The sequence below is a fragment of the Lactuca saligna genome, chromosome 5 (assembly GCF_052625555.1).
Source record: "Lactuca saligna cultivar CGN05327 chromosome 5, ASM5262555v1, whole genome shotgun sequence".
In the NCBI taxonomy this organism is placed as follows: Eukaryota; Viridiplantae; Streptophyta; class Magnoliopsida; order Asterales; family Asteraceae; genus Lactuca; species Lactuca saligna.
In genome coordinates, this window is record NC_136421.1 from 146,809,427 (window position 1) to 146,881,515 (window position 72,089).

General features: G+C 40.1%; 1 protein-coding gene across 4 annotated transcripts; it reads left to right on the top strand.

The window, feature by feature from the left end:
- Positions 1-27,909: 27,909 nt before the first annotated feature.
- On the top strand, positions 27,910-31,852 carry LOC144997757 (glucosidase 2 subunit beta-like). Of its 4 annotated transcripts, XR_013659929.1 has the most exons (10): positions 27,910-28,444; positions 28,532-28,611; positions 29,015-29,073; positions 29,200-29,691; positions 29,782-29,843; positions 29,927-29,978; positions 30,074-30,119; positions 30,203-30,410; positions 31,519-31,589; positions 31,672-31,852. XR_013659929.1 is itself a non-coding variant. In XM_078957626.1 (8 exons), exons 4-8 carry the CDS (start codon positions 29,662-29,664, stop codon positions 30,307-30,309), a joined length of 297 nt encoding a protein of 98 aa, XP_078813752.1. In that variant the 5' UTR covers positions 27,910-28,444; positions 28,532-28,611; positions 29,015-29,073; positions 29,200-29,661; the 3' UTR covers positions 30,310-31,852. The 4 variants fall into 4 exon arrangements, 1 of the variants encoding a protein (XP_078813752.1); XR_013659927.1 differs by having other exon boundaries at positions 30,203-31,589; XR_013659928.1 differs by having other exon boundaries at positions 31,519-31,852.
- Positions 31,853-72,089: the final 40,237 nt, after the last annotated feature.

Genomic DNA, 72,089 nt, shown 5'->3' on the forward strand with positions numbered 1-72,089 from the left:
AAATAAAACAACTGAAGAGTAGATTTCGTAAACCAAAGTTAGGTTATACTTATTTGCGAGTCGTATAACCATGCTTGATATGACCGAGAGACCTTTACAACATTCTTCAGGCATTAAGCTAAATGACATTTTTTCACCTCAGGCGTGCCTGTCTAACTATAGCTAGCAGTTCAGGTGTGGGATTGTCAGTCCCGAATAGATCTAGTCACAAATCTTACGCTCTCCTTCCAGGAGATTTTTGTTATACTAAAAGGATTTATCCCGGTACACCTACGGGTACAATATTGAAGTAGAGCCTCACACTTCTGTATAATCTATTTTACGCTCTAGAAACAGTATAAAACAATAAAATAATTGTATTCTATACTCCCGAGAAAATATATAACATAAACTAAATCTGTCATATTTTGTATATATTTATTCATGAAATTTGATTTCGTAAAAACTACCTAGAGGGTTATCCAAAACTATACCCATTATAGTTTATTAGAATTGATATGGAAAATGCTTTGTAAAAACCTTTCTGAAAGCTATGAAGTTAGATTTCCAAAATAAAAGCTTCCCTTATGCTCAATATATTACAAAAAAGGATAAAATATCCGAATATGTTATTAAACGTGGAAATCGTTGGACTGTATTATTAAGTTTAAAACTTAATAAAATACTTTGAGTTTGGCTTGTATCCCCCCCGCCCCTAAAAAACATTAAAAAAACATGGAAAATGTAGGGATATGAACTCACCTCAGGCGATTTGAATGAACCAGTGATACGGAATGTCGAATGTTCAAGTCAAGCTTTGAAGACAATTTGATCCTAATTAGCACGTAATGACACATAAATGAGTCAAATGAGGGTGTTTCACTACTAGAAGTGATGGAGAGCCACTCTAGGGACTTGGAACTACTTTCACCAAGTGTTACAACCTTAAAGGATTGCATGAGGGAGGTGTATGGCCACCTTAAAGGTGTGTGCGATCATGGGTGTACGGCCATACACTCATGATGGAAGGTGCTTTCGAGGTGCTTTCAAGGTCCATACTAAGTTGCAGTACAATTTTAGGGTCTTAGAAATGAGTTTGTGGTCCTAGGGTGTGTGTGTGGTTGCACACTGGAGTGTGCTGCCGCACAAGGGTGTGTGCAGCCATACACTGGTGTGCGTGGTCGTACACCCCACATGCAGATGTCCAAAATCTCAATTCCAAGGTGCACTAAGGCTATGGTCATGTCTAACGTGAAGATGGAAGTCCAACTCTCACTTTGGAGGTTCTTTTAGGAGTGTATGGCCAACCTTATGAAGGTGTGTGGCTGCACTCCTTCAAGGGATGAAGACCATGATGAAACTTGATGAATCAAGGCATAGATTAAGTGGTTCTTTAAGCACAACAAGCTATGGGATGGATTACTCACGTTTTTGAAGTATTGGGAGGGTTTGCGGTTGAAGACTCATGATTGAAAAGGAGTAGTGTGCTGCCAAGGAGTGAAATGAATGAAGGGAAGGGGTCTATCCTTTATATAGGGTGGGTGTGTGGTCATGAGGGGTGTGTACGGCCGTACACCCATGTGTGCGGTTGAATACTCCTCCAATAGGGGTGTATGGTCCGGTTTCATCACTATATGACTTGTTGACTCATTCCTAACCTCAACCTTGACTTAACCCAGCCTTAGAACACTTAAGTGGACCCTTAAATTGCGCTAGAAGTTAACAGAAATGAGTTTAACTTAGATTAACTGACTAGATGTACCAGGTTGAAGTTTAAGGTTGTCATAGTATGATAAGTTTCGTATGCGAGAGTTTGGGCGACATGGCCAATCTTGGACCGTGAACAAGAGTATGATGGGCATACTCATGTATGCTGGGCATACTCCGAATTTTCAAACTTCAAAAATTCATAATTTACGCGTACGAGCTCCGTTTTTGACGTTATTCATACCCACACGTATGTGCGATTGTAACATCCCGGAATCGCAAGAGTAGAGTTGAAGGGCTGAAAGTGTAGGTTTTAGAGGATGACTCGGCGAGTCAGGTCGCGGTCATGGTCGCGTGTCAAGTGGCCTACTCGGCGAGTCCCTAGATGGACTCGGCAAGTAGGTGCTGTATGGAGAAAACCCTAATTTTCGGGGTTGAGCCCTATATAAAGAGCGTTATACTCCTCCACAACCTCCCTTATTTCCCCCTTGAGTTCCAGAAACCCTATATTCGTGGAGAGATCATTTGTGGAGCAAATTAGAGCTTGGAGGGGTGTTGCTTGAAGAGATCTTGAAGGAGAACTGGCTTGGATCAAAGGGCTTTGCTTGGATTCGAGTTTGGCTGCTGTTGAGGCATCTTTTGGAGGTAATATCTTCATCCTTAGGCTGTGCATTCCTAGTTTCATCATTTTGGGGTTTGTGGGGAGTATATCTTGCAATGTTTTGGAGTTTGGAGGATAGATCTGAGGTTGCTACCTCAGATCTGGAATATTGAGGGCCTAGAGTGCATTAAAGTTCCTGTGTTTGTGTGCTTAGTGAAGTCACCATGTCCCAAACCTTGGTTTTAAGGTGAAAATGGCTTAGATCTCGTTAGGTTCACGTAAAGTTTGCCACTTTACGTGATGGATGGATTGTAGGAGGTTGGATCTATGTTTTGGATCAATTGCATGGCCTGAGAAGCTTCTGTATGGATTCAGATAGGTGGTACTCGACGAGTCACATGGGTGGACTCGACGAGTTGCTTGAAGATGGCTTGGGACTCGACGAGTTGGAAGAACAACTCGGCGAGTAGGTTGAAGATGGCCTTGGACTCGACGAGTTCATTTGGACTCGGCGAGTCTTGTCGAGGAAGTCCCAATATTTCTGGTCGAGTCCATGAATCGGCGAGTCAAGGGATGACTCGGTGAGTTGGGTGCGAGTGGACTCAGAGTTGTTGGACTCGACGAGTCTTGGGGTGACTCGGCGAGTTGGGTCGCTAATTGAGGGAAGTTCTTAGCATGAGGACTCGGCGAGTCATCGGGATGACTTGGCGAGTAGGGTCAGTCAGGGGTTGACTTTGACTCATCCAAGGTTGACCAGTTGTCTTCCAGGGGTATTTTGGTAATTAAGGGTAATTATTGAGTTGTATGTTTTGATGTTTAGTAGAGGAGTTCGCGCCAAAGTTCGGAGCAGCGGGATCTTATCTTTTCAGCCGGCAGTTTCGAGGTGAGTTATCCTCACTATATCAACGGGGTCTAAGGCACCAAGGCCGGCCCTTTATTGTATTGAGATTCGGTTATGGTTATTATGTTATTGTTTGATGTGTCTGCATCCTGGTAGCTAGGGTGGTTCATGCTAGGAGGCCTTGTTAAGGTCAGTTTTCCCGATATACAGAGTGATGCTATGCTAGTGACCGGTTAGGTCGGTATTCCGGTTAGGGTAATGGTATGCTAGGTGATCTGCTTGTTCGGTTTGTTGACTATGACTGTTATATGAATGTATGTTTTGTGCACATGGTTGTTTGGACTGGAGATGGGTTGAGGCGGGTCCTGCTTTGTGCTGTAGGCTAAGATACCCAGGGCGGACCGGTTGTTCTGAAGGCCCAGCGAGCGGTCCGGATAGGCTGTAGGCCCCACGAGGGCGGACCAGACGTGCCGAGGCTCGGAGAGTGGACCAGGCCGACTGAAGGCCCGATGCGGGCGGACCAGTCACACTGTAGACTCAGAGAGTGGACCAGGTGGGTTGAAGGCCCGATGCGGGCGGACCAACCCCACTGTAGACTCGAAGGACATGACTAGACCCGGAGGATGGATCCGTTGGACTGAAGGCCCGATACGGCGGACCAATCACACGGTAGACCCGATATGCATGGTTGTTCTATGTTTTGTTATGTTATGTATGTTTTATATGTTTTGGATCGGAAGGGCGTATACGTGGTTGGTATTTTGGGGGTATCTCACTAAGCTTTCGGGCTTACAGTTGTGGTTTAATGTTTTTCAGGTTCTTTAGGAGACTGTGGCAAGGCGAAGGCGCGATCGTACCGCTCCTCATGATTTTGTAGCAATGTGATTCTGGGAATACTCTAATGACTTGTATTGAAAACCTTTTTGTAAACATTTTAATGAAAATCAGGTTGTTTTGAAATATTTAAATTGGTTGTATTTTTCGGATGTTACAAGTTGGTATCAAAGCCTTGGTTTGAGTGAATTGGAGGAACACTTGTGCGACTCCAGTCTCAAATCGAGGAGAGTTTTCAAAAAGAGAATTTAAAATGGTTTTCAAAATAAGTAAAGGAGGACGCGGAGGTACGATCAGCCGGAGCCAGTAAGTAACCCCAAAATACCATACATGACAATTGTATTATTGAGCTTTAATAGAGCAGCATGCTAGAGCTAGGCTAGGGATTTTCAGGATTTATTGATGAGTTGCCTGATTTATGATGCCTGCTAGCCTAGGGTTCCTTGTGAGAGATTTCTAGTGTTCCTCTAGTTGTGAGGATAGAGCGATGTTATGTGTGTCGCTAGGGTGTTGTGGGAGTACTTCATACAAATATGGGTTGGTGTGGAAGGTAGTATGGGCCCGTACTACTGAAAGCACGGACTCATACGCATGTCAGGGAAACCATGACCTCTAGGGTTGGGATGAGAGCCGGTTCCCGGGATAGTGGAATATGTCTGAGTTTTGGTGTTTTATTTTCAGTATGGAGATTTCAGGGCATGCTGGGAGTGGATCCGGTTCAGGATCAGGAGCCGGAGAGGGAGTTCCGGGTGGGTCTGTACAACTCGAGGTTGTCAGCCAGATGAGTACGCATGAGTTGGATGCGAGGATTCGTGAGATCTTGCATGATGAGGTTGCTGCATTGTTTCGGGCTGAGCTGCTAGAGTTGTTTGGGTCGATCAAGACCGCCATGGTGGAGTATTTTGATGAGCGCTATGCGGCTCTCACGGAGACGGCTGCCGCGGCGGCTACCGCAGCAGTAGCAGCGGCAGGGGGAGGAGCTAGTAGAGGTTTTCAGTATCGGGACTTCGATAATACGAAGCCTCCCACTTTTGATGGAGTTCAGGATCCGATCGTTGCTATGAGATGGTTATCAAATGTGGAGGGATGTTTCTTCACGTGTTCATGCCCTGCTGATCAGAGGGTGAGGTGTGCTTTGAACCTGTTGTGTAACAGCTCAAATTTTCAAATAAATTTTTCATTAAAAACAAAACATCATTATTCGACAAAAGGGTTTATTCCAAGTTTATTTCAAAAATATAAATAATAAATCTCCAGGATCTTCAACAGTGGCAGTGTGTACGTGTCACGCCGGCGCCTTTCCACGGTCATCACTAGTACCTGAAAAACATAAACACAACTAGTAAGCATAAATGCTTAGTGAGTTCCCCAGTATACGACTTACCCACATACGCCTTCCGGCCCGGACCTTTCGGTCCACATAACATTGCCTTCCGGCCTGTAACATAATCGCCTTCCGGCCCATAACATATCGCCTTCCGGCCCGTATTAAATTGCCTTCCGGCCCATAATAGTATAAAACATAACAGATGTAACATAACACACATAACACATAAGTCACACATCATACCGTCCTTTCTATCACATAAAGTCTCGCCTTCCGGCCCGTATTAGCATACATCACATATAAGCATACATCACATATAAAACATCTGCCTCTCTAGACATAGCATGAATATAACACATACGACCTTCCGGTCTCACAGTCAAACCCTTCCGGGTGAAGTATAGTGAGAAGACTCACCTCGTAGTATGCAAGCTATAAACCCTTCGAGCTACTCGCACTCGATCCGCTAATCCGCAGGTTCCCTATAATACCACATACCTTTATTAATGATCTTATCAAACAAGACAACTGACCCTACTAAGTTACATATAGGTCAACGGTCAATCTTGACCAGACTCGTCGAGTGCAAAGGGTAACTCGACGAGTATAGACACCCTGACTCCACTCGCCGAGTCTGAAAAACGACTCAACGAGTTCCAGTGAACCTTCAAGCTACTCGCCGAGTTTGAAAAACAACTCGGCGAGTTCTAGTGAATCTTCAAGCTACTCGTCGAGTCTGAAGAACAACTCGGCGAGTTCTAGTAAATCTTTAAGCTACTCGCCGAGTCTGAAGAACAACTCGGCGAGTCCTGGTGAATCTTCAAGCTACTCGCCGAGTCTGATCATTGGACTCGGCGAGTCCTCGCCATGCAGTCAATCCGCTGCCTCCTGTATTTCGCATGATTTCGAGATATATAGATATGGGACTTCCTGGACTTTCACATATACTAATACAGGGGTTTTTAAGCACTTATAACAACACTATAATCTAACAATCCCTTAAATGGGTTTCCTAAACCCTAAATTTGCATACAACGTAAAAGCTACAGATTTTGATCCGAAGATTACCTGGAAATGTGTTCCCTGTGTCCCCAAACCTCCAGTACTCGATTCCTTTGATCACCACCTTGCTCCTCCTTGTCTAACAATCTCTTCAAGCCTCCTCAAGTCCTCTCTCTTGCTTCAGATGCTCACACACTCCCAAGGTATCTTCAATCGGCCAAAAGACGCGACATGACGGCCATAAGATCGTTATATACGATTCATAAATGAAACGGCTAGGGTTCAGCTGAATCAGCGTCGACTCGCCGAGTCCCTATTTGGACTCGTCGAGTCCAGTCGCGTATCTGCGACTGCGACCAGACCATGGCCCTACTCGGCGAGTCATGCACCTACTCGCCGAGTCCCCTCTTAAATGTGCCCAAAAATAATTTAAAGAAATACCTGAAATTCCGGGCGGTTACAACTCTCCCCCACTAGAACTAGACTTCGCCCTCGAAGTCTCATTCTGCGAATAACTCCGGATGTTGCTCCCGCATTTCTCTTTCCGGCTCCCAGGTCATCTCCGATCCTTTCCGATGTTGCCACTGAACCAACACCAGAGGTATCTCCTTGTTCCGTAGAACCTTGATCTTCCGATCCCTGATAGCTACTGGTCTCTCGGCGTAATTCAGGCTCGCATCCACCTGAATATCTTCTAACGGAACCACTGCTGCCTCATCGGCTATACACTTCCTCAACTGCGACACGTGGAAGGTATTGTGAATCTGACTCAGCTCCACTAGCAACTCCAACCGATAAGCTACCCGACCTACCCTTGCGATTACCCGAAATGGACCTATGAACCGGGGCCCCAATTTGCCCCTCTTCCTGAACCGAATTACCCCTTTCCAAGGAGAAACCTTTAGGAGAACGAAGTCGCCGACCTGGAATTCGAGCTCGGATCGGCGTCTGTCCGCATAACTCTTCTGTCGGCTCTGGGCGGTCAATAACCTCTGCCTCACTCGCTGAATCTGCTCGGTCGTCTGAAGTACAATCTCTGTACTGCTCATCACTCTCTGTCCCACTTCTCCCCAGGAAATGGGAGTCCGACACCTCCTACCATACAACAACTCAAAAGGTGGCATACCAATGCTCGAATGATGGCTGTTGTTGTAGGAAAACTCAGCCAACGGCAGATGCGCATCCCAGCTACCCCCGAAGTCTAACACACACGCTCTAAGCATGTCTTCCAATGTCTGAATCGTCCGCTCGCTCTGACCGTCGGTCTGGGGATGGTATGCGGTACTAAAATGCAGCTTAGTACCCAACTCCTCATGGAATTTCTTCCAGAACCTGGAAGTGAAACGTACATCGCGGTCCGAAACAATCGAGGTCGGCACTCCATGCCGAGATACTATCTCTCTCACGTATAACTCTGCCAACTTCTCTGCTGATGAACTTTCGCTAATGGCAAGGAAGTGTGCACTCTTTGTTAGCCTATCCACAATCACCCAAATCGCATCGACTCCCCTGGCAGTTTTCGGCAATTTGGTGATGAAATCCATCGTGATCTGATCCCACTTCCACTCAAGAATCTCCAAGGGTTGCAACTTACCGTGCGGTCTCTGGTGCTCGGCCTTAACTTTACGGCAGGTCAAACACCTCTCAACGAACCAGGCAACGTCTCTCTTCATGCAAGGCCACCAGTACTCCTTTTTCAAATCCAGATACATTTTCGTAGCACCGGGATGGATCGAGAATTTAGATCTGTGTGCCTCCTCCATCAATGTAACACGCGTACCGCCCACGAATGGCACCCAGATCCGACCCTGAAATGTCAGAAGTCCCCGCCCATCCGTAACGAACTCTGAAATCAACCCGACGACCCGCTCCTGTTTCTGCATCCCAGACTTCACAACCTCGGCCTGTGCCCCACGAATAGCATCTAATACCGGAGTCATCACCGTCAATCTCAAACATACGTCCCGCAATGGAGTACTCTCCGCCCTACGACTCAATGCATCAGCTACCACATTAGCCTTGCCTGGGTGGTATAGGATCTCACAGTCATAATCCTTAACCACGTCTAACCATCTCCTCTGACGCATGTTTAGGTTGGGTTGATCCATCAAATACTTCAAACTCTTATGGTCCGTGTATATGGTACAACGAACCCCGTACAGGTAGTGACGCCAAATTTTGAGGGCGAACACTACTGCCCCCAACTCTAAGTCATGTGTGGGATATCTCGCTTCGTGAGGCTTCAGCTGCCTCGATGCATAGGCTATCACATGGCCCCTCTGCATCAACACTGCACCCAGTCCTGAAATCGATGCGTCGCAATATACGACAAAGTCCTCCATCCCCTCCGGGAGAGCTAATACTGGTGCTTCGCACAGTCTCTGACGAAGTGTCTCGAAGGAAGTCTGCTGCTCGGATCCCCATGAAAATGTAACACCCTTTCGGGTCAATTTGGTAAGCGGCACCGCGATCTTGGAGAAGTCCCTAATGAACCTTCGATAGTACCCCGCCAACCCAAGGAAACTCCTGATCTCCGAAGGTGACTTCGGTGCCTCCCAACTCATCACCGCTTCCACCTTGGCCGGATCGACCAATATCCCTTCCTGATTTACAACGTGCCCCAGAAATTGAACTTCCCGTAACCAGAAGTCACATTTGGAGAATTTTGCATATAGCTTCTCCGACCTCAGTACCTCAAGGACCTCCCTCAAATGTCCCTCATGCTGCTCCCTAGACCGCGAATACACCAGAATGTCGTCGATGAACACAATCACAGACCGATCCAGCATCGGCCTGCATACCCTGTTCATGAGATCCATGAACACTGTTGGGGCATTGGTGAGCCCAAAAGGCATCACCACGAACTCGTAATGCCCATACCGCGTCCTAAAGGCTGTCTTCTGGACGTCCTCATCCCGCACTCTTACCTGATGGTACCCTGATCTCAAATCAATCTTGGAAAACCAAGATGCCCCTTGCAACTGATCGAATAGATCATCGATCCTTGGTAACGGATAGCGGTTCTTAACTGTCACCTTGTTCAGTTCCCGGTAATCGATACACATCCGGTGTGAACCATCCTTCTTCTTGACGAACAGAATCGGTGCTCCCCACGGTGAGCTACTCGGCCGAATGAATCCCTTCCCCAACAACTCTTGAAGTTGCGAGGACAATTCTTGCATCTCTGGAGGTGCAAGACGATAAGGCACCTTCGCAATACGCGCAGCCCCTGGAACTAGATCGATACCAAACTCCACTTGCCTCGCGGGAGGTATTCCTGGCAAATCCTCGGGAAAAACATCTGGGAACTCACGCCCCACTGGAACCTCCTTCAATGTCTTCGGTCTCTCGGAACTCTCCCGCGTATCCATCACATACGCCACAAAACCGTTACATCCCCGCTGTAGGCATTGCCTTGCCCTAGCGGCCGAACAAAAAGCTGATCCCGAACGGGTACCCTCGCCGTATACCGTAAGAACTCCCCCACTAGGGTCTCGTATAGTCACCAGCTGACGCTCGCAGTCGATGACAGCACTGAATCGGCTCAACCAGTCCATGCCTACGATGACACAGACATCACCCATCGCAATAGGAATTAAGTCAATCGGAAATGCGACCCCGAAGATCTCTAGCACACATCCCCTAAGAACCTCCGTAGCACAAATCACCCTCTCAGCCGCAATAGAAACGCTCAAGGGCCGACTTAACGGCTCACGACTAATGCCGATGTGCTGACTAAAAGCTAACGATACAAACGATCTACTCGCACCCGAATCAAATAATACTAGAGCAGGCATAGAGTTCACAAGGAAAGTACCTACACATACATTAACATAAGCATAACATTTCGACCTTTAATTAAATACGTGAATGATAACATACCTGCCACAACATCGGGCGCAGCGCGGACCTCCTCCGCAGTCAGCTGAAAGGCTCTCCCGCGAGCCCTCGGGGCCTCGACCTTCGCTGGTCGGGTCTCAGTAGTCCGGGTAGTAGGTGTAGCTCCCTGACGAAGTTGCGGGCACTCGGCCTTCCGATGGCCTGTCTGGTTGCAGTGAAAGCAAACCATAAACCCCTTAGGGCAATCCCTGGCAATATGTCCCTCCTTGCCACACTTGTAGCAACCACCAGCTCGACACGCCCCCTCGTGACTCTTGCCGCACTTCGCGCAAGTGCGACCCTTCGAACCTCCCATCCTCGAATCAGCGAACTTAGTCCGCTTGGCTACCGGCTGAGACTGGGCCGGTCGTCGATCCACCTGCCGAGACTCAGCCTCCTCCCTCGCTTGAGTCTCCAACTCAATCTCGCGCTTCCTGGCGTTCGCCTGAAGCTCAGTGAAAGTACGATAGGTGGAGTTTGACACAAACTCCCGGATCTCCCTCTTCAAAACACCCAAATAGCGGCTCATCCGCGACTGCTCCGTAGATACCAGCTCGGGGCAGAACATTTCCCTCTCATGAAACTTCCGTGTGATCACTGCCACGGAATCAGTACCCTGCTTAAGGGTCAAGAACTCCTGAATCAATCGCTCCCTCTCTACCGGGGGAACGTACTCATCCCTGAACATCTCCGTAAACCTCTCCCATGTCACCACCGTAATCTCTGCCTGAGTGAAGTTCGCTGTCACAAACTTCCACCAATCCTTCGCTCCCAGACGGAGCTGGTTCAAGGCGAACCGTACCCTCAAGTGCTCCGGGCATGAGCAAGTATAGAAGCACCCCTCGATGTCGGCGATCCACCTCATAGCTGCAATCGGATCCTGCGTCCCATCAAATTCAGGGGGTTTCGTGTTGCTGAATTCCCTGAATAGTAATGAATCACTCCCTTGCGGCCTGGCAGCAGCCACAGCTGCGGTAGCGGCAGCAACTGCGGCTTCAGTAAGTGCGGCGTACCGCTCCTCAAACTCCTCCATCAGCGTGGTCTTAATAGACCCAAACATCTCCGGGATCTCAACCCGGACCGCCGCAGCTACCTCTTCCTGAATAATCTGACGAATCTCCTCGTCACTCGCACCGCTCGAACTCGCCCCATTGCGTGTGATAACCATGATGTCTCTGAAATACAACATAAAATCATCAGAGACTCCACCAAGTACAATTGTACTCGATACGCGCCCTACCCAGTCTCCGATCTCCAGGGATTCTTACTTGAGTCTTCCACTGGTACGGTGCCTTCGGTAGTACGGGCCCAATACTACCGACCACACCGTATCAGTATTCGTCCCAAATCTTCCTCCCCAAATCCCGAATAATGAGTACTCTACCTCTAGTATGCACTAACTACTTGCACGCTACCAATTATCTCATATAAGCAATCTCCCTAGACTAAGGCATCACAAAACAGGCAATTCTAGTCCTATCATGTATACCTAGTCTTCTAGCATGCATAACAATTCATAATTCAGTGCATAACATAACATTGTAAGGTATTCTGGGGATCTTTACCGTTCGGACGCTGGCTGCACGTACACACTGTTCCATCCTTGTTTTTACCGTCTTACCCTTTATAAAATGTTATGTCCTTATTATTTAAAAAGGTTTTTCCTCAAATCCCCTGTCTGAGTTCAGTTGCACCCGAAAGTACACCCGAATCCCTCAAACCAAGGCTCTGATACCAATTGTAACAGCTCAAATTTTCAAATAAATTTTTCATTAAAAACAAAACATCATTATTCGATAAAAGGGTTTATTCCAAGTTTATTTCAAAAATATAAATAATAAATCTCCAGGATCTTCAACAGTGGCAGTGTGTACGTGTCACGCCGGCGCCTTTCCACGGTCATCACTAGTACCTGAAAAACATAAACACAACTAGTAAGCATAAATGCTTAGTGAGTTCCCCAGTATACGACTTACCCACATACGCCTTCCGGCCCGGACCTTTCGGTCCACATAACATTGCCTTCCGGCCTGTAACATAATCGCCTTCCGGCCCATAACATATCGCCTTCCGGCCCGTATTAAATTGCCTTCCGGCCCATAGTATTTTGCCTTCCGGCCCATAATAGTATAAAACATAACAGATGTAACATAACACACATAACACATAAGTCACACATCATACCGTCCTTTCTATCACATAATGTCTCGCCTTCCGGCCCGTATTAGCATACATCACATATAAGCATACATCACATATAAAACATCTGCCTCTCTAGACATAGCATGAATATAACACATACGACCTTCCGGTCTCACAGTCAAACCCTTCCGGGTGAAGTATAGTGAGAAGACTCACCTCGTAGTATGCAAGCTATAAACCCTTCGAGCTACTCGCACTCGATCCGCTAATCCGCAGGTTCCCTATAATACCACATACCTTTATTAATGATCTTATCAAACAAGACAACTGACCCTACTAAGTTACATACAGGTCAACGGTCAATCTTGACCAGACTCGTCGAGTGCAAAGGGTAACTCGACGAGTATAGACACCCTGACTCCACTCGCCGAGTCTGAAGAACGACACGACGAGTTCCAGTGAACCTTCAACCTACTCGCCGAGTCTGAAAAACAACTCGGCGAGTTCTAGTGAATCTTCAAGCTACTCGCCGAGTCTGAAGAACAACTCGGCGAGTTCTAGTAAATCTTTAAGCTACTCGCCGAGTCTGAAGAACAACTCGGCGAGTCCTGGTGAATCTTCAAGCTACTCGCCGAGTCTGATCATTGGACTCGGCGAGTCCTCGCCATGCAGTCAATCCGCTGCCTCCTGTATTTCGCATGATTTCGAGATATATAGATATGGGACTTCCTGGACTTTCACATATACTAATACAGGGGTTTTTAAGCACTTATAACAACACTATAATCTAACAATCCCTTAAATGGGTTTCCTAAACCCTAAATTCGCATACAACGTAAAAGCTACAGATTTTGATCCGAAGATTACCTGGAAATGTGTTCCCTGTGTCCCCAAACCTCCAGTACTCGATTCCTTTGATCACCACCTTGCTCCTCCTTGTCTAACAATCTCTTCAAGCCTCCTCAAGTCCTCTCTCTTGCTTCAGATGCTCACACACTCCCAAGGTATCTTCAATCGGCCAAAAGACGCGACATGACGGCCATAAGATCGTTATATACGATTCAGAAATGAAACGGCTAGGGTTCAGCTGAATCAGCGTCGACTCACCGAGTCCCTATTTGGACTCGTCGAGTCCAGTCACGTATCTGCGACTGCGACCAGACCATGGCCCTACTCGGCGAGTCATGCACCTACTCGCCGAGTCCCCTCTTAAATGTGCCCAAAAATAATTTAAAGAAATACCTGAAATTCCGGGCTGTTACATGTTGAGGCTCGGAGCAAAGGATTGGTGGAGATTGTCCATGGGGTCGTACTCGGATGCGCAGAGGGCTGCGATTTCATGGGATCGGTTCAGGGAGATGTTCAGCACTCGTTATGTTCCGCAGGTTGAGAGGGAGAGGTTGGCCCAGGAGTTCTTGGAGCTAAAACAGGATTCGGAATCGGTGACGGAAATCACCAGAATGTTTACTGAGAGGGCGATGTTTTGCCCTGAGTTCGCTTCGGAACAGGCTCAGATGTCCCGGTATCTGAGTATGCTTAAGAGAGACATCAGACAGTTTGTGTCTGCGCAGAGGTGCGAGACTTTGCTGGAGTTGCAGGAGGCCGCCAGGCGGCGTGAGTTAGAGATTGAGTTACAGATGCGTGAACTGAGGCAAGCTCCGGTTCAGTCGCAGCCGGCGACGAAACGGTCTAAGACCGTTGATTCCAGGATGGGAGATCAGGGTAGCCACGTCTGTGGAAAGTGTGGAAGGGGCCACACCGGGGTTTGTCGGTCCGGTGGAGCATGCCGCAAGTGCGGAAAGGAGGGACACTATGCGAGGGATTGTCGGCAGTCAGTGCCGGTTCGGGATTTGAGGATATGCTATCATTGTCATCAGGTTGGACATTTGAAGGTCAACTGTCCACGGCTTGCTACAGGGCCGGTGCAGGCTCCAGCACCGGCTACGTTGAGGATCACAGGTGGAGATCAGGGTGGAGCTGAGCCCCCAAGGGCTTAGGGTCGTGTTTTTCAGCTTGCTGCTGCGGGTATGCTTCTTTCTGATGTTTGATTATTTATGATTGTTGTGGAGTATTGTCATCTGTTGGTTTTGTTGAATTGCGTTTCGGGTTTTCGTGTGGTATCCGTTGTTCCTTGAGGGTTTGGCGAGTTGTGATCGAGATTTCGTTTTAGTATCTTTTGTTCCCTGAAGGATCGTTATGGTTATGGATTTGTACTTCGAGCTATCGTTGATTATCTTTGTGAGGATTGGTGGCGGATGCGGCGTTGGTTTGAAGGCCAGTTAGATTCTATAGTCTGAGGAATTGATAGTTGAAGATTGGGTTCCTTTCGAGCAGGTTGTGCAGCATGGGAACATGATTGTATGAAAGTTGTTGGTGCTGGTGAAAAGCATTTCTGAGTGCATGTGTCGATTCCTGCAAGGTTGCTTGGGGAGATCGGTGATGGCGACCGGTGACTATCTGTCAGTGTCTTAAGTGGGGGAGAATTGGAAATTCTCCGGATGATCGTTGGGCCTGAGAGGTTGTTTAGCTGCTTGGGAAATTCAGCGGTATTTCTATTAGTCGAGAGCAGGCTCGTATGAGGGAGTAACAGGCGTGCGGGGCGGAATACAGACCTAGAGCAGTTGATTGAGGAAGGCATGGGAGCAGGCCGGGATCGAGCATGTATGATGGAGATAGAGTTCGGAATCCCTAGAGGGCTAGAACGGTATGCACGGGAGGATTTCCCGAAGGGATGGTTCGGAGTGATGAATGCTAGTTGAGCGGTCCGGATAGACTGTAAGCCGGTAGGCGTACCAATCAGACCGAAGGCTCGGAGGACGGTCCAGTCAGATTGGCTGAAGGTTCTGAGAGTGGTCCAGATTGGCTGAAGGCCTGGGGAGGCGGTCCAGTCATGCTGAAGACTCTGCGAGTATTGTTGGATCGGATTGAGGTTATGGGTTGCGTATGTTGCAGTGTGATTACATTGGGAGGTCTGGCCCCGGGTAGCAATCTTGAGCAGTGAAGGTAGTGCATGGGCTTGAGAGTCCCTGTGATGAGAGTCAGAGTAGTGGTGATGCATGGATGTTGAGTACGTTTTAAAGATGTAATGTAGCGTGGGATGAGCACCATGGTGCCTGTCATGGTGACTGGGCAGACAAGCGGTTCCTTGGTAAGGAAAGAGGGAGGAATGAAATCCCAAAAGGGAGTGTGAATTCACGGAAGTGAGAGAGGCAGTGTAGAGTTATGATTGGATTGGTCCGTCGATGGTCCTTGAGTAGTGTGTTGCGTCGGTGGAATAAAAGCTCATTCGACTTGATATGTTGCTTTGGGCGCGGAGGGAATACCGCGATGTAGAGCCAGGGAGAGGGATTCGGAAGGGATACAGAGAAAGAGTCTTGGAATCTCAGTGTGGTTCTGATCATGGTCTTGGCTACGTTTTAGCGGTTCATCCTGGAAGGATGTTCGAGGATATCGTCAGTGTATCAGTTTTTCCAAACCTGAGGGTGCTAGAGCTAGATCAGCATCTGTGTGTGATTGCGAGAGGAGAACTTGGGGGAGTTGCTCCGAAATGGAAGAATGGGTCTTTCAGTAGTCATGGGAGGATAGAGTGGAATTCGGATCGGGGATCCGATGGTTCGAGGCATTATAGCCACATGAGTCAAGTGAAGGACGAGAATTGGAGCAGTAAAGCATCATGGGTAATTCTCGGTTGATGAGTGTGGTTATCAGAGGGATTCAGCTGGTGCCCGGTTTGAGTAGGTGATGGGGATACCGTAGGGGAAGAGAAGTGAGCTTCTGGTTCTATGGTTGTACCATGAGGGACTTGGTTCGGTCAAGGTGAAGTGGTGCGTCGTGGGAAGTAATTTGAAGATGAGATGCCGAAGGCTTCGAGGACGAAGCCCAATTTAAGTGGGGGAGAATTGTAACATCCCGGAATCACAAGAGTAGAGTTGAAGGGCTGAAAGTGTAAGTTTTAGAGGATGACTCGGCGAGTCCATGGATGACTCGGCGAGTCAGGTCGCGGTCATGGTCGCGTGTCAAGTGGCCTACTCGGCGAGTCCCTAGATGGACTCGGCGAGTAGGTGCTGTATGGAGAAAACCCTAATTTTCGGGGTTGAGCCCTATATAAAGAGTGTTATACTCCTCCACAGCCTCCCTTATTTCCCCCTTGAGTTCCAGAAACCCTATATTCGTGGAGAGATCATTTGTGGAGCAAATTAGAGCTTGGAGGGGTGTTGCTTGAAGAGATCTTGAAGGAGAAGTGGCTTGGATCAAAGGGCTTTGCTTGGATTCGAGTTTGGCTGCTGTTGAGGCATCTTTTGGAGGTAATATCTTCGTCCTTAGGCTGTGCATTCCTAGTTTCATCATTTTGGGGTTTGTGGGGAGTATATCTTGCAATGTTTTGGAGTTTGGAGGTTAGATCTGAGGTTGCTACCTCAGATCTGGAATATTGAGGGCCTAGAGTGCATTAAAGTTCCTGTGTTTGTGTGCTTAGTGAAGTCACCATGTCCCAAACCTTGGTTTTAAGGTGAAAATGGCTTAGATCTCGTTAGGTTCACGTAAAGTTTGCCACTTTACGTGATGGATGGATTGTAGGAGGTTGGATCTATGTTTTGGATCAATTGCATGGCCTGAGAAGCTTCTGTATGGATTCAGATAGGTGGTACTCGACGAGTCACATGGGTGGACTCGACGAGTTGCTTGAAGATGGCCTGGGACTCGACGAGTTGGAAGAACAACTCGGCGAGTAGGTTGAAGATGGCCTTGGACTCGACGAGTTCATTTGGACTCGGCGAGTCTTGTCGAGGAAGTCCCAATATTTCTGGTCGAGTCGATGAATCGGCGAGTCAAGGGATGACTCGGTGAGTTGGGTGCGAGTGGACTTAGAGTTGTTGGACTCGACGAGTCTTGGGGTGACTCGGCGAGTTGGGTCGCTAATTGAGGGAAGTTCTGAACATGAGGACTCGGCGAGTCATCAGGATGACTCGGCGAGTAGGGTCAGTCAGGGGTTGACTTTGACTCGTCCAAGGTTGACCAGTTGTCTTCCAGGGGTATTTTGGTAATTAAGGGTAATTATTGAGTTGTATGTTTTGATGTTTAGTAGAGGAGTTCGCGCCAGAGTTCGGAGCAGCGGGATCTTATCTTTTCAGCCGGCAGTTTCGAGGTGAGTTATCCTCACTATATCAACGGGGTCTAAGGCACCAAGGCCGGCCCTTTATTGTATTGAGATTCGGTTATGGTTATTATGTTATTGTTTGATGTGTCTGCATCCTGGTAGCTAGGGTGGTTCATGCTAGGAGGCCTTGTTAAGGTCAGTTTTCCCGATATACAGAGTGATGCTATGCTAGTGACCGGTTAGGTCGGTAATCCGGTTAGGGTAATGATATGCTATGTGATCTGCTTGTTCGGTTTGTTGACTATGACTGTTATATGAATGTATGTTTTGTGCACATGGTTGTTTGGACTGGAGATGGGTTGAGGCGGGTCCTGCTTTGTGCTGTAGGCTAAGATACCCAGGGCGGACCGGTTGTTCTGAAGGCCCAGCGAGCGGTCCGGATAGGTTGTAGGCCCCACGAGGGCGGACCAGACGTGCCGAGGCTCGGAGAGTGGACCAGGCCGACTGAAGGCCCGATGCGGGCGGACCAGTCACACTGTAGACTCAGAGAGTGGACCAGGTGGGTTGAAGGCCCGATGCGGGCGGACCAACCCCACTGTAGACTCGAAGGACATGACTAGACCCGGAGGATGGATCCGTTGGACTGAAGGCCCGATACGGCGGACCAATCACACGGTAGACCCGATATGCATGGTTGTTCTATGTTTTGTTATGTTATGTATGTTTTATATGTTTTGGACCGGAAGGTCATAGCCTGGAAGGGCGTATACGTGGTTGGTATTTTGGGGGTATCTCACTAAGCTTTCGGGCTTACAGTTGTGGTTTAATGTTTTTCAGGTTCTTCAGGAGACTGTGGCAAGGCGAAGGCGCGATCGTACCGCTCCTCATGATTTTGTAGCAATGTGATTCTGGGAATACTCTAATGACTTGTATTGAAAACCTTTTTGTAAACATTTTAATGAAAATCAGGTTGTTTTGAAAAATTTAAATTGGTTGTATTTTTCGGATGTTACAGCGATTATACTCTAAAACTTTCGTTTAGACTCCATTGTCTAATTTTGACTTTATTTTAAAGTTATATTTTTAACAGGGCGGGATAAGATAATTCCGTTAAAAATTCATAACTTCTAATATAATGTCCGTTTTCATATGTCTTTTTACCATTGTGCTACTACTAACGAGATATTTGATTCTTGTTTAGGTTGTATTGGCTAAAAATCACCTGATCTTTATTTCAAGCTTTTAGTTATCTACTTCTATTTCGAAACTTAGAAAAATCATAATTTCATCATACAAAGTCAGATTTGGACGTTCTTTTTATGGAAATTTTCGGTTTAACAAATACTACGGCTTTCATTTAGATCATAAAGGGCTAAAAAGTAGTTTATCGAAAACTCACTTTTTACGTTATACCGTGTTGTGTCGGTTCTCTCACGAAACTTCAATAATCATAACTTCATCGTTATAACTCGGATTTCGATGAGATTTTTGCCTAAATGTTTCTAACAAGATTCTTGACAAATTTCAATAATATAATTTTACTTATTTTCAATTTTATATTTTCGTTAATTTTATTATATTTGACTTTGGATTGGAATCTAATAAGACTTCCAATATTTTTCGAGTGATTCTAAACATAGTTTTACTTCAATTCTAGTAAAAACTATCTGTTAGAACTCAATGCTCAAAAGCACATAATATTTCATAATATTATTCATTTTTAAAAGTTACAAATCATGATAACCGAACGTGTATGTTACTAATACCTCCTCTTTTTGAGAATTTCGTCCACTAAATTACAATGATTTAAACAAATGGGGATTTTTCCTATTTTCTCATTCTTATTTTTCCCAAGTATAATTTGGGCCTCGTTGGTGTTTCCTCTTGACAAGCACCAACTCCACTTCTTTATTACACAATTCAGTCGTTTACGATCTCTTCAGGCTCTTCTACACATCTTAATTCCTTACCCAGTTTCACCTCAGATAACGAGACCGTTTCATCATATATGCTAAAACATTTGCACATATAAGTCACATGAAACACATCATGAATACATGCCAAATCTTCTGGTAATTCTAAGTGGTATGCTTGTTTACCAATCCTATGGATGATTTTGAAAGGACCAATAAATCTAGGACTTAGTTTTCCTTTCTTCCCAAATTGCATAATGCATTTCCATGGGGTTATCTTCAGCATTACAAAATCACCCACCTGGAATTCTATGGGTCGTTTCCTCTTTTTTGCATAGGACTTTTGTCAATCCTAGGCCACTTTCATTCTTTCTCGTACAATTTGAATCTTGTCAGTGATGTATTAAATCATTTCAGGGCCTCCAAGGATTTTCTGTCCTACTTCATGCCAACATAATGGAGTACGACATCTACGTCCATATAGTGCTTCATATGGTGGCATTTTGATTGAAGTGTGGTAACAATTATTATGTGAAAATTCGATGAGAGGTAAGTACTTATCCTAGTTACCACCAAACTCCAAGATGCATGCACGAAGCATATCTTCTACTGTTTGGATTGTTCTCTCCGTCTGACCGTCTGTGTGGGGATGATAAGCTGTAATGAGAGTAACACAAGATCCCAATTCACGTTGCATACTCGCCCAAAAATGAGTAGTGAAGTGAGTATCATGATCGGAAATACTCTTTAGTGGAACACCATCTCTTGCAACAATTTCATCCAAGTACACTTGTGCGTATTTCTCAATTAGAGCCGTTTCACGCATTGCAAGAAAATGGGCGCTTTTAGTTAGGCGGTCGAAAATTACCCAAATGCTATCATGCTATGTAGCAGTCTTTGGCAATTTGTTTATAAAATCCATGGATAGCTCTTCCTACTTCAACATGGGAACACTAAGGGTTTCTGGAATTTCGTAAGGCTTTTGGTGTCCTGCTTTGACTTGTAAGCATACTAAACATTCATGTACGTATCTTCCAATATCTTTCTTTAACCCAAGCCACCAATAATCAACTCTTACATCATTGTATATTTTACTTGTACCAGGATGTATTGATAGCTTATGAGCTTCATCTAAAATCTTCTGTCTTAATCCACCAATCTTTGGAATCCATTGTCGATTCTTGAATACTTTCATTCCACGTGGATCATCAAGTAAAGCGTCAGTATAATGCACCATCTCTTCCTTCTTCACATTTTCTGGTTTTAGGTCCTCTACTTGCCTTTTCTCTAGTTCATCTAGAATAGTGAACTTTACTGTAGTGTGAGTAATAGCATAACACACCCTATTATGATAAACCTTTCTGCTAAGTGCATCGGTAACTAAAGTGGCCTTTCCAGGATGATACAAGATTTCACAATGATAGTCTTTGATCAGCTCCACGGCTCATTGTTGTCTCATATTCAAAGTTTGCTGACTGAATATGTACTTGAGACTTTTGTGGTCGGTAAACAATTGGCATTTTGTATCAAAAAGATAATGTCTCCAATGTTTTAGGGCAAATACCACTGCAGTGAGTTTGAGGTCATGGGTGGGATAATTTTTTTCATAATCTTTCAGTTGTCTTGAGGCATAGGCTATCACTTTACCACGTTGCATTAACACATACCTGACTCCCAATCTTGAAGCGTCACTATACAGAGAAAAATCATTATCACCTTTTGGAAGTGATAAGATAGTATCATGAGTCAAAAGATCTTTTAGAGTTAAGAAAGCTTTTTCTTGGGCTTTACTCCATTCGAACTTTACTAAGCTTTTTTCTTGGGCTTCACTCCATTCGAACTTTACTTCCTTTCGTGTAAGACTTGTGAGAGGTACGACTATATGCGAAAAATCTTTAATGAATCTCTTGTAATATCCCGTGAGACACAAGAAACTACGAATTTCAGATGCATTACGGGGCGCATCCCAATTTTGAATGGCTTCAATTTTGATAGGATCCACTGATATATCGTCTCAAGAAATCACATGGCCGAGAAATTGAATTTGGAGAAGCCAAAATTCACATTTTGAGAATGTAGCATGTAACTTCTCCTTTCGAAGAAGTTCTAATACTTCACGACTATGAAGGCCATGATTAGCTCCACACTTGGAATAGATTAGAATATCATCAATGAATACGATGACAGATTTATCGAGCATCGGAGGACATACGTGATTCATCATATCCATGAATACAACAGGAGCATTTGTCAGACCGAACAACATGACAAGGAATTCATAATACCTATATCAAGCACGAAAAGCAGTATTCGGTACATCCTGCTCATTTACTTTAAGTTGATCATATCTACATCTCAAATCAATCTTCGAGAAATAGTTAACACCCTGAAGTTGATCAAACAAATCGTAAATGCGAGGTAATGCGTACTTGTTCTTGATAGTTACCTTATTTAGCTTACAGTAATCAATACACATTCTCACCGAACCGTCTTTCTTCTTGACAAACAACACTGGAGCACCCCAAGGAGAGATACGCGGTCAAATAAAGCCTTTGTGAAGTAATTACTGCAGTTGGATCATCATTTCCTTCATCTCAACTGGCGCAAGATGATAAGGAGTCTTTGCAATCGGAGTAGCACCAGACACAAGATCAATTCAAAATTCTACTTGCCTATCTGGAGGAATTCCAGGAAAATCTTCGGGGAAAAAATCAGGATATTCATTAACAACGGGAACATCATTTACCGTTTTCTTCTCCTCTTTTGAGATATTAGTTGTATAGTCCGAATATATAGAAACCACTTCGATATGAATTTATGAGATTTTAGGAAAGAGACTATTTTTAAAATTCTTTGTTCATCGTACACATAAATAGGACTCTCCCCTTCAATGGGAATACGTACTATCTTTTCATAGCAGAAGAGTTCTGCATGGTTCTTTGACAACCAATCCATGCCGAGAATAATATCAAAGTTGGGCAGGGAGATAGGAATCAGGTTAGCAATAAAATTATAGCCTTCAATTTCTATGAAACAATCTGTATAGATTTTATCAGCAAGTAATGATATACTTCCCACAGTATCTACGTGAAATGGTTGTGCGAGTGCATAGCAACCAATTTGAAAGGAATGCGCAAATTCATGAGACACAAAAGAATCTGAGGCACCAAAATCAAAAAAGATGTGAGCAGGTCTAGAGTTGATAAGAAATGTACCCGTCACAACATTCAGGTCCTCGCGTGCCTCTTCTGTGGTAATCTGGAATGCACGACCCTTAGCTTTTGGAACCTCCTCCTTTTTAGTTGGAGTATTCTTTGGTTATTGAACAGGAGCTTGAGTTTTTGCCGGTTGTTGAACAGAATCTTGAATTCCCGCCATTTGACTAGTAAGAGTAGGGAAGAAACGCTTCGTATGGCCAACAACACCACAAGCAAAGCACGTAACATCCTTCATTGGGAAAATGGGCTTCTTGTTGCCTATTTCTCTAGATCCAAAACAGACCACTAATCCATTTTCTATTCTGCATTCTCCCGGATGATTCTTTCCACAATTTCAACTGTAGTGAAAAAGATTATGACCTGCCGCGAACACGAGAGGTATTATGAGATTGCACTTGTTTACTGGGATTAGTTCGAATGGATTGAGCTGGTGGAATAGAGGAAACAGGAACAGTTTGATCGATACATGGATGCTTTGGAAAAGAAATAGTGGCACCACGTATCCCCAAGTCATGCTCGTGTTTTCGTGCATACTTAACCGCTTTATCAAATGATAGAACATCCCAATTGCTCACAAAATTGTGGATTTCATATCTTAATCCTTCCAAGAATAACTGAATTTTGTCCTCTTCAGTTGAAAGATACTTTGTAGCAAATCGTTCTTTCTGATTAAATTGAGTTTCATACTCATTCACAGTCGTTCCTCCCTGTTTAAGCTCAAGGAATTCTTTCTCCAATCTCTTCCTCATGTCTAGAGGACAATACTTCCCTAGCAAACGAGTTTTGACCATTTCCCAAGATAAATTATCCTGTTCATACCGATTAAGAGCTTCATAGGTTGCCTCCCACCAGACCAAGGCGTCTCCGATGAGCATTGTACAATCATAATTAGCCTTGTCTTCATTATCCACATGAGCGATAGAAAATACTTTCTCTGTGTTTTGAATTCAAGTTAGAAAAACTATGGGATTAAGGACATCAGAAAACTCTGTAGCACCACTACTCCTGAAAGTTTTGAATGAGGCACGTTTCGCCTCCCTTTTAGAAGATTCTCTAGTGACTTTCTATTTGCCTTTATCACTAATCTTTTTGTGTTCTTCGAAAGTCTGTCAAATAACCCAGTAAGTTTATCCATAAGTCGCTCCTCACAAGGGGATACCTGTTCAGCCATTGCTCTGCAATATACAGTAACATTGTATTTTAGAATATTAGGGTTTATCATTACCTAATACTTTTACTTAAATATTTCCTATGGTTTGTATCCATATATTTACAATGAATCCATTCATATATTGAACATCTAACGGTTAAAGTCTAAATAACAATTCGTGGTATATAGTTCACTTAAAGTACCGCTCTGATACCATGATTGAAAGACCGTAACTTTCATACTAAAGATATTATTATCACACCTAGTTACTCCAAAACATGCTACATGCATATTCATAAAACAATATTTTACATTGATAGTTTAATTACATAGACTAGATGCAAACCGACTATTAAGATTTTTATAAAATTACATATATATATATATATATATATATATATATATGTGTGTGTGTGTGTATGTATATCTTACATAACTTCCCAGGAAATTTAACACTAAAATACAAAAGCTATAATATTATATATTCTACATCTTCTACCAGTACACGACTATACCAGAGGCTTATCAACTGCAATAGTTTAAACATTAAGAGGGATAAGCGGGTGACTCTTAGTGAGTTCAATAACAGTTACAATATATCGTTATGCCATATACATTTCAATATGGCAGAAGCAAAGAGGGACAAAGAACAACGAAGGTATGTGTGTGTCATATGACAGACTTTCCTTATCAATCGATGATTTGATACGAACATATACAATCAATGAGACATAACAATTACAATACTTGATATACATCAACAAAGCTTCAACCCAAGTGGTGAAGAAAATACAATTTAAGAATACCATTTTGCTACAATACACAGGCTTTCAGCCCTATCTTAGCATTCTACCATTGCCAAAGTGTTGCTTATGTCATACACTTCATGGTCAAAGGCTACATACCAGTACCCAAGTGATGCTTACTCGGGCAGAATTTCGACTAATAAGATGATTTTCTCTGGAACTTCGAAGCGTCGGGACTTGCTTTCGGTGTTGGGGATGATATCGAGACTTCAGGGGGTTAAAAGTAGGTAGAGAAGAAGTAGAGAGAGAGAGAGAGAGAGAATAGATTTTGTAAACAAAAACCCAGAGGTTTTGCTCACTATTTATAGGGGCTGAAACTCGAATTACGCTGGGCGTAATCTTCAAGTACGCGGTACTGCCCTGATAACCTCTTCGTTGGGCATGCACTCTATTACTCGGAGCATAATGAGTTACGGCTTAGTATGCTAGGCGTAGCGTGACATTAGACGTGTCGAGTCAATATGATACGGTTCGTATGTGAGGGTTTTGGTGACGTGGCCAATCTTGGACTGTGAACACGAGTATGCTGGGCGTACTCCGAATTTCCAAACTTCAAAAATTCATGACTTTTACATACGAGCTCCGTTTTTTATGTTCTTTATATCCACGCGTAGGTGAGATTATACTCTGCAACTTTCGTTTAGACTCCATTGGTTAATTTTGACTTTATTATTAAAGTTATATTTTTAACAGGCCGGGACAGGATACGTCCATTAACAATTCACAACTTCTTCATCTAACGTTCGTTTTCGTCTGTCTTTTTACCACTGTGCTACTATTAATGAGATCTTCGATTCTCGTTTAGGTTATATCCGCAAAAAATCACTCGATCTTTATTTTGAGTTTTTAGCTATCTACTGCTATTCAATAACTTAGAAAAATTATAACTTGCTCATATGAAGTCAGATTTGGACGTTCTTTTTATGAAAATTCTTGGTTTAATGAATACTACGACTTTAATTTAGATCATAAACGCTAAAAAGTACTTTATCGAAAACTCACTTTTTACGTTATACGGTGTCGTGATGGTTCTGTCGCGAAACTTCAATAAGTCATAACTTCTTCGTTATAACTCAGATTTCGATGAGTTTTTTTGCCTAAATGTTTCTAACGAGATTCTTTAAAACATTCAATATTATAATTTTACTTATTTTCAATTTTATATTTCATTAATTTCAATATTTTACTTTTGATTGGAATCTCATAAGACTTCCAATATTTTTCAAGTGATTCTAAACATAGTTTTACTTTAATTCTAGTAAAAACTATCAGTTAGAACTCAATGCTCAAACATAATATTTCATAATATTGTTAATTTTGCAAAAGCTGTTGAAAACATAGAGAATACTGTTTTTGAAACGACCGAAAAAGTGTAAAAACTATTTGCTAATGTTACTCAATTTATGGAGGATTTTCGGAGTTCTTCTAATAAGAACATTGCAGCTACGAACAAGGTGATTACAAGTCTTGGCGCCACTCTCAAATGGAGAAAGAAGCTTTATCTAAGGTTCGTTTTGAACTTTAGGTGGATAATAAGGAGATGAATGCCTCCATCATTTCCAAAATTGAGAAGTTAAAGGAAGATGTTGCTACCGAGAACAAGATCACGGATAAACTTGTTGTGAAGACCGAAAAGGTGAAGGTTCTTTCAGTATAACTTGCAAATGACAACCAAGAGCTGGATTCTTTAAAGTTTGAAATGGCTGTTATCAACAGTTGTGTCGCAGATGTCAACCTTTTCTTGCAAAATCTCATAGAGACTCATGACTCATTGCTTACAGTCTCGGTTCGAAAACATCTAGTTGAAAAATTAAAACCAATATTCTCCATGCTTAATTGTATGGTGGGTGTTTCAGAATCTGATGCTCTTCAAAAACAAGGGGAGAAGCTAAGAAGCCATCTGATGAAGAACCCAAAAGCACAGCTGGTGACTCTAGTGAGTTCGAACACAAACCACAGTCGAAACCAAAATATTAGAAGGGTAATGAAGCTTTTGGATCTAAAGGAAAATTGATTTTATGATGATGATGAGGAAGAAGAAGATTTATCAAAAGAGGCTAAGCTCAAAAGAAAGAAATGTGACAATGAGCTTGATGAAGTTCAGCGTGTTGCAAAGGAAGCTGAAACAGATGAAAAAGAGGAGCATGATGCACAGGTCACATTTAAAACTTAGAAGGCCCTCTTCCCTCCATGGTCTATGGAGCAGATTCTGAATGAGGCAATTGACAATCCAAATGTGTACTGGTAGGAGCCGATTGTCTCTTTTGACATAGATAACTCTTCAAAATATCAGCTTGATTTTCCGATCACTCCGAAGGCGTTCATGTTTCGTTGTTTTGAGATGATCGAGAAAGCTCTTGATTTTGATAACGATGTCAATTACTCGCTTTTCTCATTTTATCTTAAGCATGGAAAGCCCCAATATCAAACATGGAGTTCGAAGAAAATTGTTGTTGTGAAGGTCTTTACACTAGTTGAAACCGGAAGCTTTATCAACGTTCGATTAATAGCAGTCAGAGGAGTTGGGATTTCAGTCTTTGAGTTCACTCTCGCAGACTTGCCATGCCTAAATCCTTATGATTGGATTTCCTTGTTCACTCTTTTCTCAAAATATGAACAGAATTTCGAACCAGTAGTGGCATATTTGAAAAGGATGTTAGTCTCTTACATTCAAGAAGTTGAAAAAATGGATGTGGAGAATGTTGCAGTACTACGAAAGAAACCCACTGTGCAACCAAAAGAGGCTCTGAATGGTATCAAAAAAATGAAACTGGGAAGAATCCAAAAGGATAACTGGAGTGTGGCGTTTCAACAGCGAGAAGGCGAGAAATTTCATAAGTACTTGTTCTCCTTACCAAACAAGCATCTGTATTCCACATTTGTCTGAACTTTGTTTTGTGGATAACAAACAAATGGAAAATGAATGATGTTTTAGGTAAAAAGTTCTTCGCAAGATATGATCAAGTGGTATATCTTGGTTCGCAACACTTTGCTTGGATTAATGTCAAAGTTGTTCAAAGTTTAGAAACGTCAGTAGCGCTGAAGAATCTATCTTTCTTTAATCGACACAAAGGGGGAGATTTTTGGGATAAATAATCCATAATGTAATGGGTTTGGCCTGTCCACCTGATAGAGGATGCACATTTGTTTGTGCCCTAAAAAATAATGTCAGTTTTGCAAAATTTGAAAGATAGAGAACACATATTTGTGCGTACCCTAAAATTAGTGTCAGAAAAGAAAAAAAAAGGGAAACGTGGAGGGTGCCTTTCATAAAATGTGCATCGTCTAAATGTGTCGCTTTATAACATTTTAATGAATCACACGTTTTTAAGGCGGGATTTCACCCGCCTATTGAATCCCAAGAATTAAACCCCCCGCCTCTTCCAATTAGCGAGAAAAACCCTAGGTCTTCGTCTTTATACCAGAATTGTTGTTGCTTTAATGATTAAATGCCTCGCGACGACGATGATAACGATCATTGTCTCGGTTGAGTCACCCACACCTCCATTTTCATGCGACCCTTCAGCACGAACATCGTTATATCGCTTCTATAACATCAAATTACTGATTCCCAACCCCGCCTTACCCAAAAATCATACCTCAGAAAATCTATCATAGAGCCGACGATTGAAGATCTACGGCTCCTCAGACTCACAATGCTGGTGATTTTAAGGTTTTTTTTCCCCGATATCAAGGAACAACTAGGGCTTTTATGCTCCCGACCTCACAAGGGTGGACCCAAGAACTAGGGCTATCAGCGTCTTTAGGAAGAAAAAGGATATCCGATCTTCCTCCTTCCCATTTGACTAATTATTTGTCAGCTCTTGTTGAATACATGTCTCCCAAATAAAGAAGATGACAACCTCGAGGTGAAGCAATATTGAATTAAGGAAACATCTGTTTCACAGTTCATTCAGCGTCTCCTTTCAAACCCACAGAACACGAATCCGGTTTTTGGCTTCTTCTTTTTTCATTATCTTTAGATTTATTTGTTTGTTAGAGTTTACTTTGCTAACATGCCAGGTACAATTTCACAGATACTCAATCCCCAATATAGAGAGATAACGCAAAACCCTGTCTTCACTAGTAAAAGCCAACTGACTTCACCAGAGACTATGTAGGTCATTAGCTAATTCTCTATGTGTATAACATCTATCTCCATGATGAACACACATTAGTCCGAATAAGGAAACATCTCATGTATTAAAACGCATAATCTTAAGATGATAACCGAATAATCTTTTATGAAATCGTTAACCAAACCCCTTTTCACATACAACATTTACACTCATTTGTTATGTAGATTCAGGGCATGCATTATCCCTTAAGTTTGTGTTTTTAGTGTGTATCTTTGGTCATACTCAAAAAATTGCAATCATGTAGAAATCCTAAATTCACCATTTTAAATAACTTTCTCATTTAGGACAGATAAAGGGATGAATAAGAAGATAAATACTTATGTCTTCACTTATAATATTTCATGTTGTATTATTTTCATTCTTTTCTTGATGATGTTGCAGGAAATGTTGGCATTACATCAATCTCTTTCCTACCTACTTGGTGAGGAACCAATCACCAGGTAAATCAGATCAAACTTTTGTTGCTCAAAAACATCTTGAAGCCAGATTGTTACATAATTAAATGAATTCTTTTTACAGAGAATTATAGTTTGTGTTGAATATAAAGTTTAGATTTTTGCATACAGATGGGATGCAGGTCAAATAAGTGGAGGCTCGGGTACTTCTTTTTCCAATAATGTCATCAGTAAACCAAGTATTGAGTGCTTCATGTTGATAAGTGCAACATTAATTTTGCTTTGAAAACCTTAGACTGACTTTGGTTTATATAAATAATATAATATCAAATTAAGGAAAGTAGTGGCGCTAAAAAAATGTATGAAAAAATGTTGAAAGAAGGGGCATTCCCAGGTAAAATTTTAACATGTTTGTTGGTGGTGGAGTCATTGTAACCTTACATACACCAAGTAGTGATTTTCGAATCACATATACTGAGTTCAGATTTTGAACCAGTTGATCAGCCATCTATTATCGACAGCAAGCAGTTCAATTTCCATTATCTCAAAATCACTCCAGTCTCTGTTCACCCAACTGGTTCATCAGGCTCACCATGAGTCATACAGAGTCATGCTCTTCTCAAATAGTGACAAATGCTGGAATGGGCCTTAAGAAGCTTAATTGTACCTATCTTAATATTTTAATCTTTACATTAATTAAAAAATTACATAATTTCCCCTTTGAACATATGATATTTACTCAACATTTTACAGGTGAGATTAAGATGTGGATCAAAAGTTGAAGTTGTTGATATAGATGAACCTATCCGTTGCGAGTAAGCCCCCCCCCCCCCCCACCCAACAAAAGATAATTTATTTTATTTTTATTGTGAATTGTGAATAAAATTTTTAATTGCAGATACTCTACATTATTAACTACTCCAGCCCTTTGTCAAGAAGGAAGACTCAACGTATACATGTTTTCACCATTTTGTTGTTAAAAAGATGAAAATACCCTTCTTATTGTAAAAGAATAAGCTGAGAAAGATTGTATGGAATGTTTCAGGAACTACAAGATAATTTAGAAGCAGTGAAAATGGAACAACCACAAGGTCATGATGAGCTTTAAATATATTTTTTATATTATTTATTATGGAAAAAGAAAAAAAATGACCGATTTGTCCTTTTATTACAGTGAGGTTGAATGATGCAGTTACAAAGGAGTGTGTTGTAGAGATGCAATGTGAATTTAACATAACATGGCTTCATAGAGGGGATGCCATACTTAATGTTAGTGACTAATCAATTGAAGCAAGTACGAACTTATGTTTGTTGCTTGATCAACTAAGGTATCAAGTTGTGAAGCCACTCAACAACATGGTGGTTATTGTGCTAATCAAGAGGTAATTTTTGTCTTCATCAAGAATTTTTCTTCTAGTAAGTTGATTTTGTTTGTTAGTGGAATTTGATTGAGATTTTGTGCATATCATATGCTTGTTGGGGTTATTATAGTTTAGTACAAATTCTATATTATTCATTTCAATGTTATTACAATGATGATCAAGAACTATTTCCATGTCTTTCTCTTTGATACTTTTTAAAATTCACCAACAAATTGCAATTTAGAACAAATTTTGTTGTATTCATTATAATCAGGCTGAAAAATTAATTGAAATGAATTAAATTATAAGACTTTGATAAAGGAGATACAAAGCTAGATACTAAGAGTCGAGGTTTGTGTTTGGTTCCTATTTCATGTATTGCTCAAGTTACATCGGTTATGCTATCTATTAGCATCTTGTTCTTTATTATCAAGAGAAATTTGAGGAAGGCTGCAGCTCAGGAAGTGGTTAACAAAGTGAGGCAGCACAATGGTCTGTTGGTGGATCAGGTGTATTACCCCATATTTTTGTCTCTAGTTTCTGCTTACTGTAAGTTTGTTATATGTTGGATTTATTTTTTCATTTTCTGTTGTGAAGCTGTTGCTATATTGCGAAGTCGTCCTTTTAGTGATGTGAAATGATATGATCCGCTATAGATCTGATCTCAATAGAGGAAATTCTGTACCTTTCTATGGCTCTTAATATCACCTGCTGTTACTTGTTAAACTAAGTTGCTTGCTAGTTATTTGTGAATTTTTGGCCTCATTAAGTTGGCAAGCTGTAGTTGATTGCTACTTAATTATTGTGAATTTTTGGCTGAACTACTTATCATCTTTCAAGAAATAGAGTGTACAGATAAAGATTCCCTCTATACCTCATACACAATGGTTATTTATAATTCTTATTATTTCATTTCTATCTTATTCTTCAAATAAGCGATCAATTCCAATGTAGTCGACTGTTTTTTAGAATCTTTATGATTTGTATTTAGTTTAATCTTCTATCCAGACCAAATTATCCTTGAAAGGTCTTATTAATGATCATCGTTTTTGGTAATACATGATATGGCATCCTGTGAAATTGTTCATAATTGGGCTGTTAATGTTCCTATTTGTTTTCATTTATGCAGGTAACATTCTTGATGAATTAGAGGTGAAGAATACATGGCTTTCTGTGGACCATATGAATCAGATGCTAATGGTAACATGTTTAACACTCGATTCCATATGATCAGATGTTAATGGTAACAAGTTTAACACATGTGTCTTTGTTATACATATAGATTAGGAAGGTAGATCCGACTTTGGACATGGAGGCTGATGAAGGAGACAATTACACACATATTCCAGTAAGAAACAGAGTTGGATGATTATTTGTTAGTTTTATAGGAATGTATAACCCATGTTAGCAATGTATTATTTTTGTTTAACATTTGAATGATTCTTTGTATGACATATTATAATTTGTGCAATTGATTTTATTTTTTGAGTATGAAATTTTATTTTATATTATGCAATGGATTTTATTTTTTGTATATGGTATTTTATTTCTATTATGAGATAGTAAAAGCAAATTTAATTTAAAAATTAATAAATATATAAATATATTTATTTTAAACATTTAAATTTACGATACGCAAAAATTTGTGTCATCTTCGTTTATGAAATGGCCTTTCTTGACAAGGGTTTTAATGATACGCATTGTATGTCATAAATGTGTGCCGTAAATGCACGTCGTCTATAGATGACACGCAAAAGCGTGTCGTCTCTCGTTATGATAGGGCCTTTCTTGACATGCATTTGCACGTTGTCTGAGTGTTTTACGACATGCATTGCACATCGTAAAAGACTATTTTTCTAGTAGTCAGCAAAACTAACCTTGTTTTAAATAACCTCGACACAAAGGATTGATAATAAATAACAAATAAAAATAAACATAATAAAGTCATTCCTCGGCAACGACATCAAAAACTTGATACACACTTTATGTACTAGTTCTTTAGTTGTAAACCAAACTAATCTAGACTAGCTACTACACAATATGCAATGTACCAAATCGAATAATAGTATATTTCAGGTAAGTCAGGTATCGAATACAGGTAACAAAAATGATTAATAGCTAAGATATCAACTAAACTTAACTAAATAAAATAAGAAAATAAATGGTGTTTTTTTTTAATCATTTTGCAAGTCCGGATTAATTAAAACAATTAACAAAATCAAATTGAACTCCAAAAAGAAACAAAAAATGGTTTTGAATAGAAGATTAAACGAGACTTTCATCTAGATGCGATACACTCACTTATATGATTGAGTTCATGCATAGTACAATAGATTAAAGTGTTGTTGCTTAATGATTCCTAGATTGAGTAGAATTACGATCAATAAACTAGTCCTTCAGTCGAGCAAGTTTATTCTTTTAGTGATCAAATGGAAAAACAAACTAGTACACTAGTATTGAGTTTGAATTATGAAAGACTTTAAATTATGATTGATGTAAATGGTTATAAATATCAATTCAATACATGAATGGTCATCACATGTTGACTTTCACATTAATTTACCAACTTTTCTATTTAACCATAGGCTTTTCGTAAAAACACTAGTCCTATAACCTTGTAATCACAAAAACATACGATACAAGTATAATAAGATAGATAGATCATCTAATCTTAATAAAACTTAGCAATAAATAGAAACGAAGATACCATTAACACAAAAGGTTCTTTTTCAAGCTAACATAATGAATAAGTCACTATTAATAATCCAAAATCCAATAAATCAACACATAGCAAGTAAGATCCTCTACTCTAAAAGGAAGTTAGGGTATTTAGCCCTTAACTTCTATAAATAAACAAATAAAAACGAAATTCACTTTGCAAAACATGATGAAAATAAAGCCATTATATGTTTAGAAGTAATGTTTCCTTTAAATCTATTCAAATCAAGCTTTCTATTGAATTTTGGACTCTGAAGCCTCCTAAGGATGTCTCTGGTCTTCGAAAGTTGGCAAAAGCTTCTAGTATAAGTTAGGGTTAAAGGTAGAATCGAAATATTTATATTTTCCAAAATCCGCTTCCCACCCCATGGAAAATAAGCTACACGACGTTGCGATCATTAAAAAACGTGTATTCTCCTAGGTGGTTTCTTTATCACGAATGTTCTCTTCTCCACAGTGTGGCGAACAAATATCCCTGTTGTGGGCATCAGAATCCATGGAATTTTGACTTTAGTTGACTTGATCCAGTTTTTTCTGCTTCCAGCTTCACGTTTTGCTTCATTTCGTTACTGAGCATGTCTTTGCTGCTACAAGGCATATTTTAAACATATTAAACACCTTTTGTCCTAAAATAAGCACATTTTTAGCTAAAAATATTAAGATAATGCATAAAATATATAAATAAGTATGGCAATATAAGATCCCAAAATGCTAAGAAAATTTTCATTTTTACTAAAATAAAAACCATCCATTGCGATCCATAAAAAGTGAAATGAGTATAGAATAGTTTTTCAAAACATCATAGTGAAACATAATATAAAGAGTACAAAATATCTAGTGGATGTAATGCAATCATTTTGGCCCTTCCCTTTGCTACCAGAAATACCTGGAATGTTTAATTATGAAACCAAAAACACAAAGCTCAGTAAGTTCCCCGACATATGTTACACCCCAAAACTAGAACGGCGGAAACGTTCGGGGTGGAGGATGTCATGTACAGTATTATAACAATGCAAAGTAGTAAATAAGCAACAACATCATCCATTACATTAATAGTATAATTTCATACAAGTGTGTTCTTTATTAGTAATAAGACACCAAAAATGAATAATCAACATATAAGACGAGTCATGAACATGCTCCATCTTCTCAAAACCTAGTCATTGGTACTTGTCTATTGTGACCTAAGAATACAAGTTATTTTGAAAGCGTAGATCAACATTTAGGCAGGTGAGTTCATAACTATTTAGTGTCAATGTTTGTATAAGTTTGATGAAAATGTTTGTGAATGTTCAATGTAAATGTTTGTATATGTTTGAAAAACTCCTAGAAAATCCTATATTTTCTACTAATATAAAAATTAGTCTTCTACCAAGACCTGACTGTTTTTTATGTTTGTTTCTCTATAAAAGTGGAAGCTTTTCCCAAATATGACAATCGTTACCAGAATATAGTTTTATATTACCCTTTATGTGAGAAGATCATAATTTGAATATAATGGTAAAAATGTAGGTGTACCGTAGTATTATTTGTATTAACTACTGAAGTAAGAACTACCTTAAAACCAATGGTTTAATTAAGGGAAAATGTGATAAAATTGTTACCATACTAAACCGACTATAACACGACAATGAAGGACGTCAGAAGAAATCACATTTGGCACCTGTAGACTTGCAAGTCCCACTATACCGAACAACAAGGTGTTGGATAGTCAATCCAGTATAGATCTATATGCAAACTCACGCTCTCCCTCCAGGAGATTTTGGTTACAAATGGTGACATAATGAAATGGTCGATGTGTCCTGAGGTAGTATCTCACATTATGTTATCTCTGAATCTTGTTATAGTATACTTGTTATAGTAATAGTATTCTATGTATAGTATTCTTTGTATAGTATCCTTTGTATAGTATTCTCTATCTAGTATTCTATGTTATAGTATTCTCTATTATAGTATGCTATGTTATTGTATTTGTATATGATAGTATTCACTTAAACTATACCTTTTATATGTTACTAGTAATTTTTGTAGTTTGAATGAAGGAAGGTATGCCTTTGCTACCCAAAGGTACTGAACTGATTGATAGTACTTTTATATCTACATATATATACATAATATATAATTGATATTTAAACGAACTTCAAATAAATAACCGATACTTTCAGGCCATATTCAAAAAAGGAAAATGAAATTAAGCGAGTTATCAATCCTAAGTTCTTTAAACATTACTTATATAACTATACATATATATATATATATATATATATATATATATACATGCATTTGATAATATATATGTTAAAAAAGAAGTTTTGTAAAACATTTGAAGAGTTTAATAATAAATATTGATGACTTGATGTCAATTTATAAAACGATTTAAAAGCAGTTTGATTGATAATACAATTTGAAAGTATAAGAAATCCTTTGTTTCAAACACAATTTGAAGTATATGAAACCCTTTGTTTGAAACATAGTTATAAATCACATGTGATTGATTATATAACTAACATGTTTTCTACTTGTATCCCCCCCCCCCTTAAAAGCATTTAAAATCATTTAAAAGATAGATTAAGGGGTATGAACTCACCTGTAGTGAGTGATATGGAAGTATGTTTAGAAATATGATGTAGAGTGTCTGGTGAAACCTTGAGCACACATATAGATCCTAATAAACATATAATGACATGTATGTGTATTTGATTAGTGTATAAGCAACTAATTATAAGGGATAACACCCTAATAGACTAGGAAACTCTTAGATTGAAGGGATACAATCACATATGATTGCATCGCTAGGGTGTATCGTCACCCTATTGAGTTAATGGTCCAAATGGCATGACCTAGGTAGTTCACGGTCCAAGTAGTTTACGGTCAAACTGGTTCACGGTACAACTGGTTTACGGTCGAATGACCTTATGGTCATCGAGTTTACAGTCTAAATAGATTCAACCGTAAACTCATCAAATCTTGCACAAATGATGGTTTTCAAGGGCTTCATTCAAAAGCATCAGATTCTAGGGACCATGCTTAGACTTAGGAAGTGTTTTAGGTCTCTAATGCACCTTTCATTGGAGTTTACGGTCTAAGGAGATACTCTTAGATCATAAACACCTTGTTATTGGCTAAAAATGATGTTTTCAAGGTGATTAAATAGTGATTCTAGTATATAACAAGCTAAGGGTAGTGTATTTATTAAAAGCTGGTAAGGGAGATTAGGATCCCAGAACACTAGTGTGTGTTCTTAGTGAAATGGAGAACTCTTGAAGATCTATCAAAATGAAGAGATTTCATGGATGAAATCATTTATAACCACTAGATAAAGAGATGTAACAACAAATCAAAGGAATGAATTCTTACATTTTTGGAAGATCAAGATGAAGATCTTATGACACTTGAGAGAGAATTCGGGATTCTAAACTTAGAAAGGAAAGAAATTACCAAAATGATCATGAATTATGTATATATAGGGAGTTTACGGTCACCATGATCGTAAGCTCTAAGCTTGCTGAACGTAAACTGCTTTTGAGGAGGTTTACAATTTGCTAGCTGGTTTGGAACCTTAACTGATAAATCCAAACACTGATTCCTTTGATGCACTAGGCTCAGAATGCTCAAACAGACTCTAAACAGTGTTAAAAGTTAGCAGAAACAATTCTGACTTTGATTGAAGTGAATGGTTATAAAAGATAGAACTTTTCGGGTTGTCACAACATACCACATACCATGCATATCAACATATATCGCGTGAATGTTATGGTCCTTCCACAGTTTTAAAATCACTTTTGTTGTTGTAGTCCTCCTTCAATAGTACTTGCTATGCTCCTCCCATAGTCTTTCGTACGGTTTCCATGGTCTTCCCATGGTCTTTCTCATAGTTTCCATGGTCCTGCTATGGTCTTCCATGTAAAAGCTACAAAGACAATCTAGCATCCTACATAGTATAGTGATAATACTCATCTCTCTCGATTGAAGAAACTACACCACTACTCGTAAAATCAGAAGGTTGGTGCTACACACTACCTATATAATTACATAAGGTTAAAATCTTAGTCTACTAGCTACAACTAAAAATTGGACCAAAAGTAAACTAGGTCAAAGTCAACTTAGCACACCACCACATTGTGGCCAACCAGTGGTTGTGTCGAGGCAGCCAGAAGACAAAACATTCACAGAGAAATCATCCACAATGGTGTGGAAACCATCAATCTTCACTATGGTCATGTCCTATCGAAATATATGCAATGCAGTACACCACCACGCTATGGCACCTCCTTGGTCACGTTGTGGTTTTCGGTAAGAATAAGCATTCCTTTATTATGAGCTTAATCCTTTAAGATATGACTTAATACTTTCGAGGTGAATTCTTTGCATCACAAAACACCATATACATCCTAACTTTATGGACATGCATGTCCAATGCATGTGTCACCCAAAACAAGGTCAAAATGGTAAGAAATAGAGTCAAAACGCAATGCATGGCGATAAGGTTTCTAGCTTATTCTTTTCTCAACAAAGCCTTCCTTCAGCCTTTCAAATGGAAGAAAAAAACCAACAAAGAGCTCAAAAGACAAGAGGATAGGTTAGTATTTGGAAGAGTAACCTATAGAAGTGATGAAGGCTGAGGATGGTCGAAACCCTTCTCCCATATACCTCATATAAAGCTCAAGATCCGAAACTTAGGATTTTGTGCACACAGCGGTGCCACGCTGCGGTAAACAATACACCACGCCATGACATCATTTAACCATCATGTTGTGGCAAGACAACTTTAATTTAATAAACATAGAAAATTGTACCTTGAAATATGGATGTTATAATTGAGATATTTGGACATTTTCAGAGGGGCGTGGCATCTGGTTATCTAGTCTATTTTATGGTATGGTTTTCAAAACAAGACATAGCTTCAACATTTTACTATGATTATTTTGATGTAATACAAAAAATAGATATATAACTTTTATCAATGATTATGAATAAAACATTTTGGTAAAACCTAAAATCTGATTTTCAAAAAAAATATATGGTTGATTTTAGGGATGTTTCATCTTTATTTATAGAGGAGAAAAAATTATGACATTTGATGCATGTCTGTCCAATTAAATAAGATACAACCTTTTAATTTAGTGATTGAGATTTTGATCCAAAACTCTTTAAAAAGAATATTATCTAAATGGATATCTCTCTCTCTCATATATATATATATATATATATATATATATATATATATATATATATATATATATATATAATCTTAAAAAGAGTACATATTTGTAAGTTCTCTAACTTAAAAATCGACCTTTGGATCTAAATAGACAAATAGGCTTTTAACCTTTTTGCGTCTTCAATTTAATACATAAGACTTTATAAACACTTATTTTATTTATCAAAAAAATTGACAACTAACAACTTGATAAAAAAAATACCCTAACAGATATAAATTAGTATAAAACTTTATTATCTTTTGAGAATTGACTTGTAGTATAAAAAGTTTTTTCTTAAAATTATTCTTTGCTAGGTGGTAATAATTCTTTAAATGGTCGATTCAAAAGTCAAAAACATTTTCAAGAAGTTTGCATTGAGGATGTTTTTAACAAGTATTGATCGACTACAAAAAGTCATGCCACCAATGACAGTGAAAACACATATTAAACTATTCTCTGCTTCCCAAAAGAAACCTAACCACCGCTCTGAAATATTCATCGCCGATGCATCGCGCGGGTACCTTACTAGTATATATATATATATATATATATATATATATATATATATATATATATATATATATATATATATATATATATATATATATATATATATATATATATATATATATATATATATATGGTGATCGAAAAACAAAATGCATGTATAATGTAATGAATTATCATAAATTAAAAACATCAAATTAGTTTTATTATTGGAATAAAATACATAAGTGTTTTGGTCAAAATTTACTTACGATGTATTAACCAACTTCATAAATGTGGTGTGATGTTTTGAAGAATGGTTCAAAATGTTTTGATGTAATTTGAGAATGTTATAGATGCGGAAAATCTTTAATATTTTCATGATACGTAAACTACTAAGATGTTTAAGTTACGTAAAATATTTTTAGAAGTTAAATACACGTAAAAGTAAATTTTAAATATGCAACACATAATGTACACGGAAAGACGTAGATCACTCAAGATATTCAACACAAGATCTCTGGGGTGATGAAGGTCATATTTCCTTAGAGTTAATATTTAAACAATAACATTTACAAGTGGGTAAAGAGATTTTAGAGAATAAGAGTATAGAAAATAATCAGAAGTGATGGTGCAGAGTGTATATGTTTTATTCCCATCCATTCTATTTGTATATTTAACAGCCTACTAATTCTCCTATATATGTGAGAGCTTGATCATATCTTCTTTTGAACTGTTAAATTTTCCGATGTATTTAAACATAACCTTTATAAACATGTTTTGACTTGGTTTTCATCTTGGTGCTTAATTTCATCCTGTCTAATAATAAAAAAACAAAAAGTGTTGGCAAAAATGTTCGATAATATCAAAATTCAAGATCTTAATAGAATGTATGATCCAAATAGAATACAAAATTCACCAATCCTAGACATATGTAAAATATGACCCATAACAATATGTCAGAAAACACACTTCTCCTGTTGAATGGCTGAGCAATCTTTTTTCTTGAATAAAAGTGATCAACATTTGATAAGAAATATAATATTCTTATTAGATCTTATATTTTCATTTAAACCTGACATCCAGTTATTTTACCCTTGAAATTTTTGTTATGTTTTTTGTAAAGAATACAATACCATGTTTAAAATATATTATTTTTCTACTTTTAGTATCATGTATTTGACAAATTATACATATATTTACACACATTGGAATTTTAATAAACATCCAACTTCAAGAGGCAAAGAAGGAAGAGTTTGTGATACTTCACTTGGTAAAAATTTTGTTTAGTAATGAAGACATGCCAATTTTATGAAAAAACAAGAATACCATGCACGTAACTTCACTATTTATTAAATTTAAGGAGTCTGAAATGCATATGGAAATATATTCATTTCAAGAATGGGACTTATTATTTTGCTCATGGTCGGTCACATCATCTTATTTTTATCCATTTTTCTTGGTTTTCTTTTACTTCCTGTCCTCCTCGTCCTTGTTCCGATTCTTCTTCCAATTTTTCTTTTGATTTTTCCGATTCTTCTTCCAGTTCTTCTTCTTCTTAGTCCTGTAACTTTTCCATTGATTTTACTTTTTTTTTACCTTACAGTTCTCTTTGTACTTTTTCTTCTCATTCTCCCGATATAAATGTCATTTGGTTTTAAGTTTTTTTCCCATCAACATGTTCTTGTGGTGTTCTTCATCAAAACTTCTATAATATGTTATGATATATAAAATAAAGAAGGGAACCCTCTATTATTCAAAGATGACATGTCTTCTGCAAGTGGAGAAGAATTATATGTGAAATCCTTTCTATCCATGTTTAAAAGATTCACCTTCATGGACATACTTATGTAGAAATATATATGTATCCTATGTTTGCTCTTTCATATTAATTACATAAGAATTTCATATGTTATTTCTTGTTTTTAAAATTTATATATATATATATATATATATATATATATATATACACACACACATACACACACACACACACACACACACACATATATATATATATATATATATATATATATATATATATATATATGGAGAGAGAGAGGGAGGGAGGGAGGGAGAGAGGGAGAGAGAAATAGAGAGTTACGTTCATATATGGATGAACATCTATTGTGCGGATGTGTGGAGAGTGTTATTCTGTGAAAATAAATAAGAGACTTTTTTTTTGGTAATGTGAATACGTTAAACCTCAACTAACTATTAGCATTAACCCGTATTTTCACTAACTAAACCGTCTTAAATGGTAGTATCGACGTTTTTTATGATTTTTCATTCGGTTAGAATGTGTTCTTAATAGTCATTATGTAAGAACAAAAACGATGTGTAAGAACAAAATATAATAAGAATTAGTGGGAATTCGTGATAATGATGATATTTATGTGACTTTTAACATATTCACATTACCAAAGAACCTATTCTCTTAGTCATTCTCATAGAATAACACTTTCCACAATAGAGATAGAGAGAGAGAGAGAGAGAGAGAGGATCCGTATAGAATTACATAGGAGTGAATAAACATATGAATATATAAATATAAATAAATAAATAAATATATATATATATATATATATATATATATATGTGTGTGTGTGTGTGTGTGTGTGTGTGTGCGCATACGCATAAAATAAGTATATTGTAACATCCCGATTTTACACGTATCACAATATTTTCCGATTTGGGCTCCCGACGTGAAAACTTCCCAGGGGGTCACCTATCCCTGGATTGCTCTCGCCCGGGCTCGTTTCACTGCAGAGTTCTTAAGGGATTTGTTGCCCTCACGGCTTTAAAATAGGTTGTGACAAGGAAGGTATCCAGACCACTTTTAAGGAAATTCTTCATTCTCCTTCCAAGCCAATGTGGGATCAGGTGTACCCCACCTTTACCCCCCATTATAGGGCTCGACATCCCCGTCGAACACATCGATCCGTGCCCCAGCTCTGATACCACTTGTAACACCGCCTCCCCACCTCTTGGTACGTGTCACAATATTGTCCGCTTTGGGCTCCCAGAACAAAAACTTCCCAAGGGGTCACCCATGCCTGGATTGCTCTTGCCTGAGCACGCTTAACAACATAGTTTTTATGGGATCTGTTCTACTCATAGCTTTAAAAAGCATTGTGACAAAGAAGGTATCCACACCCTTATAAGGAAATGTTTCGTGCTCCTTCCAAGCCAATGTGGGATTAGGTGTAATGCACATTCACTCACCATTATATGTTTCAACGTCCCCAACGAAAATCAACCAGTTCCCTAGCTCTAATACCATTTGGAGATGTTGGGTTTTCATCATTATGTTTTTCTGAACTTTAAATTTTGATGAGTTTGTTTTAATATGAAAGTAACATTGGTGATGTTTTGAAATACGCATAATAAGTATTTTGTAACATATTCTATTAAATAAATATTTTTAAAAAATAAGAAAAATTTTGGGTGAAAAATTACGTTGTTACAAGTTGGTGTCAGAGTTGGGGCACGGAACGATGTGTTCGACGGGGACGTCAAACCCTATAATGGGGGGTGAAGGTGGGGTACAACTGATCCTACATCAGCTTGGAAGGAGAACGCAACATTTCCTTATAAGGGGTGTGGATACCTTCCTTGTTACAACACGTTTTAAAGCCATGCATGTAGCAGATCCCATAAGAACTGTGCCATTAAGGGAGCCCGGGTGAGAGCAATCCAAGCATGAGTGACCCCCTGTGAAGTTTTCGCGTCAGGAGCCCTAAACGAAAAATGTTGTGCTACATGCTAGAGGGGGATGCTACATATATGTATAAGGCAGTTAAATGAATATGATTTTGGTTATGTATATGACATATGCATATTCATATTAATAATTATGTAAATATTCATAAGTATATGTATTTACATACAAATAAGTATGTATATCATATATATATATATATATATATATATATATATATATATATATATATATATATATATATATATATATATATATATATACACATCTACATATTCATATGCAAAGAATAAGTACATGCATATGCATATGAAATATATGTGCATGTGCATATGAATAAGTATATGCATATGTATACGCATAAGAATAAGAATATGAAAATAAATATGAATAAGTATATACATATGCATATCCACATGCACAAAATTAAGTATACGATCAAACATGCCATTTTAATACATATGATTATGCTTATGTATATGCATATGCATTTGCATATCCATATGAAATTTGAATAAGCATATGCGTATGTATAAGAATAAATATATGCATAATGAAAGTTAATACATATGACGTTTTTGAAAATTAGCATATTCATAGGAATAAAAAAAAATATTAATTTTTAAGATGCATTAGACTAAATGTATGAAATGTGCATATGCATATTCATAATTATATGCATATCCATATGTATAATATGAAATATGCATAAGAATAAGTATATGTATTTGAATATTAATAATTACATACATATGGATAATTATATGCATATGCATAAAAATAAGTATATGTGTGACAACCCGAAATTTTTATCTTGTACAACCCTTCACTTCATTCAAAGTAAGACTTGTTTCTGATAACTTTTAGCATTGTTTAGAGTCTGTTTGAGTGTTCTAAGCCTAGTACCTTCAAGAGGTAATTATAGGAAGTATACTCTAGAGTTCAATGTGAAACATTCAAGTCTCAAAACTCTAAGAATTGGAGTTTATAACCATAAAATGGAGTTTATGGTCGTAATCTCTATGGTATATATATGACACTTAGTCATTTTTAGTTACTTTGCCATTTAAAATCCAAGAACTCATTCTCTCTCAAGAATCATCCTATTTTTCACTAAGATCTTCAAGATTGTAAGTGTTTCTTCCCTTGATTAGTTGATATCCTTCAATAATTAGTGATTGTACATGATTTCATCCATGAAATCTCTTCATTTTGATAGATCTTCAAGTGTTCTTCATTTCACCAACAACACTAAGAACACACACTAGTGTTCTTGGACCTTAAACACCGCTACAAGCTTCCTATATGTAAGTACTGTAACATCACGGAATCGCAAGAGTAGAGTTGAAGGGCTAAAAGTATAAGTTTCAGAGGGTGACTCGGCGAGTCCATGGAAAGACTCGGAGAGTCAGGTCGTGACTATGGTCGCGTATCAAGTGGCCTACTCGGCGAGTCCAAAGATGGACTCGGCGAGTAGGCGCTGTATGGAGAAAACCCTAATTTTCGGGGTTGAGCCCTATATAAAGAGCATTATACCCCTCCACAGCCTCCCTTATTCCCCCCCTTGAGTTCCAGAAACCCTAGATTCGTGGAGAGTCCCATTGTTGAGCAAATTAGAGCTTGGAGAGGTGTTGGTTGAAGAAATCTTGAAGGACAAGTGGCTTGGATCAAAGGGCTTTGCTTGGATTCGAGTTTCATTGCTATTAAGGTATCTTTTTGAGGTAATACTTTCGTTCTTGGGCTGTGTTTTCCTAGTTCCTCATTTTGGGGTTGTGTGGGGTGCTTGGTTGTGTGGTATCTTGATGTTTGGGGTATGGATCTGAGGTTGCTACCTCAGATCTGGAGTGGAGAAGATCTTAAGAGCATTAAAGCCCCTGTTCTTGTGTTGTTAATGGAGCTACCATGTCCCAAACCTTGGTTCTAAGGTGAATAAGGCCTAGATCTCTTTAGATTCACGTAAAGTTTGCCACTTTACGTGATGGATGGATTATAGGAGGTTGGATCTATGTTTTGGATCAATTGCATGGCCTGAGATGCTTCTGTATGGATTCAGATCGGTGGTACTCGACGAGTCACATGGGTGGACTCGACGAGTTGCTTAAAGATGGCCTGGAACTCGACGAGTTGGAAGAACAACTCGGCGAGTAGGTTGAAGATAGCCTTGGACTCGGCGAGTCTTGTCGAGGATGTCCCAATATTTCTGGTTGAGTCGAGGAATCGGTGAGTCAAGGGATGACTCGGTGAGTTGGGTGCGAGTGGACTCAGAGTTGTTGGACTCGACGAGTCTTGGGGTGACTCGGCGAGTTGGGTCGCTAATTGAGGGAAGTTCTGAGCATAAGGACTCGGCGAGTCATCAGGTTGACTCGGCGAGTAGGGTCAGTCAGGGGTTGACTTTGACTTGTCCAAGGTTGACCAGTTGTCTTTCGGGGGTATTTTGGTAATTAAGGGCATTTATTGAGTTGTATGTTTTGATGTTCAGTGGAAGAGTTCGTGTCAGAGTTCGGAGCAGCGGGATCTTATCCTTTCTGCCGACAGTTTCGAGGTGAGTTATCCTCACTATATCAACAGGGTCTAAGGCACCAAGGCCGGCCCTTTATTGGATTGAGATTCGGTTATGGTTATTATGTTATTGTTTGATGTGTCTCCATCCTGGTAGCTAGGATGGTACATGCTAGGAGACCTTGTTAAGGTCAGTTTCCCGATATATATAAAGTGATGCTATGCTAGTGACCGGTTAGGTCGGTAACCTGAGTAGGGTAATGATATGCTATGTGATCTGTTTGTTCGGTTTGTTGACTATGAGTGTTATATGATTGTATGTTTTGTGCACATGGTTGTTTGGACTGGAGATGGGTTGAGGCGGGTTCTGCTTTGTGCTGTAGGCCAAGATACCCAGGGTGGACCGATTATTCCGAAGGCCCAGCGAGCGGTCCGGATAGGTTGTAGGCCCCCCGAGGGTGGACCAGACGTGCCGAGGCTCGGAGAGTGGACCAGGCCGACTGAAGGCCCGATGCGTGAATTGGAGAAACACTTGTGTGACTCCAGTCTCAAATCGAGGAGGGTTTTCAAAAGAAAATTTAAAATGGTTTTCAAAATAAGTAAAGGAGGACGCGGAGGTACGATCAGCCGGAGCCAGTAAGTAACCCCAAAATACCATACATGACAATTGTTTTCTTGAGCTTTGATAGAACCGCATGCTAGAGTTAGGCTAGGGATCTTCAGGATTTCTTGATGAGTTGCCTGATTTATGATGCCCGCTAGCCTAGGGTTCCTTGTGAGAAATTTCTAGTGTTCCTCTAGTTGTGAGGATGGAGCGTTGTTATATGTATGTCGCTAGAGTGTTGTGGAAGTACTTCATGCAAATATGGGTAGGTGTGGAAGGTAGTATGGGCCCGTACTACTGAAAGCACGGATTCATATGCGTATCAGGGAAACCATGACCTCTAGGGTTGGGATGAGAGGTGGTTCCCGGGATCGTGGAATATGTCTGAGATTTTGGTGTTTTATTTTCAGTATGGAGATTTCAGGGCATGCTGGGAGTGGATCCAAGTCAGGATCAGGAGCAGGAGAGGGAGTTCCGGGTGGGTCTGTACAACCCGAGGTTGTCAGTCAGATGAGTACGCACGAGTTGGATGCGAGGATTGGTGAGATCCTACATGATGAGGTTGCTGCATTGGTTCGGGCTAAGCTGCCAGAGTTGTTTGGGTCGATCAAGACCGCCATGGTGGAGTATTTTGATGAGTGCTATGCGTCTCTCACGGAGACGGCTGCTGCGGCAGCTACAGCAGCGGTAGCAGCGACAGGAGGAGGAGCTAGTAGGGGTTTTCAGTATCGGGACTTCGAGAATACGAAGCCTCCCACTTTTGATGGAGTTCAGGATCCGATCGTTGCTATGAGATGGTTATCAGATGTGGAGGGATGTTTCTTCACGTGTTCATGCCCTGCTGATCAGAGGGTGAGGTGTGCTCTGAACCTGTTAAGGCTCGGGGCAAAGGATTGGTGGAGATTGACCACAGGGTCGTACTCGGATGCGCAGAGAGCTGCGATTTCATCGGATCGGTTCAGAGAGATGTTCAGCACTCGTTATGTTCTGCAGGTCGAGAGGGAGAGGTTGGCTCAGGAGTTCTTGGAGCTGAAACAGGATTCGGAATCAGTGACGGAAATCACCAGGATGTTTACTGAGAGGGCGATGTTTTGCCCTGAGTTCGCTTCGGAGCAGGCTCAGATGTCCCGATATCTGAGTATGCTAAAGAGAGACATCAGACAGTTTGTGTCTATGCTGAGGTGCGAGACTTTGCTGGAGTTGCAGGAGGCCGCCAGGCGGCGTGAGTTAGAGATTGAGTTGCATATGCGTGAGCTGAGGCAAGCTCCGGTTCAGTCGCAGCCGGCGACGAAACGGTCTAAGACCGTTGATTCCAGGATGGGAGATCAGGGTAACCACGTTTGTGGAAAGTGTGGAAGGGGTCACGCCGGGGTTTGTCGGTTCGGTGGAGCATGCCGCAAGTGCGGAAAGGAGGGACACTATGCGAGGGATTGTCGGCAGTCAGTGCTGGTTCGGGATTTGAGGATATGCTATCATTGTCATCAGGTTGGACATTTGAAGGTCAACTGTCCACGGCTTGCTGCAGGACCGGTGCAGGCTCCAGCACCGGCTACGTTGAGGATCACAGGTGGAGGTCAGGGTGGAGCGGAGCCCCCAAGGGCTTAGGGTCGTGTTTTTCAGCTTGCTGCTGCGGGTATGTTCTTTCTGCTGTTTTTGATTATTTATGATTGTTGTGGAGTATTGTTATCTGTTGGTTTCGTTGGTTGGTTATGGAATTGCGTTTCGGGTTTTCGTGTGGTATCCGTTGTTCCTTGAGGGTTTGGTGAGTTGTGATCGAGATTTCGTTTTGGTATCCTTTGTTCCCTGAAGGATCGATATGGTTATGGATTAGTACTTCGAGCTATCGTTGATTATGTTTGTGAGGATTGGTGGCGGATGCAGCGTTGGTTTGAAGGCCGGGTAGATTCTGCAGTCTGAGGAATGGATAGTTGAAGATTGGGTTCCTTTCGAGCGGGTTGTGCAGCGTGGAAACATGATTTTTATGAAAGTTTTTGGCGCTGGTGAGAAACATTTTGCGTGTAAGTGTTGATTTTCTGCAAGGTTGCTTTGGGAGATCGGTGATGGCGACCGGTGATTATTTGTCAGTGTCTTAAGTGGGGGAGAATTGGAAATTCTCCGGATGATCGTTGGGCCTGAGTGGTTGTTTAGCTGTTTGGGGAATTCAGCGGTATTTCTTTCAGCCGAGAGCATGCTCGTGTGGGTGGGTATCAGGCGTGCGGGGCGGAATACAGACCTAGAACAATTGATTGTGGAAGGCATGGGATCCGGCCGGGATAGAGTAGGTATGATGGAGATACAGTTTGGAACTCCTAGAGGGCTAGAACGGTATGCACGGGAGGATTTCCCGAAGGGATAGTTTGGAATGATGAATGCTAGTTGAGCAGTCCGGATAGACTGAAGGCCGGTAGGCATACCAGTCAGACCGAAGGCTCGGAGGATGGTCCAGTCAGATTGGTTGAAGGTTCTGAGAGTGGTCCAGATTGGCTGAAGGCCTGGGGAGGCGGTCCAGTCATGCTGAAGACTCTACGAGTATTATTGGATCGGTTCGAGGTTATGGGTTGCGTATGTTGCTGTGTGATTACATTGGGAGGTCTGGCCCCGAGTAGCGATCTTGAGCAGTGAAGGTAGTGCATGGGCTTGAGAGTCCCTGTGATGAGAGTCAGAGTAGTGGTGATGCATGGATGTCGGGTACGCTTTAAAGAGGTAATGTAGCATGGGATGAGCACCATAGTGCCTGTCATGGTGACTGGGCGGACGAGTGGTCTCTTTGGTAAGGAAAGAGGGAGGAATGAAATTCCAAAAAGGGAGTGCGAATTCACGGAAGTGAAAGCGGCAGTGTAGAGTTATGATTGGACTGGTCCGTCGATGGTCTTTGAGTAGTGTGTTGTGGCGATAGAATAAAATCTCATTCGACTTGATATGTTGCTCAGGGCACGGAGAGAATACCGTGGCGTAGATCCAGGGAGAGGGGTTCGGAAGGGATACAGAGAAAGAGTCTTGGACTCTCAGTGAGATTCTGATCAGGGTTTTGGGTATGTATTAGCGGTTCATCCTGGAAGGATGTTTGAGGATATCATCAGTGTATCAGGTTTTCCAAACCTAAGGGTGCTAGAGCTAGATCATCATGTGTGTGTGATTGCGAGAGGAGAACTCGGGGGAGTTGCTCCGGAATGGAATAATGGGTCTTTCGGTCGTCATGGGATGGATGGAGTGGAATTCGGATCGGGGATCCGATGGTTCGTGGCTTTATAGCCATATGAGTCAAGTGAAAGATGAGAATTGGAGCAGTAAGGCATCATGGATAATTCTCGGTTGTTGAGTGTGGTTATCGGAGGGTACAGCTGGTGCGCGGTTTGAGTAGGTGGTGGGGACACCGTATGGAAGGAGAAAGTGAGCTTCTGGTTTCTATGGTTGTACCTTGAGGGACTTGGTTCGGTCAAGGTCAGGTGGCGCGTCGTGGGAAGTAATTTGAAGATGAGATGTCGTAGGCTTCGAGGATGAAGCCTAACTTAAGTGGTGGAGAATTGTAACATCCCGAAATCGCAAGAGTAGAGTTGAAGGGCTAAAAGTATAAGTTTTAGAGGGTGACTCGGTGAGTCCATGGATAGACTCGGTGAGTCAGGTAGCGACTATGGTCGCGTATCAAGTGGCCTACTCGGCGAGTCCAAAGATGGACTCGACAAGTAGGTGCTGTATGGAGAAATACCCTAATTTTCGGGGTTGAGCCCTATATAAAGATCATTATACCCCTCCATAGCCTCCCTTATTCCCCCCCTTGAGTTCCAGAAACCCGAGATTCGTGGAGAGTCCCATTGTTGAGCAAATTAGAGCTTGGAGAGGTGTTGGTTGAAGAAATCTTGAAGGAGAAGTGGCTTGGATCAAAGGGCTTTGCTTGGATTCGAGTTTCATTGCTATTGAGGCATCTTTTGGAGGTAATACTTTCGTTCTTGGGCTGTGGTCTCCTAGTTCCTCATTTTGGGGTTGTGTGGGGTGCTTGGTTATGTGGTATCTTGATGTTTGGGGTATGGATCTGAGGTTGCTACCTCAGATCTGGAGTGGAGAAGATCTTAAGAGCATTAAAGCCCCTGTTCTTGTGTTGTTAATGGAGCTACCATGTCCCAAACCTTGGTTCTAAGGTGAATAAGGCCTAGATCTGTTTAGATTCACATAAAGTTTGCCACTTTATGTGATGGATGGATTGTAGGAGGTTGGATCTATGTTTTGGATCAATTGCATGGCCTGAGATGCTTCTGTATGGATTCAGACCGGTGGTACTCGACGAGTCACATGGGTGGACTCGACGAGTTGCTTGAAGATGGCCTGGAACTCGATGAGTTGGAAGAACAACTCGGCGAGTAGGTTGAAGATAGCCTTGGACTCGACGAGTCCATTTGGACTCGGCGAGTCTTGTCGAGGATGTCCCAATATTTCTGGTTGAGTCGAGGAATCGGTGAGTCAAGGGATGACTCGGTGAGTTGGGTGCGAGTGGACTCAGAGTTGTTGGACTCGACGAGTCTTGGGGTGACTCGGCGAGTTGGGTCGCTAATTGAGGGAAGTTCTAAGCATAAGGACTCGGCGAGTCATCAGGTTGACTCGGCGAGTAGGGTCAGTCAGGGGTTGACTTTGACTTGTCCAAGGTTGACCAGTTGTCTTCCGGGGGTATTTTGGTAAGTAAGGGCATTTATTGAGTTGTATGTTTTGATGTTCAGTGGAGGAGTTCGTGTCAAAGTTCGGAGCAGCGGGATCTTATCCTTTCTGCCGACAGTTTCGAGGTGAGTTATCCTCACTATATCAACAGGGTCTAAGGCACCAAGGTCGGCCCTTTATTGGATTGAGATTCGGATATGGTTATTATGTTATTGTTTGATGTGTCTCCATCCTGGTAGCTAGGATGGTACATGCTAGGAGACCTTGTTAAGGTCAGTTTCCCGATATATATAAAGTGATGCTATGCTAGTGACCGGTTAGGTCGGTGACCTGGGTAGGGTAATGATATGCTATGTGATCTATTTGTTCGGTTTGTTGACTATGAGTGTTCCGAAGGCCCAGCGGGCGGTCCGGATAGGCTGTAGGCCCCACGAGGGTGGACCAGACGTGCCGAGGCTCAGAGAGTGGACCAGGCTGACTGAAGGCCTGATGCGGGCGGACCAGTCACACTGTAGACTCAGAGAGTGGACCGGTGGGTTGAAGGCCCGATGCGGGCGGACCAACCCCACTGTAGACTCGAAGGACATGACTAGACCTGGAGGATGGATCCGATGGACTGAAGGCCTGATACGGCGGACCAGTCACCCAGTAGACCCGATATGCATGGTTGTTCTATGTTCTGTTATGTTATGTATGTTTTATATGTTTTGGACCGGAAGGTTGCAGCCTGGAAGGGCGTATACGTGGTTGGTATTTTGGGGGTATCTCACTAAGCTTTCGGGCTTACAGTTGTGGTTTAACGTTTTTCAGGTTCTTCAGGAGACCGTGGCAAGGCGAAGGCGCGATCGTACCGCTCCTCATGATTTTGTAGCAATGTGATTCTGGGAATAATCTAAATGATTTGTATTGAAAACCTTTTTGTACACAATTTAGTGAAAATCAGGTTGTTTTGAAAAATTTAAATTGGTTGTATTTTTCGAATGTTACAAGTACACTACTCTTAACTAGTTACATGCTTGAATCACTTAGCAAACACCTTGAAAATATCAAGAAACTCAAGAACATGAGGTGTTTACAGCCAAGGCAATCTCCTTTGGCCATAAACCCTAAATGGTGGTGCATATGTGCCATCATTCCTTCCTAAGACTTAGAACTTGGTGTAGAACACTTCCAACTTGAGTTAAGGACCTTAAACATCAAAATGGTACAAATTACCATGAGTTTACGTCCTTAAACTCATTGGGGGCCATAAACTCATGTGGTAATTACCATGGGGTGTAAACTCCTATGTGAAACCCTACAACCCTTAGATGCAACCCTTTTGTAATTCTAGCAATTGAATCAAAGTGTTTTCCATGTCCTAGGGTGTCTATACTCAATTAATTAGTTTTTAAATCAGTAATTAGATACATATATGTATTATTATTATATGTTAAATAGGATCCGTGTGTGTGTTCGAGTCTTCACTTGACACTTAGCATCCTATCCAACACATTCATCCAAACCACTTACTACAGGTCAGTTCATACCCCTTAATCTACCTTTTAAATGATTTTAAATGCTTTTATGGGGGGGGGGGAATACAAGTTGAAACATTGTATTTATTATATCAATGACATGTGATTAATAACTACCAAAAAATGATTTGCTATAATGTTAGCTGTTTTATCAATCAAACTACTTCAAAATGTTTATCAAACTTGTTCTTACATGACAAACCATTTCCTTAAACTCTTTTATACTTATATATTGTCAAAACCATGTCTAATGTATATATAGTTATATAAGTAAGGTTTGAAGGACTTTAGACTAATAACATACTTTACTCCCTGTTCCTTGTTTGGTTGTGGACTTAGAGTACCCTGTTGTTTGTCCGAGTGTCATTTGATCTTTAGTTATATATTATGTATATATGTATAGATATAAAGGCTTTTATCTCAGTTCAATACATTCAGTTATATATCCAATTCTACTAGTAAACTATAACATATAGTTTAGGAAGGTACTACTCACTACTTCTAGTACAATGAAGCATACAAAGAGTCAGTTAATACATGAGTCAATACATACTATATGAGAAGCAAAACATAATATATGAGAAACAGAACATAGTATAAAAGAAACAGAGAGAACATACTACATACTAGACAGAGAGAACATACAATACTGCAGTACATACATTACATATACAAGTATACAATAACATAAATATGAACCATTATTCAGGCCATGGCATCGTTGTCATGGCATGATTTTTAGCCAGAGTCTCCTGGAGGGAGAGCGTGAATTTGTGTATAGATCTATACTGGATTGACTATCCTACACCTAGTTGTTCGCTACAGTGGGACTCGCAAGTCTACGGGTGCCAAATATCATTTCTTCTGACGTCTTTCATCATCGTGTTATTAGTCAAAAGTATGGTGCAACCATTTCACAATATACCTTAAATTTCAATTTGGTTTAAGGTAGATAGTACAAATGTAGTTACTTTAATACAACACTACACTACTATTATTATTTCCCCATTACATTCAAATTGTGATATTCTCACATAAAGGGTAATGTAGAAACTATATTTTTGGTTAATGATAGTAACACTTGGGAAAATATACAATTTTACAAGAGACCAACATACAGAACATTTGATGCCTTGGTAGAAGGCTACATTTAGTAGAAAATATAGGATTTTCTAGGAAATACAAACATTTACTACAAACATTTACAAACTTATACATCCAACACTTACAAAAAAGTTTACAAACAATAAAACTAAAATGCTTATGAACTCACCAGCTTTAAAGCTAATCAACTCTTTCAAAATAACTTGTATTCTTAGGTCATCAGTAGATAGGTACTGATGCCAGGTTTTGAGAAGATGGAGCTCGTTCTAGACTCATGTCTTATTTTGATTTACATTTTTGGTGTTTTATAAACTTCACAGAACACACTTGTATTAAATTATATTATTAATGCAATGGATGATGTTGTTGCTTGTTTACTACTTTGCTTTGTTGTGATATTGTACATCACGTCCTACACCCCCAAACGTTTCCACCGTTCCGGTTTTGGGGTGTGACGGATTGGTATCAGAGCATCATTTATAGTGAATCGATTATATCAACCCATAAAATATATACAAACTATAAACTTATCGGGATTAAATACTATGATCAAGAGTTTATACTTTTAAATGTTAAAATATTTAACCAAGTATACATACCTGCAGTCAAACTAAAATCATTGTCACTAGGACAGAACAAAAGTATTACGATTGTTGAATATCTTAAGTAGGCTTGGGGATGTATAGTCAGTCCTGGGAGTGACATAGCATGATCAACTATGTTGGTCCAAGGAGTGATTAGCATATGCCCAAGAATGGTTGTGATATGGCAACAAGTCTAAAAACATACCAACACTACTACAATGAAAACCTTATTACAAAACATAAACCTAAAATACTATAGGAGTATTTTATGTTACAATAATTCTTATCTGATAACTAAAAAGGTCTTTAATAGTAGGTCAATAGTTGCTAAGTGGATACGCTAAGGTTATATGTAACTAGGATGTCATAGACTTAGAATCTGTAATCTTTGCTTTACTCCATGTTCCTTGTTTGGTTGTGGGTTTCGAGTTAGGTTCACTTATTCGAAGGTCTATCGTGTTTTGGATTACATATAACTGGTGCACTAAACAAGTGTTGAAGTAACTGATAAAGATCATCTTAAAATTAGCTAGTTAGTGCATCTATTAATTACTTCCTTATCCCTTTTCTCACGTAGATAGCATGGCTGGATTCCATCCCCACAGCGACCCATACTTCCTAAATGAAGGCAATGCTCGATGGCTTGAAGAAGAGACAGAAGATGATCATCTAATCCCATTGGACGATCACCATGCTGAAGGCTTTTGTGATAGTTCTGACTCCGAGCCAGAAGTCAACAACCTACCTCAAGGGGTTCAAGTCCCAAACCTTAACCCCCGACCAACATTTCAAGGTCCCACACCCTTGTGGGAGACAAACTTGAACCGTTGGAGTGATGAGTGGGGTCAACCCTTACCCTTCAATGGAGACCAAAGTTTTTATAATTTAAGCAAGGGAGGCTCAGCTGACCGAGTCCTGCCCACCATGGTCCGTAGGATTGCTCAGGATATCGATCAAGGTCGGGCAGCGATCGACTGAGTCATTGAAATTAACGCCAACTTTGGTGTTAACAAGGTCCGCATTCACCATCTCGAGGAGGCAATGGAAAGGAATAGTACATCCAATGAGACTCTACAGCAATAATTAGTTCCATCCCTAGCCGAAGTCATAGAACTTTGAGTGCGTCAAAGAGCTTACAAACGACATGTTCAGGACATAGTCGTCAACTAGCTGATATGAGGGGCCGCTCGAGGAGTACCTATCGCCAGTAGAAGATGTCTAGCTCATCTTTCCTTTTGGTTTAAGGGATATCCTTCTTATCTGTGCTCTTAGTAGCACTTGCTTGTAAATTATTCCTATCTTCCAAGTACTTTAACTAGACTTCTAAACTGTCAACATTTTCCTTTATTGTATGATGTAAGACCTATTGTTAGTTCATTTTTACTGAACTTGTTTACATCATTAATACTAGTAATATCGACAGTTATCTAATCTATTGCAAAGTCGCTACTCTTGTGATTCCTTATTCCAATTTGGTGTCTTTATTTCAAAACAAACACTCATTCAATAGTTGGGCTATGACAATTTAGTTCATGGATCACTCTTACTATGCTTACGATTGACTCTTACTATTGTGTTCCTCTTTGTAAACTTTTTAGTTAAAGATGCCTCCGTGTCGATCAATAAGACGCAATCCTCCAGTAACTACAACACCTCCTCCTTCACAGTTTGATACGACAACTCTTAATGTTGTGGTAGTTGCGGCTGTTGCTATAGCCATGTCACAATACCACAACAACCAGGGTACCAACGGAGGTGGAACACTTGTCCAATCAAATCAAGGTTAGGTACCTGTGCGCTCGAGAGAGTGCTCCTACAAGCACTTCACCAATTGCAAGCCAAATTCCTTTAAAGGGACTGGCGGAGTCATTTCCCTCTCGCAATGGTTCGAGAAGACCGAATCAATTTTCAAAATTTGCTCCTGCCTAGAAGGGAGCAAAGTCAAGTCAAGTTCGCTGCTTGCACCTTCGAGGAAAAAGCCCTAACATGGTGGAATATCCATGTCAAGTCACTTACTCGAGTGGTGGCAAATTCTATAGGCTGGGAAGCTCTAAGAGAGCTCACGATTGAGGAATACTGCCCGAGGGCAGAAATCAAGAAATTAGAACAGGAACTATGGAGCCTAACCATGAAGGGATCCGACATAGTTTCCTATACTGCCAGATTCAGTGAGTTGGTGGCCCTGTGTCCCAACATGGTTCACACGGAGGGAAAGAAAATAGAGAGGTACATTTGGGGGCTGGTGCCTCCATTTTAGGGGAATGTTTTAGCTTCAAACACCATTACATTTGATAGTGCCAAGCGGTTGGCACAACGAATCATTGACCATGGGGTCCTTACCCCATCGTCAACAACAACCCTAGCCATCTCAGAACCCTCCAAAGCCTCTGCTGCCAATCGGAAGTTCTGGGATGACAAAAAGAAGTTGAAAGCTGCCAAAAAGCAGTAGGTTGTGGCCGTTCATGCTACGATAACACCTGCCACTGCTGCTCCGGTAAAGAAGTACGTTGGAAGTTTACCCAAGTGCAACAGATGCAACTTCCACCACTCTGGAGCCTATTGGGAAATGCAGTGTGGTAACTACAACATGAAGGGGCACACTACCTGCTTCTGCAAATCTCCGACAAGGCCAATTAACCAAGTCCCCGACACTGGTGTGGGCCAAGCTTGCTACGGTTATGGCGAGGCCGGCCACTTCAATAGGAACTGCCCGATGGCAGGGAATGCCGGTGGAGTGGGAAGAGTTTTGTCCATAGGCCACAAGGAAGCAGTTGCCGACGCCACAGTGGTCACTGGTATGTTTCTCCTTGATAACTCATATGCATGCATTCTGTTTGATAGTGAAGTGGAGAGGAGTTTTGTAAACCAGAAATTTGCTCAATTAATTAAGCAAAAATCACGAACAATTAAGGAACCGTTCACTGTAGAAATCGCTAACAGAAAGGCTGAGATCACTATCAATATATACATAGGATGTAATCTAACTCTACATAGCCATTCATTTTCAATCGACCTCATGTTGGTCTCAATTAAAAGTTTCGATGTCATTATCGACATGGATTGGTTGAGTCTGCATCGTGCCGACATCATGTGTTATGAAAAGGCTATTCGCCTTAATCAGCCGTCTGGCGAAACTCTAGTAGTATATGGCGAAAAACCCGGCACGAACCTTCGTATCATCTCAGGTATTCAAGCCCATAAATACATGCGAAAGGAATGTCGCACATTCCTTGCTCATGTTGTCGATGTGAGCCAAGAGATGAAGGACATTAAGAACATCTTGGTAGTACGCGATTTTCCCGACATCTTTCCAGAAGAACTCCCAGGATTACCTCCACAACGTCAAGTCGATTTCATAATCGACCTAACTCTAGGGGCTACCCCGATAGCCAAATCTCCCTATCATCTAGCACCCGCAAAGATGCAAGAACTATCTGGTCAACTTAACGAACTGCTCAACAAGGGCTTTATTAGACCAAGCTTCTCACCATGGGGAGCACCGGTCTTGTTCGTCAAGAAGAAAGACGGATTATTTCATATTTGGATCGACTACAGGGCGCGCAACAAGCTTACCATTAAGAATCGTTACCCTCTACCTTGTAAAGACGATTTGTTCGACCAGCTTCAAGGGGAAAATTTCTTTTCGAAGATAGATCTGAGATCCAGGTATCACCAGTTACGAGTGCTAGAGGAGGATGTCCCGAAGACAGCCTTCCGAACTCGTTACGTACACTACGAGTTTGCAGTGATGCCATTCAGATTGACCAATGTGCCTGCAGTATTCATAGACTTAATGGATAGGGTATGTTGTACTTACTTGGATCAGTTCGTCATTGTCTTTATAGATGACATACTTATCTACTCTCATAGTAAGGAAGAGCATAGTAAGCATCTACGTCAGATCTTGGAAACGTTACGATCAGAGAAGCTCAACACGAAGTTCTCTAAATGCGAGTTCTGGATTCGAAGAGTTGAATTCCTGCGTCAAGTTGTTAGTGAAGAGGGAATTCATGTGGACCCTTCCAAAATTGAAGCCATTGAGAAGTGGTCAGCACTGAAGACACCTACAAAAATTCACCAATTTCTATGTCCTGCTGGCTACTATCGTAGGTTCATACAGAACTTCTCTCGAATTGCGAAACCTCTTACAACTTTGACCCAGAAGGGCATGGCCTTTGACTGGGAAGAGAAGCAAGAGAAAGCATTCCAAATGCTGAAACAAGCCTTATGCACCGCACCGATAATATCCCTCCCAGAAGGAATAGAATACTTTATAGTCTATTGTGATGCATCAAATCAAGGGCTCGGTTGTGTTCTAATGCAAAGAGGTAAGGTTATTTCCTACGCCTCAAGGCAGCTGAAGACACACGAGGTCAACTACACCACTCATGATCCTGAGTTAGGAGTAGTTGTGTTTGCTCTGAAGATCTAGAGACACTATCTGTACGGTACGAAAAGCACTATCTTTACAGAACACAAAATCCTACAACATATATTCGACCAGAAGGACTTCAACATGAGACAACGATAGTGGGTCAAGCTACTCATTGATTACGAATGCGAAATTCGTCATCATCCCGGCAAGGCCAATGTAGTAGCTGACGCCGTAAGTCGGAAAGAATATTGTTCGTAGAGTCAAATCATTAACTATGACTATCCATTCACACTTGTCCACACAAATCAAATAGGCTTAACTCGAAGCCTTGAAACCCGAAAATGTGGCAAGTGAATCCCTAAGAGGGATGGATAAAAACTTGGAAGTCAAGGGTGGCAGAGCCTTATATCTCATGGATCGGATCTGGACAACGAAACACGGTGGCTTTAGAGACTTGGTCATAACCGAGGCGTACAACACTCGATATTGCGTCCACCCAGGTTCAGATAAGAAGTAACTGGATCTTAAAAAGTTATACTGGTGGCCTAACATGAAAGCAGAGATTGCTACCTTCGTGAGTAAATGCCTTACTTACGCAAAGGTAAAGGTCGAATACCAAAAACCATCAGGTTTACTTCAGCAACCAGAGATACCTAAGTGGAAATAGGAACGGATTACTATGGACTTCATAACCAAGTTGCCCAAGACAATGGGTGGACTTGATACCATTTGGATCATCGTTGATAGATTGACCAAATCCTCACATTTCTTACCAATCAAAGAGACTTACAAGATGGAGAAGCTAACAAGAACTTACATCAGGGAGATCGTACAGCTGCATGGTGTTCGCATATCCATTATATCCGATAGAGATAGTAGATTCACTTCGAGGTGCTGGCAGTCGCTACAAAGTTCCCTAGGAACTAGGCTGGACATGAGTACAGCCTACCATCCGCAAACAGACGGAAAACGTGAGAGAACTATTCAAACCTTGGAAGATATGTTGTGAGCATGTGTGATCGACTTTAGGAAGGCATGGGATACTCATTTATCCCTTGTCGAGTTTTCCTACAACAATAGTTATCACACGAGCATAAAGGATGCTCCATTTGAAGCACTATATGGCCGTAAGTGCAGATCCCCTCTGTGTTGGGCTGAGGTGGGTGACACCCAGTTAGCTAAAGGACGAGTTCCTGACAGCACTCTCATAGGTCCGGAGATCATTCAGGAAATGACCGAGAATATCATCCAGATTCGTGAACTATTGAAAGCCTCTAGAGACCGACAGAAAAGCTACACAGACAAACGAAGGAAACCTTTGGAATTCTAGGTGGGAGACCGCGTTCTTTTGAAATTCTCACCCTAGAAGGGCTTGATACGCTTCGGAAAGCGTGGAAAGCTAAATCCAAGATACATAGGGCCTTTCGAGATTCTCGCTAGAATCGACCTAGTAGCTTATAAACTCAATCTACCCCGCGAACTCTGTAATGTACATTCTACTTTCCACATCTCGAACTTGAAAAAGTGTCTGTCCGAAGAGACTCTTGTAATCCCACTCAATGAGATCGAGATCAACGAGAGCCTCAACTTCATGGAAGAACCTGTAGAGATCATGGACCGAGAGGTTAAGCAAACAAAACAAAGTCGTATCCCGATAGTGAAGGTTCGCTAGAACGCCAAGCGAGGACCTGAATTCACTTGGGAGCGCGAGGATCAAATGAAATTGAAATATCCTCATCTTTTTACTTAGTTATTTGTAACTATTTATTTGCTTAAACTCTAATTTCGGGAAGAAATTTTCTCTAACGAGGGGATGATGTGACAACCCAAAATTTCTATCTTGTACAACCCTTCACTTCAATTAATGTCAGACTTGTTTCTGCTAACTTTTAGCATTCTTTAGAGTCTGTTTGATTGTTCTAAGCCTAGTACCTCCAAGAGGTAATTATAGGAAGTATAATATAGAGTTCAATGTGCAACATTCAAGTCTCAATACTCTAAGAATTGGAGTTTACGGCCATAAAATGGAGTTTAGTGCCATAAACTCTATGGTATATATATGACACTTTTACCATTTAAAAGCCAAGAACTCATTCTCTCTCAAGTATCATCTGATTTTTCACTAAAATCTTCAAGATTGTAAGTGTTTCTTCCCTTGATTAGTTGATATCCTTCAATAACTAGTGATTGTACATGATTTCATCCATGAACTCTCTTCATTTTGATAGATCTTCAAGTGTTCTTCATTTCATCAAGTACACCAAGAACACATACTAGTGTTCTTGGACCTTAAACACCCTACAAGCTTCCTATAAGTAAGTACATTACTCTTAACTAGTTATATGCTTGAATCACTTAGTAAACACCTTGAAAACATCAAGAAACTCAAGGACATCAGGTGTTTATGGCCAAGGCAATCTCCTTTGCCGGTAAACCCTAAATGGTGGTGCATATGTGCCATCATTCCTTCCTAAGACATAGAACTTGGTCCAGAACACATCCAACTTGAGTTAACAACCTTAAACATCAAAATGGTACAAATTACCATGAGTTTACGGCCGTAAAATCATTAGGACCGTAAACTCATGTGGTAATTACCATGGGTCGTGAACTGATATGTGAGGCCCTACATCCCTTAGATGCTACCCTTTTGTACTTCTAGCACTTGAATCAAAGTGTTTTCCATGTCCTACGGTGTCTATAATTGCTTAATTAGTTGTTAAATCACTACTTATATACATATATGTATCATTATATGTTAAATAGGATCCATATGTGTGTGTTGAAGTCTCACTTGACACTTAGCATCCTATCCAACACTTTCATCTAAACAACTCACTACAGGTGAGTTCATAACCCTTAATCTACATTTTAAATGATTTTAAATGCTTTTATGGGGGAATACATGTTGAAACATTATAGTTATTATATCAATCACATGTGATTAATAACTACGAAACAATGATTTGCTATACTGTTAGCTGTTTTATCAATTAAACTACTTGAAAATGTTTATCAAACTCTTTTACATGTTAAACTCTTTATCAAACTTGTTCTTACATGAAAAACGTTTTCCTTAAACTCTTTTACACTTATATATTGTCAAAACCATGTCTAATACATATATAGTATTATAAGTAAGGTTTGAAGGACTTAGGACTGATAACACACGTTACTTCCTATTCCTTCTTTAGTTGTGGACTTAAAGTACCCTGTTGTTTGTCTAAGTGTCGTTTGATCCTTAGTTATATATTATGTATTTATGTATAGACATAAAGGCTTTTATCTCAGTTCAATACATTCAGTTATACAAACAATTCTACTGTAACCTATAATAGGTATAGTTTAGGAAGATACTACTCACTACTTCTAGTACAATGAAGCTTACGAAGAGTCAGTTCATACATGAGTCAATACATACTATATGAGAAACAAAACATACTATATGAGAAACAGAACATACTATATTTGAAACAGAGCATACTATATGAGAAAGAGAGAGAACATACTACATACTAGATAGAGTGAATATACAATACTCTAATACATACATTACATATACAAGTCTACAATAACATAAATGTGAACAATTATTCGGGCATGGCATCACTATCATGGCTTGATTTGCAGCTAGAGTCTCCTGGAAGGAGAGCCTGAATTTGTGTATAGATCTATACTGGATTCACTATCCTACACCTAGTTGTTCGCTACAGTGGGACTTGCAAGTCCACCGGTGCCAAATGTCATTTCTTCCGACGTCATTCATCGTCCTGTTATTAGTCGAAAGTATGGTGCAACCATTTCACATTATACCTTAAATTTCCAATTAGTTTAAGGTAGATAGTAAAGCAGTAGTTACTTTAATACAACACTACACTACTATTATTATTTCCCCATTACATTCAAATTGTGATATTCTCACATAAACGGTAATGTACAAACTATATGTTTGGTTAATGATACTCACACTTGGGAAAATATACACTCTTACAAGAGATAAACATACAAAACATTTGATGCCTTGGTAGAAGGCTACGTTTAGTAGAAAATATAGGATTTTCTAGGAAATACAAACATTTACAAACTTATGCATCCAACTGTTACAAACAAGTTTACAAACAATGACACTAAAATGCTTATGAACTCACCAGCTTTAAAGTTGATGCTAGGTTTTGAGAAGATGGAGCTCGTTCAAGACTCATCTCTTATTTTGATTGACATTTTTGGTGTCGTATAAACTTCACAGAACATGCTTGTATTAAATTATATTATTAATGCAATGGATGATGTTGTTGCTTGTTTACTATTATGCTTTGTTGTGATACTGTACATGACATCCTCCACCCCCGAACGTTTTCATCATTCCGGTTTTGGGGTGGGACAATATGTAAAAGGGAATTAAATATATATGATTATGCTTATGTATGTTTATATGCGTATGTATATGCATAAAAATAAGTATATAACATATGCATATGAATAAGCATATGGATATGCATAAGAAAACATATTTGCATAATACAAGTAAATACATATTATTATCAATAGTATTGGCATATGCATAAGAGTAAATATATCACATATGTATATTGATATGTATATGAATAAGAATATGTGTATGCATGAGAATAATTATATTCGAAACAAAAGTAAATATGTATGATTATGAAAAAAAGGCTTTGTTCTAAGGTCATATTAGTGATGGGTTTTGATACATAAAATACAAGGTTTTTCACAAGAACCGGCAACAAAAGCTTTAAAAATATCTAGTAAATTCATGTATATAACAAAACCAAAACATCAAGGATCCTTTTAAAGACGTTAGAACAAATTAATACAAGAAGATCTAGCTTCTTGTTCTTTTCATCTACTTCAACACCCAAAATCCAAGATGGTCCAAAGGCTTCAAAGGTAACAACCTATGGTTGTTACTTGTGTAGCCTTTGGACCCTCTTGGATATTGGGTGTTGAAGTAGATGAAAAGAACAAGAAGCTTGATCTTCTTGTATTAATTTGTTCTATAAGCCTTAAATTCTTAAACAATTAAACACTAAATGAAGATATAAAGTGAGCACCAAATCTTCACACTTGAAATTCAAAAGAAGTGATGTGACAACCCGATATTTCAAATCAATGTAATGACCTAAAAGTCAAGGTTTTGTAATCTACTTATGAAATAAATAAAAATAGCATCAGAAATGAAATGTTCAAAAGTCTCAATTGGGATACATAAAGTAGTAGATATACAAATCGTTACATATAAGTTCTAATGTTTTACCTACATCTTATGTATAAATGTTAAATATGTAAAATAACGTTACTACTAATGTTATAGGCTACTTTACATCCAAAGTTGGTAATACAAACAGGTTTATCATTCAAATGAAACACACTTTTTGAAAAAATATAATAGGTATGGTTCACGAGATATTCATGATAGTTTTACATATTATAAAAAAAGAGGAAATACTTATATTAACAATAAAAATGGAAATTTTCATTCGTAAACCTGTTGATACTAAATTTTGTGAGATATATGACTTAATCAAACTTTTCAGTTTGCAGATTAAGTCCTATTTTATAAGCCATAATCTCTTGTAGGGAGAGCATGATACGTGTGTATAGTTTTATATGGGATTGACAATCCCACACCTAAACTGTTAGTTACAGATAGACAAGCAGGTTTGGGGTGACAAACATCATATCATTCCAATGCCTGAAGAACGTTGTTATAAGTAGTCTGGGTCAATAGCACATTGATAAAAACACAAGAAAAACTTATGTTAATATAAAAATCATTACATATAAGTTCTAAAGTTTTACCTACATCTTATGTGTAAATGTTAAATACGTAAAATAACGTTACTACTAATGTTATAGGCTACTTTACATCCAAGGTTGGTAATACACCCAGGTTTATCATTCAAATGAAACACAAATTTTTAAAAAATATAATAGGTATGGTTTACGAGATATTCATGGTAGTCTTAAATAATAGAAACAAAAGAGGAAATACTTATATTCACAAGAAAAATGGAACTTTTCATACGTAAACCTGTTGATACTAAATTTTGTGAGATATCTTACTTCATCTAACCTTTCAGTTTGCAGATTAAGTCCTGTTTTATAAGCCATAATCTCTTGTAGGGAGAGCGTGATACTTGTGTACAGATTTATATGGGATTGACAATCCCACGCCCAAATTGTTAGCTACAGTAAGACCAACAGGTCTAGGGTGAAAAACGTTATATCATTCCAATGCCTGAAGAACGTTGTTACAGGTAGTCTGGGTCAATAACATTGTGATAAAAACTCACATGGAGTGTTAATACATCTTGGTTTACGAAGCTGTTAAATGCCTTAGTGATTATATATATATATATATATATATATATATATATATATATATATATATATATATATATATATATATATATATATATATTTATTTATTTATTTATTTATTTATTTATATATTTATATATATATTTATTTATTTATTTATACTATTTTATGTATGGAAAATACTTATGTATTCTGGTTCTTAGAACTTTTAAAACCACCACCATATTATGGAAAATATTGGATTTTCTATAAACAAACTTGAATTTCTTTATACTAAAAGGGCATACCATTCCTATACAAAACTGCTTATGAACTCTGTTGGGCTTAGAAGATTGCGTCTTTTGGGCTCGTTTGTTTATAATGTTTTGTACTACGGTTTGGGCCTGTCCAACCGTGTGTCTTTTATGCTTTGTATATAAGCTTATGCTTGCATGCATATTAGGTTAAGGTTTTAGAGATCTGAGAATACGATATTTTCCTGACGACTAAAGATTTCTTTGATCATACTTGTAACCTTCCAATCCTCTACAGTTGATGTTCTTAATCGAGCTCTTCTGAGGATTTTGTTTTAATCATTCGACACGTTTGATTCATTCTTGTTCTATAATTTAACTGTGTTTATATCGTCATTGTTTTCATAACTTGTTCAAGATCTTATCGATCTTCATAGATTAAAAGAAACTTTAATCTCATCAATTGGTATCAGAGCAGGAGGCTGTGTAATTGATACACATCTTTTCTGTGAAAAAGATTTTCATTAGGGTTTTTCCGCAATCATCAATATTTATTGAGCCGTCATCTCTTTATTGACGTATCTTGATATTTATTATTTTGCCCTAATCTGCTTTATTACAAGTCTGATCTTTGAACAGGTTTTTATGATCATAATGGACGCGACACAATCAAACGTTATTAATATTTCAAACAGCATTGGTTCGACGACAAGGATTCCGATCTTATACACCAACGATTATGAAGTATGGGCACATCATTTCGAAGACTACGTTATTGGGTCGGAGGAAAATGGGTATTTGATTTGGGAAGCCATCACAAACGGACCGTTCTCTCATTCTGCAACATCCAGAATCATTAAAACTCAAAAAGAATACAATGATCTGCTCAAGGACGTGAAAGACATTGCACAAGATGAAAAGGACAAGTTCCAATGCAATATCAAAGCACTAAGATTGATCCGGTTCGTCCTTCAGTCCGATACATTCAGATTGGTTAGCTCATGCATGACGGCGAAGGATGTTTGGGACAGACTTCGTGAACTGTACTCTACAGACGAAGATCTCGAACATTCTATTCAAACTCTGCTTCTATCTGAGTTTGGTGAATTCAGACAAGGGGCTGAAGAATCTGTGACCCAGACGTTCGATCGCTTCAATCATCTTCTCAGCAAGATGATCAAACATGATATCGAAAGGAAGCTCATCGAACAGAAGGTTACATTCCTGAATGGTCTAAGGTCTGAGTGGAGAGCAGTAGTTTCCACGGTTAAAGCCCATGAGCAATTTAAATCATACTCTTTGGCGAAACTGGTAGGAATTCTCAAGTCTCAAGAGAAAAACGTGGTGCAAGAGAAGAATGTCGTTTCCGGTCTCGGTTCGTTGGCTCTCTTGTCAAAAAGTAAAGCCGTTATGGAGGATGAAGACCTCAGCCTGGAAGAATATGATCTCACATCAGAAGATTATGCCTTGATGGTATCCAATCCCAAAAGGTTCATAAAGAAGAAATTTCCCAGCAACAAAAACCGAAACTGGCAGGGAAGTTACAGCTCTGAAAAGGTGGTTAATGAACCGAAAGTTGAGGAGCACAAGACGGAACCGAAGGTTGACGGCGACTCTGGAGTGAGCTGTTTCTACTGTGGTGGGAAAAATCATTATGCTAAGGACTGTGTCCTCAAGAAAATGGCTGAGAAAGATGATGGGAACGATGATGAAGTTGTGTTGCAGAAAAGGCTAGATGAGTTAAGAAAGAAGAAGTCTGCTGCTAACCCGCCTAGTAATGCTCTTATTGTGCAGGGTTCTGTTCCAGGTGATGAGTTCGGTAACACGGAAGTTTGGTCTACCGACTCAGAAGACGAGGAAGTGAGGCAGCCTACTCATGGAAAGGCGTTCGTGTCTAAGGAAGAAGGCAGTGGTGGTAAATGCCTTATGGTTTCTGACGTATCTCAATTGAGGGGATACACCACCGATAGAGGCAATGACGGACAAAATGCAAAGGAGGACATGTGCTTCACAGCCAAACCACTCAGCCAGCAGTTCAATGAGCTGGATGAACTGATAAAGAAGGTACAATCTGTTTTTATTTCGTGTAAAGTACCATCATCCTCTTATGAGAAAGAACTAAAAAGTGTCAATACAAGAATATCTCATCTAGATAGTAGCTTAACTCAAACTCGGGTCACAAATTCTAACCTAACTGATCAATTGAGCAGGGCAGCGTCAAAGAGTGAGGAGCGGAGAATGTGGATAGAGTTGAAGGAATCAGAATTAGTCAAAATTAAAGATGAAAACATTTATTTGCAAAGAGACAATTTGAAATTGTTAAAACAACGAAATGCTTTTTGTTTAATTGCTAAACGTCTGTATTCTAATATTACTCAGCTTCACTTGGATTGTGAAATAGGCCGAAGGATTCACCGCATGATCTTGCCCTTCCTAGAATTTAAGGAAGATGAAATCGATGTCGAAGCCTATAATTGTGAAAGTGTGATATCGTCTGATGACATAAATCCCACCTATATGTATGGACTGGACAAAATTGAGTCCTTCATTAAATCTAAAGACCACAAGCTCATGCTTAAAAATCTTTTGGATGAAAATGACAGACTTAAACTGAGAACCGAAACCATGCAAAAATTTGACTCTTTAAATGCCAATGTAAGCTCAGAAAACAAAATTGATGTTGAAAATGCATCTGAGCTTAACGAGGACGACAATATGAGTGAAATTTCTGTAGAGGACACGGTTGACTGCTCAGAATTTATTAAAACCGAGCCAGAAAATCACAAGAATCTTATTTCTGAAAATTCAGTAGAATTCGCTCGGTTGTCCCATCAAAAGTCCCCGAAATTAGTTGAGAAAGCTGTTGTGTATCAAAAGGTCAGGACTACTCCAAATCAAGTATACAAGGTAACAGGAGTAACTGAACATCAAACAGCTGAACTTGCAGCCATTGTAAACAAAGACAATGCTGATGGCTGTGATGAATACTTCTGGGAAGCTCCTATTGATAATGCAGACGAAACCATTGGTTTATCTGAAAGAACTTCCTGGAAGAGCAAAGGAAGATACATACCCGAACCATTGAATAAGCCAAATAACTTCAATGAGCCGAGCACTAGTGGTACAAAAGATACTCCTCAGAAGAATGTTCACTCACCAAAAGAAGACATTCCTTCGGCTCCTTCAGCTCAAAGTGATTCAACCGTAGTTCAAATGGAACCGGTCAAGGAGTCAGCAAAAACGAAAGCAAATGTTCATCAACAACCATCTCAGATGCGGAACAGGAAGATAGAAAGGAACAATAGATACCGGAAGAACCTTTCTGAAAGGAAACAATTCTGGCGTTCCCAGAATGCATACTTCACTCATCAAGACAAGAATCTAAAGTATGAAAACATTCCTGCAGAAAAGCTTGAAAGTCCCAAAAACCGAAAGCCGAGGTTTGGTTCACAAGAAGATATCAACCGAAAGTCAAGGTTCGGTTCACAAGAAGATATCAACCAAAAGTCAAGGTTCGGTTCACAAAAAGATAACAACCGAAAGCAGAAGTTCGGTTCTGAAAAGGATATCAACCAGAACCAAAGGTTCGGTTCCGAAGGTGGCTCCAACCGAACGCAAAGGTTCGGTTCTGAAGACAAAAGAGTACAAAACTCTAAGGTCGGTCCCTCCAATGATCAAAAACAAAAGGGTCACCTAGAGTCTCCTTCTAAGTCTAATTCTTCTCATTCTTCTAATTCTTCTTCACCCTCTGTTTCATATCGATCTCGTTCTAAATCTCATTCATCAACTGAGCAAAAGTGGAAGCAGAAGGTCAATAAATCCACACCAGAGACCGAATCTAACACTACTAATCTTAACAAAATAAAAGTGTACACCATTAAAAGGAAAGATAAAACAACTCTCGTAAAAAGAACTTATCTTGTTGATATCTCTCTCATTGCTCCTGTTTCCATGCAAAGCTCACGTGGACCCAAGAAACTTTGGGTTCCTAAATCTGTCTAAATTTTGCAGGTTATAAGTGACGAGCAGTTCGACGAAGAATGGTACATTGATAGTGGCTGCTCACATCACATGACAGGGAGGAAAGATGAGCTTAGGGAGTACAGATCGCTTGCAAATGGTGGCAACGTCAAGTTCGGAAACAATTCTTTCGGCACCATAAAGGGATACGGGATGATAACCAATGGGGACTTCTCTATAAGGAAGGTGGCTTATGTGGAAGGACTCCAACACAACCTCATTAGTGTATCTCAACTGGTTGGAGGTACAGGTCTCAAAGTCTCATTCGATGATGAAGGTTCAGAAATTATAGAGAAAAAGTCAAATAAAATAATTCTCAAGTCAGAGCGAAAGGGTGAAATGTTTCCCTTAAACATGAAACCCATCAAAGGAAACCCAGCTGTATGCTTATTGTCAAAAGCGTAATCCGACGAAAGCTGGTTGTGGCACCGAAGATTATCTCATCTTAACTTCAAAGATATCAATCGTCTTGTTACAGGAGGTCATGTAAGGGGCCTTCCATTACTCAAGTTCGACAGGGATCATCTATGTGCTGCATGCGAAATGGGACAGCAGAGTCGTCAAAGTCATCCATCTATTATCAACACAAAAGTTGTTGAACCACTCGAATTAATTCATATTGATTTGTGTGGTCCTTCATCTATCGAAAGCATCGGTGGTAGCAAGTACATTCTTGTTATCGTTGATGACTTTTCTCGATTTACATGGGTGTTCTTTCTAAAGCTCAAATCTGAAGCGACTCAAAAGCTGAAAATGTTTATTAAGCAAATAGAAGTACAGCTCAAGAAGGTTGTTCGCAACATCAGAAGCGACAATGGTCTCGAATTCAAGAACAGGGAGTTTGAAGAGTTTCTTGCAGAGAAGGGAATTAGCCATAATTTCTCAGCTCCCTACACACCACAACAGAACGGAATAGTCGAAAGACGAAACCGATCCTTGTGTGAAGCTGCCCGAACTATGCTAAGTTTCGCTTCTTTACCTCTTTATTTTTGGGCTGATGCTATTTCTGCTGCTTGTTTTTGTAACAGCCCGAAATCTCGAAGTATTATTAAATCACATTTTGGGGTGTTTTAAAGGGGGGACTCGGCGAGTTGGAGCTTGACTCACCGAGTAGGAGCACGGATATGGTCGCGGGTTCGCGACTGGACTCGACGAGTCCATCATGGACTCGGCGAGTCGACGCTGTTCAGCGGAAAACCCTAGCCGTTCAGTTTGGGACGTATATAAGGGATCTTATGCCATCATTGTTCGTCTTTTGGCCGATTGAGGAGAACCCTAAACGACTGTGGCATCTAGAGCAAGCTTGAAGGCCATTAGTGACTTTGAAGGAATTGTGGTGCAAGAAGAGGAAGGATTTTGGCCAAAGGAAGATCAAGGGGATCGAGTTCTGAGGTTTGGGGACACAGAGAGTACGTTTTCAGGTAATGTTTCGGATCATTTATGTTATTTTGATGTGTACACGGATTTAGGGTTTATGAAACCCATTTGGTGATTTGATGGATTATTATGTTGTTATACAAAAGTTTATTCCCCAGTAATAGGATGATTAGAGGTCCAGAAGTCCCATGAGTGTGTATTTCGGGACCATACGTAATTCTGGAAGCAGTTGATCGACTGCATGGCGTGGACTCGCCGAGTCGGATGATCAGACTCGGCGAGTAGCTTGAAGATTCACTGGGACTCGCCGAGTTGTTCTTCAGACTCGGCGAGTGGAGTCGGGGTGGCCCTGCGATTCTTCCAGGAGTAACTCGTCGAGTCAAAGAGGATACTCGACGAGTAGAAGGGGAATCTTAGAGGATTGAAGGACGACCAGACTCGCCGAGTCGCCAGGGAACTCGCCGAGTCCAGTCGAGTTGACAGTGGACTGTTGACCAACGTTGACCGGTGTGATTTCGTAGGGTCAGTTAACGTGGAAGATAGAAGTATTAATAAGAGATATATGATGTTACAGGGAGCTTGTAGCTCGGAGGATCAAGTGCAAGGGATTTCAGGAGTTGCTATCTTCCAGTGTCCGCGAGGTGAGTCTTCTCACTATACTGTACCCGGAAGGGTTTGATTGTGTGACCGGAAGGTCGAACATGTTATGCGTTATGTATTTATACTATAAATGGAAGTTAGTTGCTACGCGTGATATGCATGTTTATATGGGCCGGAAGGCAAAGTGTATGTGACAGAAAGGTCAGGTATGATATGTGAGATATGTGCTTTAAGTGTGAGAATAAATGTATTATGTGTTGTGTATGTTTCGGGCCGGAAGGCAGGTTGATATATGATATATGTGCTTTATGTGTTAGAGTAAATGTATTATGTGTTATATATGTTTATGGGCCGGAAGGCAATTATCTTATGGGCCGGAAGGCAATTATCTTATGGGCCGGAAGGCAATTATCTTATGGGCTGGAAGGCAATTATCTTATGGGCCGGAAGGCAATTATCTTATGGGCCGGAAGGCGATTATCTCATGGGCCAGAAGGCATTGTGCAGCGGACCGGAAGGTCAGGGCCTGGAAAGGCGTATGTGCGTAAGGTGTATATTGGGGAACTCACTAAGCTTCGTGCTTACAGTGTTTATGTTATGTTGTTTCAGGTTCTTTCAGTAACGCGGAATGGCAACGGTTCGATTGTACACACCGAAGAAAGAGTTGTATTCTGGAGGATCCTGGTTTTCTATTCAAATGAAAATGGAACTATGTTTTGTAATTCAAATATGAATAAGATTTTAAACAAGTGTTTTAATACTAATTTGATTACTTAAATGAAAATTTTGTCTTGAAAATCACGGTGTTACAAATTGGTATCAGAGCCTTGGTTTGAGGGATTCGGACGCGCCTACGGGTAAATCTGGACTCAAACCGAGGAAGTAAGAGAAAGTTTTCAAATAAATAGTTTTCTAAAAAGTGAATAAGAGTTCAAAGAGAAAGCAAGAAAGAGCAGTGTGTACAATCAGCCAGAGCCAAACGATGATTTCCCAAAATACCCTTACTTTTGTGTTATGAAATATCTATTATGCACCTTATGAGATATTATTGCATGCTAGAGACAGGCTAGGTATTTCATATCTTAGGACTAGAGTGGCCTGATTTGTGATGCCTTAGCCTAGGGTTTGTCGTTATATGTGCGTTACGCTTTTGTGTGTATGTGATAAGTGAGGGTATCTAGTTAGAACGCACGAGGGGTAGAGCGGCAGAGTTCGGTGGTAGTTCCGAGGATGAGCCGAGAAGGTGGAGCTATCACAGATAGATAGTCCTATGTATTCTTCGATGCTCGAATGCTGCTTGCTTTGTGCTTTGTGGAACTCTCGATGATGGGAGACAGCTACTAAGTGAGTATGACGATATTCAGGAGGTAGATGGCTGGCATCATTTGGAGTTCTTCAGCAGCTGATAGCAAAGAAGTGGGAGGACGGCGGAAGGGGCTAGGGAGTAAACCTAGCCAGATGAGTGTGCTGGTAGAGTAGAGGATTTCGCTAGGGAGCGAGCATGCGCGATGAGATGGGTGAAAGAGCAGGTTGATCAGCTACTTAGGAACTCTGGGATGGTCCGTGTAGAAAGTATGGGTAGATGTGGCAGGTAGTATGGGCCCGTACTACTGAAAGTAGAGGACCCATACTTGATACAGGGAGCATTCTGAAGGTCCTAAGGAACGGA

Excerpts from the sequence above, each read along its gene's own strand:
- LOC144997757 (XM_078957626.1), top strand. The coding sequence starts at position 29,662 with ATGCTGGAATGGGCCTTAAGAAGCTTAATT. Across the intron at positions 29,844-29,926 it reads GATGAACCTATCCGTTGCGA|ATACTCTACATTATTAACTA; the intron begins GTAAGCCCCCCC and ends TTTTAATTGCAG. Across the intron at positions 29,979-30,073 it reads GTCAAGAAGGAAGACTCAAC|GAACTACAAGATAATTTAGA; the intron begins GTATACATGTTT and ends GGAATGTTTCAG.